The 63,895-nt window shown below is 41.5% G+C and overlaps 2 protein-coding genes across 3 annotated transcripts in view; both read left to right on the forward strand.

The window, feature by feature from the left end:
• Nucleotides 1-16,253: 16,253 nt before the first annotated feature.
• LMAN1 (lectin, mannose binding 1) lies at nucleotides 16,254-45,487 on the forward strand. 2 transcript variants are annotated; one of them, XM_060121022.1, is made up of 13 exons: nucleotides 16,254-16,491; nucleotides 19,717-19,871; nucleotides 19,955-20,062; nucleotides 21,055-21,116; nucleotides 22,072-22,171; nucleotides 28,078-28,201; nucleotides 30,198-30,256; nucleotides 30,665-30,797; nucleotides 32,153-32,346; nucleotides 32,488-32,558; nucleotides 40,173-40,326; nucleotides 41,892-42,013; nucleotides 42,313-45,487. In XM_060121022.1, exons 1-13 carry the CDS (start codon nucleotides 16,254-16,256, stop codon nucleotides 42,347-42,349), a joined length of 1,557 nt encoding a protein of 518 aa, XP_059977005.1. In that variant the 3' UTR covers nucleotides 42,350-45,487. The 2 variants fall into 2 exon arrangements, with proteins under 2 accessions (XP_059977005.1, XP_059977006.1); XM_060121023.1 differs by having other exon boundaries at nucleotides 32,156-32,346.
• A 2,596-nt stretch (nucleotides 45,488-48,083) lies between these two features.
• The window catches only part of CPLX4 (complexin 4), a 23,090-nt gene continuing 7,278 nt past the window's right edge, over nucleotides 48,084-63,895 (forward strand). Inside the window, exons 1-2 of the mRNA XM_060121558.1 lie at nucleotides 48,084-48,250; nucleotides 53,775-53,862. Of these exons, the coding sequence (XP_059977541.1) occupies nucleotides 48,084-48,250; nucleotides 53,775-53,862 (255 nt within the window). The remainder of the gene's footprint in view (nucleotides 48,251-53,774; nucleotides 53,863-63,895) is intronic.

Here is a 63,895-nt window from a genome sequence, read left to right on the forward strand (position 1 = left end):
TACCCATGCATTCGGCATCCAGCAAATACTGGGATGCCTGCAAGGTGCCAAAGCCCCAGCTGAGTGCTGGCGCTAGGAAGGGAAGCAAAATCTGACACAGCCTGCCCCCATGGAGCTTGTTGTCCACTGCAGGAGGCAGGCATTACACAAAGATTTGCACAAGTAGTGCTTTGATTCCCGGTGCTGTGATAAATGCTGTGGAAGAAAAGCACCGTGTGTGATGCCCTAGTAGGTGGATGTTGTAGGAGATGTTTACCAAGGTCTCCAGGTGACACTGAGGCAGGTGCTTCGAAAACCCTGAGCTACAGACAGCAGAACCTCCCCAACAGCTGCTATCAAAGCATCTTCTAATGAGTTAACGAGCAACCTGAGGATGGAGGGCGACTGGGCTGGGGGAGGGAGGGCGCGCAGCAATCTGCAGAGCCTCGGCAGATGCTTCAGCAGGAGGCTGGACAAGCTATTGGCCAGGTGGCTGCAGCTTCTGAAAGAGCAAGCGGGAGGGTCAATCAATGCAGCCTCTACCAATTCAGGGACCGTATTCTTCTTTTTTAATTTTTGAATTTTATTTTATTTATTTTTTTATACAGCAGGTTCTTATTAGTTATCTATTTTATACATATCAGTGTATACATGTCAATCCCAATCTCCCAATTCACCCCACCACCACCACCCACCCCTGCCACTTTCCCCCTTTGGTGTCCACACGTTTGTTCTCTACATCTGTGAGGGACCATATTTTTTAATAATAATTTTAAAAACCAGAACATGTGATCTAACAATTTTTTTTGTTTTACAAATAAATTTGGTAAAATAACTTTCTCAGACAGAAATTAAATTGAACTCTGTAATACAGTTACTCAATTGACTTCATTGGATAAACATCTTTATAGGAATTCAGGGGCACATGAGATCCAGGAATTAAGATCTCAGCATTTTAGATTGAGAGGGACATTTAAAGATTATAGAGGCACCCTCCCCCCACAATGTGATAAGGAAGAAATGATCCTAAAAGATAAGTGACTTCCTTATATGTCATCCCAATGGCAAGATTAGAGAACAGGGCTCCTGGTTCACAGTTCAGTGCTCTTAAGAACAGCCCACCACCTGCCTGGCCCATGCATTGGTTAGCTGCAAACTCAAAATACACCCAGTTAAATACATGAAAAGCCCCTGTACATCACTACTAATAAAAGAAATGCAAATTAAGATTCCATGATTTGAAAAGTTCAGAAAGCAAGAAAGCTATCAAAGATTATTGGGACTGTATCAACAGGACTCAGGAGGCACCGGAATGATTTGAGCATCATTAAGGGTAATAACTGAAGTGGATGAAAACACATCAAATATGTTAAAAAATAAAATGAAACACATCAAATATGTTAAAAAGCCACGAGTTCGGGCTTCCCTGGTGGCGCAGTGGTTGAGAGTCCGCCTGCCGATGCAGGGGACACGGGTTTGTGCCCCGGTCCGGGAGGATCCCACATGCCGCGGAGCGGCTGGGCCCGTGAGCCATGGCCGCTGGGCCTGCGCGTCCGGAGCCTGTGCTCCGCAACGGGAGAGGCCACAATAGTGAGAGGCCTGCGTACCGAAAAAAAAAAAAAGAAAATTATAACCGTCTTCGTAGGTTTTTCTTAGAGTCTTTTAAAAGCACAAATATGATGACAGCAGTGCTTCTCAAAGTTTCACACACCCATTCATCCCTTGGATCTTGTTAAAATACAGATTCTGTTTCCGTCGGTCACACTCCAGTTATTCCGCGCTTCCTTTCCCGCCCCAGGGACGTTGTGCTTTCTGTCCCCTCTGCCTGGGACACTCTGCCCCTGATCCTCACTTGGCTGCCTCTCTACCCCTCAGGCCTCCAATCAGATGTGTCCCCCATAGAGAGGCCCTCCCAGAGCCCTCTACCTAAAGCACCGGGTCTCCCTGTCCACCCAGCCCCACCAATCACACTCTCAACCCCATTTCTGTTTGTTTTGTTATTGTTGTTCCTTGTTTTTGCAGCATTTATCGATATCACAATTTGAAATTTTCTTTTTTTTTTTTTTTTTTTTTTTTTGCGGTACGCGGACCTCTCACTGTTGTGGCCTCTCCCGTTGCGGAGCACAGGCTCCGGATGCGCAGGCTCAGCGGCCATGGCTCACGGGCCCAGCCGCAACGCAGCATGTGGGATCTTCCCAGACAGGGGCACAAACCCGTGTTCCCTGCATCGGCAGGCGGACTCTCAACCACTGCGCCACCAGGGAAGCCCTGAAATTTTCTTTTTAAAAATTTCTTGGTAGTTTTATTGTCTCTTTCCCCAGATTAGAGTGTAAAACTCCACAAGACCAAGGCCTCCTCTGTCTGGTTCACTGCTCTCTTCCTCATGCTTAGAGCTGTGCTCACACATATAAGTGCACAATGAATGCTTACTGAATGAATGAATAGGTTGGTTACAGTTTCAGGCCTTTCTTGCACATCTCCCTGGTTTTCAGTTGTGGCTATGCACATCTGAAATTTAACCCATAGCAGGTTATAAATTATTGCCTTAATGACAGGCCTGGAGCATCTTCCTGCATACCTCCAGATCATTTAAACAGACAAATAGCTTCAGTTCACCTCTACAGTCGTCCCTGGGTATCTGAGGGGGGTTGGTTCCAGGAACCTCACAAACACCAAGATCCAAGGATGCTCAAGTCCCTTATCTAAAATGGCACAGTGTTTGCATATAACCTATACACATCCTCCCGTATACTTTAAATCACCTCTAAATACTTATAACACCTAATACAATGTAAATGCGATGTAAATAGTTGCCAGCAAGCAACAGATTCAAATTTTGCTTTTTGGAATGTTCTGGAATTTTTTTCGCCGAACTTTTTTTTTTTTTTTTTTTTTTTTTTTTGGTGGTACACGGACCTCTCACTGTTGTGGCCTCTCCCGTTGCGGAGCACAGGCTCCGGACGCGCAGACTCAGCGGCCATGGCTCACGGGCCCAGCCGCTCCGCGGCATGTGGGATCTTCCCGGACCGGGGCACGAACCCGTGTCCCCTGCATCGGCAGGCGGACTCTCAACCACTGCGCCACCAGGGAAGCCCCTCGCCGAACATTTCTGATCTGCAGTTGATTGAATCGAAGGATGCAGAACTCACAGATGCGGACGGCCGACTGTACATCCCAACAGGCGTGTTCATTGTCTCTGCTCTCAATCTACCTCCCTTCCCACCCCAGTGCTTTTATATCTGTTTACAAATACTCAGAGAAAGGAAAACAAGATGCCCCCTTACCTCTGCCTGTTCCATTTCCCTCTGTAAACTCACGTGGCTGCGTGAACATAGCTGAGTCGTCTCTTTCCAGTCTGAGCTTCCTGTGCCCCATCTAATAAAGCAGCACATTTTCCCCACTCGAGTGCCTTCACTATACAAGGAAGTGTTTTCAGTTTCCCTCGGTAGAGCTGACATCTCATTTTCTCGTTTTTGCCTTTGGGCCTGAAGACTCCGAATTTCTTTGGCCCTTCTTTGGCGCCCTGCTTCTCCCTCAGTGATCTTACTTGGGTCTCACCTCCCCAGAGCATTCTGAGCTTTAGTCTGTCAGATACGTTTCCTTCTTCTTCTTTTTTTTTTTTTTTGGCAACACCACCCAGCTTGTGGGATCTTAGCTCCCCAACCAGGGCTTGAACTGGGCCCCAGCAGTGAAAGTGCCAAGTTCTAACCACTGGACCACCAAGGGATTCCCATAGGTGTCCTTTGGTCTTTCTCATTTTTTGTCAAAATTGGTCCTTCATTCTTTTATCATTAAAACAGTTTCCTAAATAAACATCCAATCTTCATAAATCCCATCAGCCTTTACATCTGTTTCATGGAATCCTAAGACTAGTTCCCTATGCCTGTGAAACCTGTCCTTTTCCAATTTAGTGCCACATTTAAAGGGAATTCTCTTTCCATTTCCTGTCATCTACACCTGGTCGGTTTGGGCTCACTTTCCTCTCTCACACACTCAAATCCGTCCTGATGGAAGAATTAGCTCAGAAGGATGTATACCTCGGCAGACCCTGAAAACACATCGTGCTGGTCTTATATTCCTGGCAAGGAGGCTAGAGTAAATCTTCACCAAAATATCTTCCTTGCTCCTTACTCTTTTCTACCTTAACCCAGAAATTCACTACTTTCTGCTTTTCTTCTTTTTCTTGACTTGGTGATTATGAGCTAAAAGTTTTCACTGCCAGTATGTCCTCAAAACTTTTCTTCACGGTGTTGTCATCAACCATGCCATCGGCCTTGGTGATAAATCATCTTTCGTGTCACTAGCTCTCTTTCTTGTTACGGAACATCCAAGAACATACGGCACCAGAGGTACGTCCAGCTGCGTTTACATCCCTCTCAGAGTTCACGACACATTTCTGCTCGCTTACCTGCCTCCTTCACTCCCTTCACTGTGAGGTCCTTCTGTCAGACACCACATTTTATTCATCTCTGTATCGCCGGCATTTAGCATGGTGCCCACCTCACCCTTGAGTCTCAGTACATGTTTCTAGAATACTGAATAAATATACATGACTTACAAGCCATGAGACACAAAATCAGGGCAGGTGAAACTGTTAATAAGCCTTGAAACAGAATATACAGTTGAGTGTGAAATGTGGCTCAGTGAACGTTTAGAGGAGAGAAGTAAATAAGGGCTCAAGAGTTGTAGAAAGCTTTATGGAGAACGTAAGACCCAAACTTGGCCATTGGGAAAAACAAAAAGAGAGGAGCCGTAAGAAATCAGCAAGGGCACTTCAATTTTCCACTCTGTCCCTCCGAGTTTTCCGAGTGGGGCTGTCTTTGTTTTTCTGCTCATCTTATCCCAGCCTCTCTCATTAGGTCGGCTGCATGCTTCCCTTCCACCTTTACCAACCTGGCCTAAAAATCCTCTTAGGGTGCTCATCTGTGCAACCTCATCTTATTTTTTAGCCTAGCGTGAGATATCAAAGACTCTGATGGACAATGCCACTTTTGTCTCTTCTTCCAAAGGTCCCTTGGGCCACTCTCCCAGCCTGGTCTGGTTACTGAGGCTGCCCCTCTGGAGAAATGAGGCTGTGGGGTAATTAGGTCATAGAAAGCACTGAAACCAGAGGATTCAGCTGGAGATGAGGCTAAAATTCATAAATAAAGATTGGCATAGCTTGAATTCAAGATAAGCTAATTTTAGATCCCTAGGCTTGGTCTAGCAGAACAGTGACAATTATATCCTTTCTTGAAATGTTTTGCCTCTGCTGGCTTTTGAAGCATTTATTTTCTACCACTGAATCATTCAATAGCAATATAATTGTTATTTCCATTTCCCTGGTTCGACCGGGTCTGAGAGCCAGTTACCATTCCCAGTTCATTAACCGACTGGCCTTCGAATTAACAGCCCCTCCATCGGGGGGTTGCCTTGGAGACAAAGCTTCCTGTGGGTAATCCAAGATTATCTAGCTCTTTATCCTGCATGTGACCCTTAATTACTTGCTAAATTAGAATGGTTTTCTGAAAATCACAAGCGGAGGTTAATATGTTCTTCCAGAGCTGGTCAAGCTAAGATGACACTGAATTCACAGGGAATTCAAGTTACATGATCCCTGAAGGCGTCTCTTTGAGGAAGAAGATGAACTCTCCCACTGGGAGGCACTGCCCCCCCATAAAGCCCCTGTCACTCACTGTTCCTCTGCCTGCTTTTCGAGTTGCAGTTTAATCTCCTCCGGACAATTCGCTATGTCAATATTGAGCAGATTCATTCTGGCGCAGGAGCCCGCACCCATTTGTCTTTGATAACTCATGCTTTCAACTTAAGGACATATTTTTATCATAATTGCAGATTTTTGCTCTATGCATTTACACAATTACAAGGCTTCATGGACCAGTTATGGACAAACAAGAGAATGGAAGAAACTATTTTTAAAAAAACAAAGTAAACACTTTGGGGGAAACGTTGGGGCCCTGTAGTATTTTCCCTAACATTATACAGGCCTCAAAGCAAGATTAGTGGAAAGGAGGGACTCTTAGAATGCACCTAATGGGATGCCTCTTGAGATGGCTTTGGAAATAAGGAAAATACGAGTAAGTGCAGGTATTGAATGAGATTTGTCATGAAAGCGTACATTTAGCGTTACTAGGTTTTTATTCATTTAGACTATAGTGAAATTATTGAGTGTAGTTCCAGAAGACTAAAAAAACTGTCTTAAAATCTTAAATATTGTTAATAGTCCTCAACATTAAAGTATCAAACTCAAAATAGTACAGAGCCTGGAATCTCACAGGCATCCATCCAAAAAGTGTTTAGGAAGTTGAACCGAATCGAATTAGAAATAAGCATGATTGGTGATTCGGCACCTCAAATAATTCATTCAGGTTCCTGAAGGAGTTGTCTGCAAACTGCTAAAATCCTAGTCTCTCAGAATGCTTGACTGATTACATATACAGCTTTGTGTGTTCATGGTTATATTCCTCAGCTGTGTACCGCCTTTAAACATATTTAAGCATCTATTGTGTACAAGGCATCACGCAGCCCTCATTCTGTTCAACTGTAGTAGTCAGAATAGGAATTATTAGAAAGGTTATATGAGAATCATTTAATTACATTTGTTCATAGCTTAATCATGGTATGTGGGAAAAACCAGGAAATTGACTTTGACTGTGGCACCTTCAATAAGCCATCAGAGTGATTTGCTTTTAGAGAGGTTTGGTAAATCTTGGAGTGGTTACCCATGGAAACTGAGATTTTCTTTGACAGTGTTTTAAAGTAGTTTTGTTCAAGACTTATGGTTGCCAAGGGGGAGGGGAGAGTGGGGATATGGGATGGATTAGGAGTTTGGGATTAGCAGATGCAAACTATTATAGAGAATGGATAAACAAGGTCCTACTGTATAGCACAGGGAACTATATCCAATATCCTGGGATCAATCACAATGGAAAAGAATATGAAAAAGAATATATATACTTGTATATATACTTGTATACTTGTTGATTAAAAACTGATTATTTAAACGATAGTGTAATCTTGAACTGAAAAACTCTTTGTTCTTATAATCATGTTATCACATCCTCCTAACTTAGATCACTCTTTCATTTTGCATCCTTAGTAATCTATAAACTCTATAAGACATTATAGTGTTGTTGCTTAAAGAGTGGAGACATTGTTGGTTGCCTTCCAGTCTTTCATTTCAACTTTCTTCCTTCTGAACTGAGCTCCTGGCTTTGGTTAGAAATTCACCCCCTCACACATATAGCCCATGTGGCTTGGGAGCCGACCCCATCTTCAGCTCCTAGGATAGACCATGATTTGTCTAGGCCGGTGATTGTCAACACATAGTCCCCAGACAAACATCATTAGCATCACCTGGAACTTGTTAGCAATGCAAATTCCTACATCCTATCCTCAGCCTACTATGTTATCTAGAAAGGCTGGGCGTGGGGCTCCCCAGGTGATTCTGAATCCCACTGAAGTTTGAGAACCATGGTTCTTAACCACACCTCCTAATCCCATGCTCTTTACCAGTAACTGAGTCAGTGCATGGTCTTCCCCTGTCTACTGTTAATGTTCCAAAGATGGACATGTAACCTAAGTGGACCTCATCAAATGAAGGGTGGAAATTTTATTCCAAGGTTGGAAGAGAGATTTTCTATCTCTCGTGGAACATGAGGAAGGAACCACCATCTTAGGACTTGGAGAGAAACCTGAGGACAAAGTCAGTGCAAGGTAGGGCCACAGACATTTCCAAGATGCAGAGCAGAGATGGCTTATACCTTCCTGCACCCAGCCCTGCCTACCTCTAACTTGCAGTTCTGTCCAATGCCAGGTTTCCCTATTGTTTCAAATTGAGTTTTTTCATTCTTGCAGCTGAAAGCATCCCATTTATTAATTTTTTTTTTCTTTTGGCTGAGTTGGGTCTTCGTTGCAGTGCGTGGGCTTCTCTTGTTGCAAAGCACAGGCTCTAGGCCTGTGGGCTTCAGTAGTTGTGGCTCGCGGGCTCTAGAGCGCAGGCTCAGTAGTTGTGGCACACGGGCTTAGTTGCTCTGCGGCATGTGGGATCTTCCCAGACCACGGCTCGAACCCGTGTCTCCTGCATTGGCAGGCTGATTCTTAACCACTGTGCCACCAGGGAAGCCTCTATTAACATTTTATAACAATTTTTTAAGCTTAAGTCTGAAATCTCCCAGGAAGTTGTATTCCTACTACCTTGCCTCTAGTATAGCGGAGCACTCAATATTTTTTTTTATTATACCAGCAAAGCAAGTTTATTTGGGAGCAGAAAACAACTGCAATTCAAGACACACAACTATAGTAAACCACATGCAAGTCCAGCAAAGAAGGAGAAGAAACGTTTTTTTGAGGAGAAGGGAAAGTCGGGAGGCGCTGTTATAAACAAAAAGTCCACTAGAGCAGGGGTCCGCAACCCTCGGGCCATGGACTGGTACTGGTCCATGGCCTGATAGGAACCAGGCCGCACAGCAGGAGGTGAGCGGCGGGCGAGTGAGCCATTCATCCCCATCACCCTCACCACTGCCTGAGCTCCGCCCCCTGTTGGATCAACATCCTCATTAGATTCTCATAGGAGCACAAACCTGTGAACTGCGCATGCGAGGGAACTAGGCTGCGTGCTCCTTATGAGAATCTAATGCCTGATGATCTGAGGTGGAGCTGAGGCGGCGATGCTAGCGCTGGGGAACGGCTGCTAATACAGATTATCATTAGCAGAGAGGTTTGACGGCACAGAGACCATAACAAATCAATTGTTCGCAGGCTCTTATCAAAACCCTATCAGTGAGTGGCAAGTGACAATTAAGCTGCATCTGGTGGCAGGCTTTAAGTCAGAATTCGACACTTATTTTGGTCCACGCATGGCCTGCCCATTATTTTATTTACCACTTCCATCTGCGCCTCTTTCCTGCACTGCGCACTTGTCTCAGTCACAGTTTTGGTAAGGCCACAAGCTAACCCTAGCCAAAACGGGTAAAAAAACAAATGTTGCTGGAGAGCTTCTTTGAAAAGGGGGACGACCCAATGATGAGACAGCAGAAGACTCTAAGGCTGCCAACAAAAAGAAAGCTGCATTTAAAAGAAAATACCAAGAGTCCTACTTAAATTACAGGTTCATTGCAACAGGTGATCACATTCTCCAAGCCCACTTTGTACAACATGTGGCAACCAGCTATCCAACGAAACCATGAAACCTTCAAAACTGCTCATCTATCTCAGCTTTCAAAAGAGTTTGAGCATTACTTCCCAACCACTAAAGAGCCCCCGAACTGGGAAGGAATGGATCTGTGACCCATTTGTGAATAAACCTGGTGAATCGACTCTGTCCGTGCTAGAAGAGGATCAACTGCTTGAGATCGCAAATGACGGTGGCCTTAAGAGTATGTTTGAGACAACTTCAAATCTCCGCACGTTCTGGATTAAAGTCACGGCGGAATATCCTGAGATTGCCACAAAAGCACTGAAAAGCCTGCTTCCATTTCCATCATCCTATCTTTGTGAAGCAGGGTTTTCTGCAGTGACGGCAACTAAAACGAGATTACAGAGTAGATGGACATAAGCAACACACTTCAGTGTCACTGTCTCCCATCACCCCCAAAGGGGAACATATAGTTGCAGGAAGACAAGCTCAGGGCTCCCACTGATTCTGCATTATGGTGAGTTGTATAATTACTTCATTATATATTACAGTGTAATAATAATAGAAATAAAGTGCACAATAAATGTAATGCTCTTGAATCATCCCGAAACCACCCCCCCACCACCACGCCCGGTCCGTGGAAAAATTGTCTTCCACGAAACCGGTCCCTGGTGCCAGAAAGTTTGGGGACCGCTGCACTAGAGGAAACTGGGAGTTCGAAGTATAGTGGCTTTCTTTTTTTTAACATCTTTATTGGAGTATAATTGCCCCACAATGCTGTGCCAGTCTCCGCTGCACAACAAAGTGAATCAGCCACGGGTACACATATATCCCCAGATCCCCTCCCTCTCGCACCTCCCTCCCACCCCACCCCCCACCCCTCTAGGCGGTCACAAAGCACCGAGCTGATCTCCCTGTGCTAGGCGGCTGCTTCCCACTAGCTATCTGTTTTACATTTGGTAGTGTCTATATGTCCATGCCACTGTCTCACTTTGTCCCAGCTTACCCTTCCCCCTCCCCGTGTCCTCAAGTCCATTCTCTATGTCTGCATCTTTATTCCTGTCCTGCCCCAAAATTCATCAGAACCTTTTTTTTTTTAGATTCCATATATATGGGAGCACTCAATTATATTTGATGAGTAAATAGGAGTAAACGCATGCATGCATGAATGGATAATCGCATTCAAGAAGCAAGCAGACAATGCCATTTTCAAATACAATTGATTCGACGTCATTATGAGGTTCCACGAATGCAAGCAAAGAACTGACACGTAACCGTAGTTTTAACACCATTTTTGCTGCAGCTAAGTGGAATCCTTTCCAGCTAGCTTAAGCAAAAATAAGGATTATCATATCGAATTCTAAAGCTACTGAAGTGTCTCATGGACTATAGATTTCATCCCCGACTCTTTGCTAACAAGAATATGTGCCTTTGGTGAGGGGAGTGTCTGGAAGTTCCCATTTCTCTATATACTAGCCAGTATTTGATATTATCATACTTCTAAATTTTTACTAGTCTGATAACTAGGAAATGGTACCCCATTGTTTTAATTTCAATTTCTCTGATTTAATTCACATTACTTGGGCTAAATCTTAACATTTATTTCTTGGCAATTCAGATTTCCTCTTGGGGGAATGGCCTATTGTAATCTCCTTTTTTTTTTCTTTTTTAATTGGGATGTATGTTTTTTCTTATAGATTTCAAGGAGTTCTTCTTCTGTTCTAGATACTGATCCCTTGCCAGATTTATGCATAGAAATTATATTCTTCCTGTATGTGACATTTTCTTCCACTTTGTTTAGTGTGCCTTTTGTTGAATAAAAGTTTTTGTGAATTTTCAGTAGGTGAGTATATCCATATTTCTTCCTTATGGGTTGAGCTTTTGTGTTTGTTTGAAAGAAATATTTTCCTATACTGAAGTCATAAATATATTCACTTATATTTTCCTCTAAAAGATTTATAATTTTGCTTTTTCACATGTAGATTTTTAATTCACCTGGAATTTAATTTTGTATAAAGTGGGAAGTTTGAAATAATATGGCTTTACTATATGCGTGCTGTTCTGGAGAGAGGAGAGAAAAAAAACCCCTAATTCTGACCTAAATTGCTTAAAGCATTTTTTTGGTCTGGTGGGAGATTTGCATTGCTGGAGATTTGCTATTAACAAATTATTCTCTTTCCAGCATCATCTTGCCATGGGTGCCACAACTTTGAAAGAATTAAATAAAAAATCCTTTACTTATTGAGCTAGCCAGTAGCTGACAAATTTTTGTTATTGCCTCACATGTCACTGAGATTTCTTTCAGTTTCCATATTGAATACGCTCCAGCATTCCAAATGTGTGCAAAAGACTTTATCTCCAGAGAATGGAGAAATAAACTCCTAAAAGCTCTGGTTCTTCTTTAATATATAGTGGAGGGTTGCGATTATTCCCTATCTATGTTAATGTCCCCTTTCTTTACATCGAACTTTGACTCCCAATTTAAGTGTTTTGCTTAACCTCCCTTTACTGGTCTTTGTCATTTTGCATTGGGAAATCAGTATCTACAAATATTTATTCTGTGGTCAAAAATGGTTCAGGCTATCACAGTTCAGATAAGAACGTTTTCCTCCCCTCTCCAAACATTTCTTTCTCTCTCCTTTTGCTTTCTGTTCTCCTGCCAACTATTTCTTTCCTTTTTTCCCCTTCTTAACTTTACCTTGAATTTGTCAAAGGAATGAAAGATAATGTTTTGTCCCAGTGGAAGTATAAAGGGTCATATTATGACTGACCTTTTCATATATGAAGAAAAGTTAAACAGTTCTGTTTTATGGTGAACAACATATCTTCTTTCAAGTGTCAGGCCTACTTTTACATTTACCAAGATGGAATTTACATTTTACCAAAATCTCACATTTTGGTGAAATTCCAAATTTAAAATTATATATTAAAGGTTGGAATGGAGTCAATTAGTCTATTTAAACATCACAGGACCAAGAAAAGTATCTTCACATACACCGACTGCTTAAGACAAATATTATTTGATAGCTTATGGATACCTAAGCCACACATGACATATTAATACATAGACAACCGATGTCGACACATACTGTGCCAAATATAGCATCATTCTCCCTTCTCTGTCCTAACCTAAACTGCATCCAAGGCAATTCTTACCTATATTTTATTCATTGACTAAAAGGTAACCATGAAGAAATTAAATTGCAAATTTAAATGTAATTGGCAAATTCTTTAGCACTAACTACTATAGCATTTGTAATACAATTAAAATAGACCAAATTCGTCATATTAGCTCTTTCCAAATCTGTGGCATGACTCTGAGGCTATTCATAAACTATCTGCTACTTACCTAAAAACTGTCGGGCAGTTTACATTACTATGAAGTCACGAGTTCTTCAGTGTTCACTGTTCAAATCTGACTGCAACTTGGGTGTGTTTTCTTACCTTGAGGAGAAAACAAGAGATGGGAAGAAGGGATGGACTGTGTTTCTTGATGAATGCAACTGTGATGTGACTGATTTAATGGGGCTGAGTTAGGCTTCTCTTTGCTATCAGTGGAAAAGGGAAAAGACGTCAGCAGAATAGTTCACGTTTATTGAGACCTTACTGGGTTCCAGGCAGTGAATTCTTTCTAAAATGGAAAATTTTAAATGGCATAGGTACTGTTATTAATCTCCCTTATCTAGATGTGGAAACCAAGCTTTAGAGAGGCTAAACACCTTGCCCAAGACCACACGCTGGGAAAACCAGGGGTCACCCCCCAGTCAGCTGACTCCAAAGCCTTTGTGCTTCATCACTGGTTTATAACTGGCGAAAACTTGGAGAAGAGCTTTTAAGATGTCCAACATGTTATTTTAGGGAAGGCAGTCAAGTACGTTAAGAGGACTGTTTCTTATACATGAAACAGCTAGCAGCAGAGTAAATGAAAACATTGGGTTCATTTCCTCTTAGATGAGTGAATGTATATTTACCACCCAGAACAGTGCCTGGTACATAGTAGCACTCAATGCATGTGAGCTATGGTACCAGTTAGGATTGCAGGTAACAAAACCTGGAAACAATGGCTTAAATGAGTGAGAGTCTTATCTCAGAAGATAGAAGTCTGGAGATAGGCAGAACTCCCCTGCCAGAGGGGCTCAAGAAAATTGCTAAAGGTGGGGTTCCTCTGGCTTCCTGGGCCATCATTCTTAATGGTCACAAGATGGCTGCTGCCCTCCGTCATTGCATACACATTTCAGGCAGAAGGAAGGACAAACAGGGAAAAGAAAAGCCTTCATCTCATGAGGTTTTATCTTTTTACTTGGTAAGTGACTCCTTCCTCAAATATTTCTACCTACCTCTCATTAGATGCAGGCTGGAGAAACAAGTATTTCAATACGCTGTTGTATAAAATAAGCTACAAGGATATACTGCACAACACAGAGAATATAGCCAATATTTTATAATAACTGTAAATGAAGTATAACCTTTAAAAATTGTGAATACTATACAGTATTGTACACCTGTAACTTATGTAATACTGTATATCAACTATACTTCAATAAGAACATTTTTTAAATAAAATAAATAAGCTAATATGTGCAGAGCGCTTAGTGCAGTTTCTGGCAGATAGTAAGCATTCATTAAGTATTTGCCATAAAGATAAACGTTAACATTTCTGTAACATTTATTGATTTTTCACTCTATGCAAGGCATAGAGTTAGCTCCCACAGAGATGAAAGAATTGGAGGTAAACTGATTAAATCCTATGAATTGAAAACCCTGAAGAGACTGGAGTAATGACCCACAAGTACTATACAGACACTAAATGTTTGTTCCTGCTGTTGCTGAGGTGGCAATGAGGAGTGTACTTTCATTTAGTTACATCTGGAGACTGAAGAATGGGAGCCATAAATCCATATTCAACTTAAAGGTTTGATTTGAGCACTAGAAAGAGATTTAATAGTAATGGCCCATTAATCTGGAGGTAAGTTGGGAGGCCAATGAAAAATAAGTTAAAATAATGTGGGCACACAGCTCCTAGGGCTAATGTGGTACTCACAGCCCACATTAAGAGCTAATGAGGAGAGGGGTCAAGATGGAGGAATAAGAGGACGGGCAGTTCACCTCTCCCCACAAGTACATCAAGAATACATCTACAGGGACTTCCCTGGTGGCACAGTGGTTGAGAGTCCGCCTGCCGATGCAGGGGACACGGGTTCGTGCCCCGGTCCGGGAAGATCCCGTATGCCGCGGAGTGGCTGGGCCCGTGGGCCATGGTCGCTGAGCCTGCGCGTCCGGAGCCTGTGCTCCACAACGGGAGAGGCCACAACAGTGAGAGGCCCGCGTACCGCAAAAAAAAAAAAAGAATACATCTACAGGGACTTCCCTGGTGGTCCAGTGGTTAGGACTCCAAGCTTCCACTGCAAGGGTTGTGGGTTCGTTCCCTGGTTAAGGAACTAAGATCCCACATGCTGCACACGGCTCGGCCCCCAAAATAAAGGAAGAAAAAAGAAATCTACAAATGGAACAATTCGCACAGAGCACCTGCTGAACTCTAGAAGAGCTAATGAAATAAGCTATTTAAATCATACTGCTTATTCTCAGATTTGAAAAAAAAATTCAGTAAGACATTTATGAAAAACAAAACTCTGGATGATCATTAATATTTTGACAATATTTTTTCTAGGTAAGGCAAAGGAGATTCCCTTTTAAAATGCAGAACTTATTTGTTGAATCAAAGACCAATACTATCTCAAATGTCCAGGTTCTATTTCTCCCTCCCTTCACAGCACATTATTCCTCTTATCAAAACTAAACTCAGTTTCATTTGAATGCCTTATTGCTATGCTTTCAAAATTTGGAAAGCTCTTGGGATTAGATTTTGAGAACTGTAAATGTTGAGTGATAAACTCACACCTGATTCAACACCAACAAAAAGATCTTAGGTTTCTCTGGGCCTGTGGATTGCTGGTTCCCAGTCTGAAATGCCCTAACACAGGTTGGTGGAGTTCAGGGGCTAGGACCATTAGTATTCGTGATTATGCCTTGTTTCTGGAAAGACATGATTCTGCAAAGTCTACCTAATGAAAACCAGCTACTGAACAATGGGTATCACATCAAAAGGAATGCCTTTCTTCTACCTAATACTGAAAAGGTTTATTATAGTCAGGGAGGATTGATGTGGTGGGTCCACAGGTGTCAGGGCTCGAGAATTCTTTTTTTTTTAAATAGTTAAAGTATTTTATTTTATTTTTTAACCTCTTTATTGGAGTATAATTGCTTTACAATGGTGTGTTAGTTTCTGCTTTATAACAAAGTGAATCAGCTATACGTACACATATATACCCATATCCCCTCCCTCTTGCGTCTCCCTCCCACCCTCCCTATCCCACCCCTCTAGGTGGTCACAAAGCACTGAGCTGATCTCCCTGTGCTATGCGGCTGCTTCCCACGAGCTATCTATTTTACATTTGGTAGTATATATAAGTCCATGCCACTCTCCAATTCGTCCCAGCTTACCCTTCCCCCTCCCTGTGTCCTCAAGTCCATTCTCTACGTCTGCGTCTTTATTCTTGTCCTGCCCCTAGGTTCCTCAGAACCTTTTTTCTTCTTTTTTTTAGATTCCATATATGTGTTAGCATATGGTATTTGTTTTTCTCTTTCTGACTTACTTCACTCTGTATGACAGTCTCTAGGTCCATCCACCTCAGTACAAATAACTCGATTTCGTTTCTTTCTATGGCTGAATAATATTCCATTGTATATATGTGCAACATCTTCTTTATCCATTCATCTGTCGATGGACACTTAGGTGGCTTCCATGTCAGGGCTCGAGAATTCTAAAGTATGTTAAGAGGCAGGAGGAAGCTCCTGGCCTTCGGGTCTGCTCCTCCAACACTCCACACCAGGTGGGAAGGGTAGGTTGCAGTCCCTTTCCCGCCCTGGGAGAGGATAGGAGGAGCGGGCGGACCTTGCCGCCCCAGACCCCGCCCACAGATGCTCTGGGTCCAGCAGCCTCCTGGACAGCGGAGCCTGGGGGCGGAGCTCACCCTTGCCCTCGGGGTCCCCCGGGCTCCGCCAATCATGGAGCGCCCTGTTGGCCGGCGGCAGCGCCCGCCCCCACCTCCTTCCGCCGGCCTCCCGTTTCCCAGAATCCAAGATGGCGGGATCCAGGCAAAGGGGTTCCCGGGCCGGAGCTCGGCCGCTGTTCTGCGCTTTGCTGCTGTCGCTCTGTCGTTTTGTCGGGGGCGACGGCGTGGGAGGCCACCCGGCAGCTGCCGGCGCCACGGGCACCCCAGGCGCGCAGCCACATCGGCGTTTCGAGTACAAATACAGCTTCAAGGGACCGCACCTGGTGCAGAGCGACGGAACCGTGCCCTTCTGGGCCCACGCGGGGAGTAAGCCAGGGCAGAGGTCGGGGGGCCCGGGTCCCCTCCCCGCCTTGAGCCTCCTCCTCTTCACCTTCTCCCCGCTGCACCCCGTATGCGCGGTGGAGGGGACCTTTCTCAGCAGCCTCGCCTCCACGCCGGCTCTGGTCCGCAAGGTTCCCTCCGCCAGCCCCCCAGTCTTTCCCACATTATCTCCACCCGACCTTCCTCCTCCCGTCTTTGATGTTGTCTGTTCTTTCCGTTTGGGTTAGAGGTTTTTCGTTAGTTCCCGCACTTCCAGGTACTAACTTGAGCTCGCTTCTGGGCATCACGTTTCACCCCAACGCCACGTCTCCTCCGAACCTGAGACCTGGTCTGGCAGCCCTCCACCTTCCTTCCCGCTCCCCCTCGGCCCTCCCTTGCGTTTTCTCCTCCGGTGTTAGCAGTGGGTAATGCTCCAGTTTGTACCCGATGCCCCCTGACGGCTTTAGAGGTGGCATGTGTTGGCTTTAGAATAATCTTTAAGTCTTTATGTCAGAGGACATTCTTCTCACCCTCTTGGAACTGTACGTTAAGTTTGCCTTTCTCAGTGACTTGGTGTGGTCTTTGATCTTTTCTCTTGTATTAACACAGTAGGTAATTTAATAGTCACACTCGTTGCTTTATTTAGTAGAAGAAGGGAGGGGGGTTATTGACTGAGAACTTGAGGCTAAGAATAGCATTATATATACAGCTGTTTTGGGGTTTTTGTGGGGGGGAATTGAAATAACCTGTGCGCCATGTGTTACTGATTTTATGTGTTTGGCACTGTTAAGCACTGTTAGTGGTTGAGAGAACCTTGCTAGGTATTTACATATGTGAAAGAAAACGTATCTACTTTAGTGCTGATGTGTCACCTCTGACTAAGGAATCAGCCGTAGCACTTGGCATGCTGTAAACTCTGTTCAGTGACCATCAGATGCAACCTTTGAAACAAGTGGCAAATGCCTTTATCTGGGGTTAGAAGCACTGGCAGTTTGAATTCCATCTTTATGTGTTATTAAGCAATCATTTATGTAAGCCTTGTATACATCCTTTTAGATTGTCGAGTGCTTGAAACAAAATGTTCCATTTCTAGAAAGTAGTTGCTGACTAGGAAGCACACTTTTAGGAAGTGCTGTTTCACTGAAATTAATGTATAATTAAAAGGCATAAATTTCAATTTGACTTAATGACCAAGTCATTAAATATTTGAAGTAGAGTGCATTTTGTTACTCAGCGGACATTTATTATGTGATCACTCATCAAGGGTATGTAGCTGGGCAACTGTTATCAAGGTAGCATTGTTTTAATACACAAAGACGATGCAGGTGTACCAAACACAGGTTTGGGGGATTTTTGTTTCTTTTCTTGGAATGATGATGAATTTTTCAGTAGTGGTGGTAAATGTGTTGACATTTTTCTGCTTCTGCCATTCTCCATTGCCGGCTTGCTGTTCTTTTTCTCACGCTCACACCACATACATCAGCCAATTAGGAATGTTAATCAGCTACTTAAATTAGTCACATTAACTTTCTTTTCAGAACCTATAACCAACTAAGCTTTTCTGCTGCAGAAATGTCAGATAATGTACCTGGGTGAATGAAAGTTGTATGACTAGATTGAATTTGAAATAAAGAGATTAGAATTTTAGCTAGTGACTTTTCTGTCTGTTGACTCTGGGAATCACTGCTTATGGGTATCCCTTGCTTTCATTATCACTGTAATTGTTACAGTCTCACAGCTTTCTTAACTCCACTGATCATTTTTTCGCCTTTCATTTTGCCCTGAGATCCATTATTTAAAACAATTTTTTTTAATAGAGAAATTTTTAAGATTTAGTTTAAACGTGTCCCCTTACATCATCCCCAAATTAAGACCAAATCTATGGTGTTTCTTTTTCTTAACTCTCATGTTCTTTTGTACTGTCAGTACACGTCCTTGGGTCCATAAGGGCAAAAATGATAACAGCAATTTGTAAGCCTTTATAGCTCTCAGAGCTCTTTCACCTTCTTCGTGCTCTGATTAGATCCTTGGTAGGCAAGGCAGGTGTTATCTGTTTTATAGGTGAAAAAAACTGATGTTCAGAAAGGTTAAGGTTCTTGGAAGAGGTTACATAGATAGTGTCAGTAGAATAGTACTCAAATCCAGGTCTTCTGATTTCTGTATCCAGTGCTTTTCCTGTGATGACTGCCCCAAACCTTTAAGTGTTTGAAAGTCATGGTGACAAATAGTGGCTGAACTTACTAAAATATCTCAACTTGTCTTTTAGTCAATGTTTCCTACCTGTAAAGAAACAATACAGTTATGTCCCAGTGTGGATGTCAGAATGTCAGAGCTGGTTAATATCTGAAAAGGTGTGCCAGAATTGTTCAAATATAGACCTCATAGGTGCTTTAGTAATCATCTAGTCCAGTAATAGGAACAGCTAACATTTATTGAAATATTTATATGCACTTACATGCCTATGAGGTTGTTAGAAAAATGGAGTAACTTGCCTGCGATCAAACAGCTAGTAAGTGAATGGAGATGCAGGCCATCATTTTGGGGATCACTGTTCTCTCTGAGAATCTCCTGATGCTGAAGAACTGATTATTGACTTGAAATTCAGTTGATTGACCCTCTCCCTAGAAGAATGTATATATGCTCAAAATTTTGCATATAACTTTTAGGGTGTATATAAGTGATTGAGCCCAGCCCCTTCATTTTACAGGTGAACATATGGTGAGCCCGAGAGAGTAAGAGAATTATTTGCTCAAAGTCACACAGCTGAACTGAGACTAGGAATAAGTCTCTTGATTCCTAGTGGTATGTTCTTTTCACACTGTTTGAGATTTCTAACGTTTGTAAACTGGTAAAAAAAAAATATACAGTTTTAAAAAAGAAAATATGCAAATTTTTCAGGTGTTTGAAAAAGAGTATCATGAGAATTAAATAGTTGATTTGCCTTTCAAGCTGTAGTTTCCTCCCTGCTGCCCCTTGAATTTTTAGTGTTTGGTTGCAGCTTTAATTTTTGTTGCAGAGATATTGCACTCTTCCAAAGATAGGAGGCGGGTATCAAAACCCGCTAAAATTTAAAAGCTGAAACTGTCAACATGAAATTTTTTCCTAACAAAGTTACCATACAGGTAACTGAGTTAAACTTAGGTCTCAGTAGGTATATGTAACAGTTTGGTGGTGATTCATTGAGTTTTATCTAATTATAACAAAACTTTTCTTCCCTGATTTCTATTCTAGATGCTATTCCAAGTTCAGATCAAATTCGAATAGCACCATCTTTAAAAAGCCAAAGAGGATCGGTGTGGACAAAGACAAAAGCAGCCTTTGAGAACTGGGAAGTTGAGGTGACATTTCGAGTGACTGGAAGAGGTCGGATTGGAGCTGATGGCCTGGTACGGTAATTTCTTTAACTTGGAAAATTTGTATAAATGCATATACCACTAGTCTCTAAATGTCCCGTGTTATGTATTTACAGGCAATTTGGTATACAGAAAATCAAGGCTTGGAGGGTCCTGTGTTTGGATCAGCTGATATGTGGAATGGTGTTGGAATATTTTTTGATTCTTTTGACAATGATGGAAAGGTATATTTGTTTTCAGGACTGTTACCCATTTTAATATATTTGCTAACAAAGTTAGGCTGTGAACAATATAGCTTATTTAACACTTTTGTCAGTTTAATAGTAGAGGACTCCCCAAACTGTATTTTAAGTGTGATGATTAGTCTTTATATCGCTGGGAATTTATAAATTTAAAGCTAGGAGTTCATGATTTGTCATCTACCAACTTGAGGTAACAGTGGAACCTCAGGTCTGAGAACTTTTCGGTACCCACCTCCCCATCACCCTGTTTATGCTTAATATTTTTTTTTTTTTTTGTGGTACGTGGGCCTCTCACCGTTGTGGCCTCTCCCGTTGTGGAGCACAGGCTCCGGATGCGCGGGCTCAGCGGCCATGGCTCACGGGCCCAGCCGCTCCGCGGCGTGTGGGATCTTCCCGGACCGGGGCACGAACCTGTGTCCCCTGCATCGGCAGGCGGACTCTCAACCACTGCGCCACCAGGGAAGCCCCTATGCTTAATAATTTTGATGGATCAGCATGAGTCATTTAGATGTAGGTGGTTAGTGTTTAGAAGATTATTACTGCTTGTTTTCATGAAAATGTGTGCATAACTACTACTAGCTCACATGTCGATATGTTTTCATATATGTTAATCACACTTTTTGATCAGCCGATTTCTCTAAAACAGTTAAGAGCAAAATGTACTTATGAATTGGAAACATTAACTTGTGCTTTAGCAGCCCGAAAACTGATGATCATTGTTTCATTTAGTAGTTTGTCCACTGATTATCCGAGGTCATGATTAGCAATTTAAAGGAGAGCTTTAACATTGAGCTTCTTGAATGCTGAGGCCATGTTAGTCCTCCTGTTACTGAGCTCCCATAGGTCCCATACCAGTCCCATGCTCACAGTGTCCTAGGATTTTAGAGGTGTAAGAGAACTTATAGCACACCCAGAATGATCTATACTTCTTTGGTCTAAGGACTTTAAAATAAATACATTCTCTTTATTTATAGAAAAATAATCCTGCAATAGTGATTATAGGCAACAATGGACAAATCCAATATGACCATCAAAAGTAAGTGTATATTTTTTACATTATTCCTGATTTCAGCTTCTTTTTAGAAACCTTATAAAATATATTGTTTCAAATCTGAACATTTTCCAGGTGAAGTAAGGTAATTCTTTTCCTTGAGATGTTTTTTGTAACTTAGTGGAAAGGTCTTATCTTAATTTGGTTTTGTTTTAAAGTTCTTTCTGCGGACCACCTAGATTTCAAACATAAAAATGTGTTGTAGTTAACCTGAAATTAAATAGTACCTTTAAAGGTTGATAAAACATTCCTGGCTCTCAGTGATAACAATAGTCATGTTTTTTCATCTTTATTAAGAGGGATCTTTAAAAAATAAGGTTCAGAGCCTTAACGAACCTAATGACTAAGCAGTGCGTGCCATGTCATTCAGCCTTTGTATTGCTGTATTGAAAAGATTCTCAGTGGGCTACAAAACTTCGAGTGTTCAGTATATTTATAATGTGTATGAATCAGGTATGTACATTTTTAATTTTCACATGTTTGTTGGGGGGATTACCTTTTAGCCAGTCAGTGAACTGTAAGAAAAATTACTTTCCTACCTTAGTGATTTGTAACTCTGGTAGTTCATCATGACCACCCATTGAAATATATAAACAAGAGGTCCAAGCCTCCCCCTTGTGATGCTGCTTCAGCTGATTGAGGGTGGGATCTAGGAATCTGCGTTGTTGAAAGCACCGTATGTGACTCTGACCCTGCCCTAGTCTTGTGGAGAGGAAGAGTATCCCTTCCCCTTGCCGGCAGGCAGCCGTGGTAACATTGGCTCCTTTTGTTATCCAGAGTCCTTGGTGTTTTCTGCATAAATAACTTCAAATATCCCAAGCTTTGTCATAACTTGATTTTGTTTTGACCTTTCTGGACATTAATCATTTTAAATAGTGAGTTTTTAACATATCGAGAAGCTTTAAGTTTCTTGTTTGTCTTCCTTTCCCTCACACTATAGTGATGGTGCTAATCAAGCTTTAGCAAGTTGCCAAAGGGACTTTCGTAATAAACCCTATCCTGTCCGGGCAAAGATTACGTATTACCAGAAAACATTGACAGTAAGTAACATGCATTTAGAGATAATCAAATGAACAATATTCTAGTATGACTTCTCATTCTGAATCTTTGATAGAAATTCAATGCATTTGAAATTTGGATATTGTTCGCATACTCATCAGTGTTACTCTGAGAGAGCAGAAGTGGCTTCAAAGCTCGGTGTAAGTGGTCACGTGTTGTCAAATTTGCCAGTAGGTTTGTGTTTAGTCGGTGAATGTTTAGGCATTCTACTGTGTGCCACACAAATATGAATAAGACAAAGGTCATTTTCTCCAAAGAGCTTGTCTAATGGAGGTGACATTATGTAACATTATGCTTATGTAATGTTAGTATGCTATGTGGTAAATTTAAGGGATCAGGAGGTTAGAATCCTGCAACTCTGCCAGGCTGGAGCGGTGAAAGTCAGGAACAGTTTCTCAGAGTTGAGCTGCACCTTGAAGGAGAAGTAGAAGTTTCCTAGATGGAGTGCATATTCCAGGCAGAGAAAACGGGCATCGGGACTGTTGAAAGATTTGGGAAAGGCAAATAGTTGGTATGGCTGGAGGATAGAGGAGATTTGGAGAGTGAGGTTGAAAGGTTGGCAGTAACAAGTCTCGCAGCCCTCTGTGTAGTTTATCCCGTAAGGAACAGTTTACAGAGTTTTAAGCAGGAATGTGAAATGATCAGGTTTACAGTTGAGGAAGATGACTTAGGCAGCAGTGTTTTTATAATGGTATTTGTGAAAGGAGCAAAAAATAGGATGATTTTAGCCTCCTTGCTGTAAATGAGCCACGACCTGTACTTGGTACTCTACATGCAGTTTCTCACGTTTTCTTTTTTCTTCCAGTTTTATTGAGATATAATTGACCTACAGCACTGTAGAAGTTTAAGGTATACAGCATAACGATTTGACTTACATACATCATGAAATGATGACCACAACAAGTTTAATGAACATCCATCATCTCATATAGAGAATTAAATAGAAAAAAATCTTATATTAGATTAGAATTTTTTATTAGATCATATTTCGTGCATGATTTCCAAACTGAAATAAAACTGCACATGTAAAATAAAATTTAAAAAATAAAATAGTAATGTCAAACATTTTTTTTCTTTCTGATAAGAACTCTTAGGATTTACTCTTTTAACTATTTTCATATGTAAGACGGCAGTGTTGATTATACTTACCATGTTGTACGTTACATCCCTAGTACTTATTTATCTTATAACTGGAAGTTTATCCCTTTTGACTGTCTTCATCCAGTTCCCCCACCCCCATCCCCTACTGCTGGTATCCACAAATCTAGTGCTATATGTTTGTTTGTTTGTTTGTTTGTTTTTCAAGTAAAATTGACCTATAACACTATGTTAGTTCCTGGCATACAATGTAGTGATTCAGTATTTCTGTACATTTCAAAATGACCACCGTGATAAGTCCAGTTATCTGTCACCATACAAAGATATTTCATAATTACTGACCGATTTCCCTACACTGTACATTTCATACCTGTGACCCATTTATTTTGCAACTGGAAGGTTGTACCTCTTACTCTCTCTCACCTATTTCTCTCCTCCCTGCCAATTCCCTCCCCTCTGGCAACCACCTGTTTGTGCTCTGTGTCTATGACTCTTTTTTGTTCTGTTTGTTCATTTGTTTTTTAGATTCCACATATAAGTGAAATCATACAGTACTTGTCTTTCTCTGTCTGACTTACTTCACTTAGCATAACACCCTCTAGGTCCATCCATGTTGTTGCAAATGGCAAGATTTCAATCTTTTTATGGCTGAGGAATATTCTGTTGTATATATGTACTACATCTTTATCCATTCATCTGTTGGTGGGCACTTAGGTTGCTTCCATATGTTGGCTGTTGTAAATAATGCTGCAGTGAACGTAGGGGTGCCTATATTTTTTCTCATTAGTGTTTTCATTATCTTTGGATAAGTTCCCTGGAGTGGAGTTGCTAGATCCTATGGTAGTTCTGTTTTAAATTTTTTGAGAAATAATCTCCATGCTGCTTTCCATAGTGGTTGTACCAATTTACATTTCTGCCAACAGTGCACAGGGGTTCCCTTTTCTCCACACCCTCACCAGCATCTGTTATTTGTTGTCTTTTAGATAGTAGCCATTCTGAACAGATGTGAGGTGATGCCTCATTGTGGTTTTGACCTGCACTTCCCTGATGATTAGTGATGTGGAGCGTCTTTTCATGTACCTGTTGACTATCTGTATGTCCTTGGACAAGTGTCTATTCAGATCCTCTGCCCATTTTTTAATCTCGTTGTTTGCTTTTCTGATGTTGACTTGTATGAGTTCTTTGTATATTTTGGATATTAACCCCTTGTCAGATATATCGTTTGCAAATATTTCTCATTTATTCCAACAGCCCTATGGGGAAGGCATCCCCATTTTATAAATGGGGAAATTGAATATGGGAGAGTTTAAGTAACTTGGACAGTGTCTTACCACATAAGTAACAGAACTGTGATTTGAACCCAGCACTATTTTAGCGGCAAGACTCCACTTGTGGTCTGAACGAGGGTAGAGGAAAGAAGAGATGATTAGGAGGTGGAGACTACAGAACTTAGTACTAGTTGGCTTGGGGCTGGGAGAGTGAATATAGTTGTGGAGTCAAAGATAGTTCCTGAATTTCTGGCCAGTGTTCAGCTAAATGGTACCATTAACTAGCCAAAAAGCAGCACGTTTCTTTGTGTTTGAGGGAGGAGTGGGAAGGCAGACAGTTGGTAAGGAGTTTAGTTGTAGACAAATTGAGTTTGGGTTAATATTTAGGTTAGGTAGATATACCCAGCAGGCAGTTATAATAACTAAGGTCACTAATACCATGTGAACATTGCATTTTTAACAATGCCATCAGTACCTGGTTATATAATGCTTATAAGTAAAGAATATCTTGTATACATTTTTCTTTTCCCTAAATCATGAGCCAGACTTGCACTCCTTTGTATAAACTCTGAAAAAGACAGTTATTTGGAAAACTTTGTATTGGCTTAGTCTTAAATTCCAAACTAATTTAGAGACCTCAGAATAGAGGCACTGTCCAGTCTATTATGACTAACTTGGATTTGAGTTCCGCTGGAATTATTATCCATCCTGTACAGTTTCATCAGGGGCATCAGTAGGTCATGCTTACCTTCATGTGGCAGAACCCAGATACCAACCATGGCGAGTACAGACACACACCTGAGTACACAGATCACAGGGAGGCTGCCTAGACGACCCCACGCAGTGAGGCCGTCAGCCCTACCAGCAGTTCGCAAAACAGTAATCCTGCAGGACCCCAAAAAAAGTTCCGTGGTCAGATAAGATTGGGAGGTCTGTGCACAAGCACGTTAAAGACGCTGGGAAGTCCCGAAATAAAGAACCTTTATTAAACCCCTCATTCTTTAGGCTTACTGGGCCATGGAATTCTCTTTTCACTTCGTATCTGTGAATGTCTATAGAGCCAGTGTTCTGAAGAATACATTTTAGAGAGACTTGGCAGGACATCTGGTTGTGACTTAACAGTCCTAGCCTTCGTGTGCTTGCTCCGTCTGCTGCCCCTTCCTGTAATACTCTCCCCTTTCCTCTCTACCTGGCAGAGTTGTGCTCATTCTGGAACGTGCTAGTTCAGGATCCCTTTCCATCAGATTTCCCAAACATCAGCTCGTAAGGATCTGTCTCTCTTAAACTCTAAGTGTTTTTTTTTCCTCTGGTGCTTATTTGCCCTTTAAAATATGTTGTCTTGACTTGCTAGTTAATTATGATTTGTATGTCTTTTCTCATCAGTATGGTTGTACACATCTCAGTGCAGGCACTATATCCTACATTCCTCATACTCCCTAATATTGTGCCCGTGTTTAGTACTCAAGAAATGTTTATTAAATATACTTACATCTTTAGCTCCCAGTTGTTTGAGCTTTGGAGGGAAAAACAAAGCAAGGGGAAAAAGAAATGCTGTTAGTGGAGGAAATATGTCAAAACAAGATATTATACACTTTTTTTTTTTTTGGCCACGCCGTGTGGCACGTAGGATCTTAGTTCCCCCGACCAGGGATCAAACCCACGCCCTCAGCAGTGGAAGCGTGGGGTCCTGACCACTGGACCGCCAGGGAATTCCAAAACAAGATTTTAAATACTGCAAGCATGGTGTTTAACAACGGGTCGAAACTGTAAGATGAGTAAGGGATGTTATCTGTAATCTCAAAGAAGCGTTACTGGTATTAATCAGTGGATATATTGTACCTGTACAGTCACAGCCCTAAGGTTCCTCCAGACTCATCATGCAGTGAATATATTGTACCTTTTTTTGTTTGTTTAAAGAATTGGAACTGGATAGTAAATACTTCTGATGGATTTTCAATTTCTTAGGGCTCAAGGAAAAAATATTGAAGAGTTGAAAGTTCTTAGTATTAATTTTAGAATATGATTAACTTAACACTTCTTTTTTTATCTCTCGAAGGCAAATGTCTTACTGATCGGCGATTTGAAAGACTGTAGGAGAATCAGTTGTACATGCTATAAACTCAAATAGGAACATTACTGAATAGAGGAAACAGAAATATTAATATTGGTCAATAAATGGCAGGTGATTTTTAAAAAATTGGTAGGAGTTCCCGTGTTGCCATCCTACGTTATATAGAGATTAACCCTTCATATTGCCCTGTCCCTTACTCTTTTGCTAAAAATTTGGATCAGGTACTGTCACATTTTACCTGTATGCCTTTATCTTAAGTGTCACTAACGAAACTTTGCATCTGGAGGTAATGACAGAAGTGCCCTTACTCTGGTGCCGCGTACCTGCTCCCTTTGCTTCCACTCTATCTCGGTGGCTCTTCTTTAGGGTGGGGCTAGTGGTTGGGTTGCTAAAAGTGAAAGGTATTAAAGAGGCCAGACCACTGCTTGACTGGGCTCATGAGAAGAATATTCATGTGCCAGGTGGATTCCTGTGCTTGCTCAGATTTCCAAAGTTCGTTTAAGACATGTAGGGTCATTATTTCAAAAATACATTCTGCAGCGTAGAAGCTTATGTGTCTTTCTGTTTTTTTCATTTTCTGCCTTTTCTTGTCTATATGACTTGTCACTTTTGCTGACTCTCTGCTAACTTAGTACAGTCCAGTTACCCCCCTGTTTTTTTTTGTTTTTTTGGGGGGGGGCAGTATGTGGGCCTCTCACCGTTGTGGCCTCTCCCGTTGCGGAGCACAGGCTCTGGACGCGCAGGCTCAGCGGCCATGGCTCACGGGCCCAGCCGCTCCGTGGCATGTGGGATTTTCCCAGACTGGGGCACGAACCCGTGTCCCCTGCATCGGCAGGTGGACTCTCAACCACGGCGCCACCAGGGAGGCCCACCCCCCTAACTTAATGAAGAGGAGTTCACTACTTGCTGAGGCAATCTGTTTAATTCTCAACCTCTATAGTAAAAATTGTCAATTTAACTTATTCGTTGTAGCTCTGTCACTGGAGTTTCAGACCAAGCCTGATCCCTCTTCTGTAGGAACCATTCAGAGAAAGTAATCATGGTTGGTTCCTTAAGTCTTCTCTAGAGAAGGTGAACCACATTCTATTTTAGAAAGATTTTCATGGAAAGTTATCAGATTTTTATTTTTAAGCCTTTGACACACAGTAGGGCAAAAACCATTTCCTGAAGTGAATTATCTCATTGTATAATGATCCCAAATAAGTGAGTTTATTTAATGGACAAGGGATTACAGCTTTAAAATTTTTTTTATTTTCATTTTTTCTTCCAACTTTATTGAGATGTAATTGACATACAACACTGTAAGTTTAAGGTGTACAGCATAATGATTTGAAGCTGATAGCTTTTTGGTGGTTATTAGACCAAATATAAAGATCAAATAGTCATAAACTGCTTGAGATTCGTTTTACAAGATCTTTGTAAAAGCTATAGCTACAGTTTGTCTTTCTAGGTAATGATCAATAATGGCTTCACACCAGACAAAAATGATTATGAATTTTGCACCAAAGTGGAAAATATGATTATCCCTCCACAGGGGCATTTTGGAATATCTGCTGCAACTGGAGGTCTTGCAGGTAAAATCTTGGTATCTTTTAATATTGAAAGGTTGTGAATTGAATTTTATTGGGAATAATGTATTTTGGACATGGGTAGCGTTGTTTGCTTTTAACCTTTTAAGACTGGTTGTAACCTTCCATGATCTGGGATGCCAGTCTTTTGGGTCTCTTGGGACTGCTGATCCGCTACTTTCTGTAGGTTTACAGTTGGCTGGGGCTATGTGCAATTATGTAAATTAGACTGTCAGTTTGGATGTGATATTTTATAGTGAAGGAGACATTTAAAAGGTTAACTGCCAAGTGCTTTAGGATCCTGAGAGCTGTCACAGCACATTTAAATGAGGAAATATTATTGGGGGCTAAACTTTAAAGAAGACGTACTTACCCTTTTTTTTCCATGAGTGGTGATAAATGAACTTATCATTGGATGTTAACACCATCTTGTGTTCATATTGTATAATATTTTTATTATTTTCAAATATGTGAATTTTTCCTTACAATAGAACAAGGAAGGAAGGAGAAAGGATAGACCATATTTAACCGATTTTTTAGGTGACTTGGCCAAATCTTGGATTAAAGGGCTTTCTAAAGATCACATGGCCAATAAATCAGACCCAGGCAGGACTTGCTTTAGATTTCTGGCTCCTGGGTCTAGGGCTCTATTAACACTGCATGACTTCTCCTAATGTTACCTAACCTACACTATGGTATTACAATTTTCTCTTTAATCTGGCTGTATATCTAGATCTCCATAAAAGTAGCAGAAAGCAAAGAGATTGCTGCAGTGGAAATTTATCTCTCTTGCTTTGTGGATGAGACACTAGCCAGGATGAGTATTGTAATTCGATGTTATGAGGTTTGATCTGTTAGCTGTTTTTAGCTTAAACAGCTTGAAATGAATTTGATTTTTTTTTTTTTTTTTTGTGGTACGCGGGCCTCTCACTGTCTGTTGTGGCCTCTCCCATTACGGAGCACAGGCTCCGGACACGCAGGCTCAGTGGCCATGGCTCACGGGCCCAGCCGCTCCACGGCATGTGGGATCTTCCCGGACGGGGGCACGAACCCGTGTCCCCTGCATCGGCAGGCAGACTCTCAACCACTGCGCCACCAGCGAAGCCCCTAATTTGATTTTTTTTTTTTTTTTTTTTTGCGGTACGCAGGCCTCTCACCGCTGTGGCCTCTCCCGTTGCGGAGCACAGGCTCCGGACGCGCAGGCCCAGCGGCCATGGCCCACAGGCCCAGCCGCTCCGCGGCACGTGGGAATCTCCCGGACCGGGGCACGAACCCGCGTCCCCTGCACCGGCAGGCGGAGTCCCAACCACTGCGCCACCAGCGAAGCCCCTAATTTGATTTTTTAATACGATTTTAGGTGAAATAAAATCTGTATGAGGGAAGCAAATATAAATAATATATAGAAAAGTAATCATATTCTAATCGAGATGATTTGGGAGTAACAGGAGATGCTATTAGTAATGCCAGGGGAACACAGATAAATCAGGACTGTCCCAGTAATCCAGGACAGAGCAGTGTCATGGTTAAAACAGGAAAGTAAGGCTGGGACTGATAAGCACTATAAGAAAGGTTCAGAGACAGGTAGGAACAGGAAATACCTGAAGAACAGGATTTTGTCTCACTTGACTGGAGCGCATGAAGGAGATTTGTGGAAAAATAAAGGAGGATCTTGCTGCCAGAATTAGGAGTTTGGACTTGTTTTGACCCTTCATTTGTTTGTTCATTCCCTTATCAGGCATTTATTAAACATCCATCATGTGTTAAGCACAGCTAAATGTTCTGATTTAGGTTTTTAAAAAGTGAATTCTAACCTAGTTCTAATATAAGTCAGATGAATTTTTGTCTCTAAGCTCACAGAGCACCGTTGCCTTTACCAAATTAGAGCAAATTTTTGTTGTTTCCCTTATTATTATTTTAAAGCAACAGATGTCTATACAGTAAATTCACAACCATAAAAATAATCTATTACAGAACTTTTTCAGATTTTTTTTTTACTTTGTAGATGACCATGATGTCCTTTCTTTTCTGACTTTCCAGTTGACTGAGCCTGGGAAAGAGCCGGTAAGTATACTCATTTTTTTCCAAAAGTTTATCTGTAGTTGAGTGGTACTGCCTCGTAGCTGAAAACTTGAGAAGGCTGACTTAGGTTTGGATCTTGTTTCTGCCAGATATTGCCATTATGACCTGGTACAAGTTACTTAACCTCTGTAACGCTCCATTTCTTCACTGGTAAAACTGAGATGTTTGTACTGGCCACCTTAACGTTGTAAACATTAAAGACAGTGCCCTCTGGCAAGCACTCAGTAAATGGTAGTGGCTATTTTTATTTTTTGTTGTAATACTAGTAGCAAGAGTAAATTAACCTTTCAACTAGTGGTGGAGTAGTTAAAATGAGAAAAAGAACATATATTGAGGTTTATTATTTTCTTCTTAATTTTTTTAATGATCTATTCTTAAACTCCAAAAAAGCCTACACCAGACAAAGAAATTTCTGAGAAAGAAAAAGAAAAGTACCAGGAGGAATTTGAGCACTTTCAACAAGAATTGGATAAAAAAAAGGAGGAATTCCAGAAGGACCACCCTGACCTTCAAGGGCAACCTGGTGAGTTGGAGCAGAGCTGTCCTCCGCTGCAGCAGTGGCTGTGGCACTTCATTCATTCTATCTTTGCTCTGTGACCTGGCACATTCCAAGAAATAATTTTTAAGCAAATCTTCAGTCTTTAAAGGGCTCGGGATTGATGTTTTTACCGGGAAGAGTATTGCTTAGTGAAGTGTGCAGTCGGGATGATGTGGACAGTGAACCGTTGGAGTGTAAGCTCTGTGAGCGCAGGGGTCTTTGTTTGCTGTGTCTACTTCTGTGTCCCCTAAGCCTAGGAAAACAACAGCGGTGCTGACGTAGTAGTTGAGACTCAGTAAATATTTGTTGAATGAAATCGTCCAAAGTTTATTTCTTTCCTTTTAGTGACACACAATTACCTTAGTAATATAGAGCTAACACTTGAAAACTATCAAGACTTGCAAGAGTAATGTGAAGTAATTACCGACTCCTCTTACTACTCAACAGAATTCTGGACATTAAAGGTTGAAAAATTTTTAAATATTAGTCTAAGCTAATGTAATTAAGAACTTACATGGGCTACATGTCAAAAACAAAACAAGATAAGGCCAAATAGAGGGACTATATATAATCTGCTAACTTTTATGATCTCGGTTCCCTATGAGCACAAATGATCAAGGCTATATCTAATAAAGCCTGGGCTAGCTTTTGAACTAAGTAGTGTGTTAATATAAATGATTAACAGTGTGATTCAGATTTAATGAAGATAAAAATGAAAGGTAAGTCTTATATTTTCCTTGGATTTGTTTTAAACATCACATATGATTTGTGAATATATCCTGAAGCTTATTGTAGTAAGTGTTTGAATGAAACGATCTGATTTAAGCATGGTCAGGAATAAAAGGAAAATCAGCTATTCTCAACTCCATTTCTTAATCTTTTTTGTAAGTAAAATGCATAAATTTTAAGAGAATAGTTTGATGAATTTTGACAAATGTGTATACCCTTTTAACCATCAGATCAGTATATAGAATATTTTTATCACCCCAGAAAGTTCCCTTACCTCTTTCAAGTCAGCCCCCTTCCAGAGGCAACAAATTACATTAGTTCTGCCTGCCCCTGTAAATAGAATCACACAGTCTATTTAAAAGACAAAATAATTTTTAGGTGAAAAAATTCAGACCTAATTTATAATAAGTATTCAACCACCAGAGATGGTGAAAACAGTAATTTAATCACGATTGAATTAATTACATGCATGTTTAACACTGTGGGAAGATCATAACACTGTGTTGATGATGATCTTATTCTAGTATATGTTAGTGCTTTGGTCACTTACAGTAATTTGAAAACTATGTGTAGGTGATTCTAATAATTTTGATTTGTAATTTCCATTTCAGCAGATGAATTATTTGAGAGTGTAGGAGATCGTGAGCTGAGACAAATCTTTGAAGGACAGAATCGTATTCATCTTGAAATCAAGCAGCTGAACCGACAGTTAGATATGATTCTTGATGAACAGAGAAGGTATGTCTCTTCCTTGACGGAGGAGATCTCTAAAAGAGGAGCAGGAATCCCAGGGCAGCATGGACAGGTGAGCTTTGAAAATATGCAGATATGCCTTAGTTATTAGCCTTTGGTGGCGGAGAGGTAGAAAAGAAAAGCTGTATGTTCTGTAGAATGGGGATTATTGAGCTGGGTGGTCATCTTGGTCATCTTTTGTTTTTTTCTCCAGACCACTCAACAAGAACTGGATACTGTTGTGAACACTCAGCATGAGATTCTGAGACAAGTAAATGAAATGAAGTAAGTATACAACAGTAATGTCTGAGTATTGCGTGATACCTTTATCCTAAATTCATGACTTCTCTAGATATGCAAGCACATTATTGTTGTAAGACTGCAGCATGAGTAAGAATCATGTTCTAGATTATTTTCTAAATAGGGGAATGTAAAGTATACGGGGACTTTTGATATTTAGGAAACCTGTCTAAATTTTTTTATTTGTTCCGAGCTAGAAAAGAAAAAGATGCTTTAGCATCTTATTAAAAAAAAAAAAAAAAGGTTTTGTCACAGTTGTTTGACTGTGTTTAACATCATAAATATTTATGATGTTAAATGAATAGTTAAACTGTTTTAGAAACAGACCAGATCAATATAGCATTTAAAAAAATATTTTGATCTAATTTTAGACTTTAGACATAGCAAGAAAAAATAAGGACATATCCCTCATATATCCATGTATCCCTCACTTATCTTCCCCCCGATGGTAACATCTTACATAACCACAGTACAATTGTCAGAATGGAGAAATTAACATTGGTACAGTACTATTAACTAAGCTAATGATCTTACTCAAATTTCACCAGTTTTCTACCAGTGCCTTTTTCATTCTAAGATCCTATCCAGTATTGCACGTTGCATTTAGTTATCTCTCTTGACTTCTGCAGTCTGAAATAGTTCATATTTCCTTGTCTTTCATAACCATGGCAATTTTCAAGAACATTGATTAATTCATTGGACCAATGTGGTTCCTCAGTTTGGGTTTGTCTGGTATTTACTCATGATTGGATGGAGGTTCTGCATTTTTGACAAGAATACAACTGTGCATCATGTTCATGATGTTGGTATGTCTCATAACTGATGATGTTGGCTGTGATCACTTGGATATTGTTGTTTCTTCCCGGTTTCTCTACTTTAAAGTTATTGTCCTTCCCTTGGTGGTTAACAAATATTTGGGGAAAGATACTTTGAGTCTTTGTAAATATCCTGTTTCACTTTAACCTTTGGCTCACTACTTTTAGCATCCATTGATGTTTTATCTGAAACAAGAATGTGGTGTTTACCAAATGCTGGTTTTTCTATTTCCATAATTCCTTCTGTATCTACTTACTGGCATTCTATAAGGACCACTCCTCCTTCTCCCCCATTTATTTATTTAATCTACTTATATCAGTGTGGACTCATGGATTATTTATTCTGTGGGTTATAATCCTGTACTATCATTATTTATTTTGTTGTTCAAATTGTTCCAGCTCTGGTCGTTAGGAACTCCTTCAGGTTGGCTTCTGTGTTCTTTCAACAAACCTCCATCTTTTTAAAATATTTCTTTACTTTCTGGTACTGTAATATGTTTCAAGCTCATCTTGTATTTTCTGTGCCCCAGCTCTAGAATCAACCACTTCTCAGTGAGCCCTGGTTCCTTTTATTGGAGAGAAGTATTTAGAAACCAAGATCTGGGCACTAGGTATACTCATTACTACTGAGGTGCCATTGCTTCTAGGCCCTCTCAGTGGGCAGGTCTAGGGAATATGTGAATGTATACTAATCACACATATACACATATTTTTGTATCCCTTACTCTACATTTGTATACCACGAGATTATACAGATACTTTGGATTTTGGTTGGACTGGACTGAACTGAAAACTGAAGGGCTGATTTTAGCCTTCCTCCTTTCCCTATTTGAAAATTGTTTCTCCAATAGGGAGAAACCTGGTTCTTATCTATAATGTATTTACTTATTGGTATAGTTTTAGTGTGTGCATAAAGTATACATAAAGTGGTGTCAAATTATTAAGCCATATCCCTAATGAGAAACACATATAGTGATGGATTTATGATTTATGTAAAGCTCCTTTTGCCTCTAGCCCTACAGTATCTAGTCCAGACACTATTTTCCAGGTAGTTAGTTTAGTTCTCTTCTTCCCCACTCTCTTCAGTATGGTTATGATATTCATTTATAATACAGTTAGGTTTTTTGTTAGTGTTTGCATTTCTCCTACATCCTGGTTGATTTTAATTGTTTATATTTAGGGTATACGAAGGGTATGTGAATGCTATGGTTCTAGGAGCCAGAATATATTCATTGAGGTATCACTTCCTCTTCATCACTGCTGCCCCACTTCCATTCTCTCCTTCTTTCTAGCTCTTTCCCATCCACCCCCTGTTGGTAACTCATCCCATTAATTTCTGGTTTGTTCTTCCTCTGTTTCTTCTCCACATGTGTATTTTCTTAGATCTCCTTCTTTCTGATGTAAATGGTAGCATGCTTTAGATGCTGTTTTGTGCTTGTTTTACTTAAGAGTAATACTAGAACATCTTAAGATTCAGTTAGTGGTTAGCAAAGCCTAGCCATCCAGTTGTATTATCCATGCAAACACTTACTTAGGGTAGTTAGCAATCCATGTAAATTCCCCCTTATTAATGAAGGACAAATGTCATGCATGCAATAAGCTAATGTAAAAGCTGAACTCAAATTTCTGAATTTGTCCTCTAAAGCTTTTTCTTCTGAATAAGCTTCAGAAAAAAATGCAAAGAGATGGGAAATACTTGCCTTTCATAGAAAGGGTGGTTTGTGTCTTCATGGATTTTCACGCTCTTAGGGGATCATAGAATTTTTTTTAGCAGAAGCATGTAGTTCAGTTGTCTGCAGTTTACAGAAAGAGGGGAAAAGGCTCTGAATGATAAAAGATCATGATATGAAAACAGTCAGAACTAGTACTCATTATCTGTACTCTCAGGTGCTATTTTTAGCATAAGTCCTTGCCAATTTTTATTTAATTATAGAAAATTTTAAACGTACAAAAAAGTTGAGGCTAATATAAGGGCCTTCTCTCAGATCCCCATCACCCAGTCCAGCAGTTACTAATAACCAGATTTTGTCAGCCTGAGCCCTTCATTATAAAGTGTCTCCATCAGCCTGAGTTTTAGCCAGTGGTGGCCGCAGCCTAAATCCATCATTTCATTAGAGGTTGAAGAAGGATGACACTCTGATTCTAAGATTCCCTCTCCATGTAAAAAGAATTTCTCTGATTACTTACTTGTTATCCTGAAACAGTTCAGGAAAGGCAGGATAAATACTTGATTCTTTTTTATCATTTTTTTAGAATGACGAGTTGGTCCCCTGGCAGTGACCAAGGTTAAATGATGAGATAGTGAGAGGTGATGTTTGTTTGATTGTTTTTCAACTCGTGGAGTTTAACATGTTTTGCTGTTTTACATCAGTCTTTATAATTGACGTTCAGATTGTTTCGTCTTTGGGCGCTAGCTGTCCCTACAGGTTAGCTTCTGCATCCTTTTGATGCAACCCCAGTAGTCTTTGGTAGCTTCCTTCCTTTCAGGTGTAAGACTTTCCAGGTTTCTCTTGTACATTTCTGTCCCACACGTGTCAAAGGCATTTTTCTTTGGAGCCCTGGTCTTTTAGTGAGAAGTGGTATTTAGAGACAGTGTCGTGCTTAATGCTACCGGATTGTCATTGCTTCTGGGCCTTTTCAGTGGACAGAGTTACTAATGTTCTTTGAACTTGCTATTTGTATGTGTTGGCTGTGTTATTAATTGGTTGTAATTTTTTTAATAAGTTCTTTTTGGTGAGCAGGCAGCATTTAGCATTTCATATTTGCCTTTACCAGATTTTTTGAGTACCTATTGCATTCTGGGTACTGTGCTAGGCATTTTCACATGAATATTTTCACATATTCTTCTGGAATCTTGCTCCTAATTATCATCTTCTGTACCTTCAGCCTGTCCCTGTAATATAATATTTAAGCTATTCAGTGATCTTTATTCATTCTGTATCTTCACTACTCTCATTCAAGATCTTCACCACTCTCTTCAAGCCCCATAACTCAGCCTGCCGTTGACATTCTCCCTGGGAGATGACATTGTCTCCTCCTTCACCTCCTCTTTTGTGCTGCACCCTCCCTCCCCACACTTGTCTCCATCTGCACAGCTGTTGTCCAGGCTGGTCCTTAGCCCTGGATCCCGTTCTTTCTACTTCTCTGACCCTTGCTCTTTAATGATCCTTTCTCTGTCTTCTGCCTTTAACTTACACCTCATACAAAAGGGCTTGCTCTTCCATTATTGAAAACTAATCAAAACAAAACCTTTAATTGACACTTTCTATTATTTTTACTCTTGCTTCTCTTTTTCCTTCCTTTTTAGTGAGTTTCTTAAAAAGTAGACCAAACTGCCTGTCTTCGTTTCCAAACCACTGTAATTTGTCCTGAAAGCACCGAACTGTTCTTTCTGCGGTCAGTGGTGCCCTGTAATGAGTACCTTTCAGTCCTCATCCTGCTGGACTTTCTGTAGAAATTGACACCTTTCCCACCCCCTCTATCTTGGGACTTTTTTTTTTCCAAGCTTCTAGCATACCACTTACTCTTGATGTTCTTGGCCTCTGCTTCTTCTTAGTTTTCTTCATTTGTTGGTCATCCTTCTATTATTCCTTAAAAGGTATTTTTTCTCTGGTGTTCTGTCCAGCCCTCTTCACTTGACCTATCCCCTAAGCTACATATGCCCTCCGTCCGTCACAATCCCATCCTCACAGAACCCTCCTTTATCCTTTAACACTCAGCAGTGGGTGCCCAGCTAAGTTAAATGCATCTTTCTTCATAGAACTCTAGATGTGCCTCTGTCACATTGCTCTCCTGCTAGTCTGTTAGTCTCAGCAGGGCAGGAATTATATTTTTCTTGCACATTTTATATCCCTAAAAATTGCCTGGCTTGTAACATGTAGCAAATAAACATTAGCAAAATCAACAGGCAAATGAATGAATGATGACTCAGTCTTTGTGTATTAAAAAGACATTTATGTATATGTAAGCAAGTTCATGCTCTGGGAAGCAATATTTTAAAATGCAGATATGTGAGAAGGTTGTATATTCTGGGATGCTTTATTCTTGGTTAAGTATTTTAGAGATAGTAGAATATAATTCTTAATTTGGGTTTAAGTGGAAAAGCTTAGACTCACATGAATTTCCTTGAGCATGTATGCCATTCAAAGAAGTTTTAATCAACAGATGTCATTTATTCAGAAAGCACTTGAGATATTTTTAGCAAATTTTTAACTCTTCATTGCTTGTGTAACTCAAGTAGAATTTTTGAAGATTTTTTATTATACTTAACATTCAGCCTGACCTACTAAGTAATTTTAATATTTGAGTTCCTTTTTTTTGTTGTTTTCTTCTAGCAAAGCTTTTATTGATAAATTTATTTATTTGTTTTTGACTGTGTTGGGTCTTCGCTGCTGTGCATGGACTTTAGCTGCAGGGAGCAGGGGCTACTCTTTGTTGCGACGCGCGGGCTTGTCATTGCGGTGGCTTTTCTTGTTGCGGAGCACAGGCTGTAGGCGTGCGGGCTTCAGTAGTTGTGGCGCATGGGCTCAGTAGTTGTGGCTCGCAGGCTCTAGTGCACAGGCTCAGTAGTTGTGGCGCACGGGCTTAGTTACTCCGCGGCATGTGGGATCTTCCCAGACCAGGGCTTGAACCCATGTCCCCTACATTGACAGGCGGATTCTTAACCACTGACCCACCAGGGAAGTCCAACTTTTATTGATACTTTTTAAACCAAATTTTACTTCAAGGAAATAAGGTAGATAACTTATTTATTCATTCATCCAAATTGCACTGTAACTGTTGAAGGCTGTCAGAACGTCAGAGACATTACTGTTCTCGCGTAGCTTATGCTCTATGAGGGAGAAAACCCATATACAGTATTCCGTTCATATCCATGCGATTGGTTCCAGGGCCCTGCAGATACCAAAATCCAGGGGTACTCAATTCCCTTATGTAAAACGGTATAGTATTTGCTTATAACCTCCTGTATACTTTAAACCATCTCTTGCTTGCCTGTAATACCTCATATAACATATTGCTATGTAAATAGCTGTAAGTACAATGTAAATAGTTGTCTGTTGGCAAATTCAAGTTTTGCTTTTGAGAAGTTCCTGGAATTTTTTTTTCTGAATATTTTTGATCTATGGTTGGTTGAATCCGTGGATGTGGAAACCACAGAAAAGGAGGGCTGACTGTATACAGATACAAAGGAGAAAAGTGTGTGTGATGTTTAGGGAATGGTTTCATTTGACAAGGAAGCCTCACGGAGAGGAAAGTATGGAGGAAAGGCAGTTTGAACTGGCCCTTCCATTTTAGACCCTCCCTCTTAGAGGGAAAGGCCAGGACTAGAAGAAGCATCCCAGACACAGAGGCTTTATGTGAAGGATATTCTCAGGGAACATCAGGACCAAGACAGGTGAAAGGGAGTAGTAATACTTTCAGGTAAACTGAAATTCAGATATGTTTCTTTCTTTCTTAATAAATAGCCCTGTTACATTTCTGCTGTTATTTAAAAAAAAAAAAATTGTAGTCTCTTACACTATTATGCTTACAGACTCATATCCAAAGGGCATACTCAGTGGTAGAGCTCTTTATCTTACATCTGAATAGTGGAATCACATCTTACATGGGGATTATATTCTGAAGTCAGAGTGTAAGGTAAAATGTATAGAGTCAGAATTACCCTTCAAAAAAGATACCATGGTGGAGATTACCACACCATTGCTCGGTATGCCAAACAACCAGTTTTTCCTTCATATCTGAAACAGATAGATGTTCTTTAGTTGGCTTCTGGTTGAAGCACTAGGTTTGTATATAGGGGACATCTGATAGAACTGTAAAGAGAAATTGAATTATTGATACATTTGTCTTATGAGTCCCTGAGACCGCCTCTAGATTCTGTGGTCTTCTGGAAGTGCTTACTGAACTCAGAAAAGCTGCTGTACTCACAGTCATGGTTTATTGCAATGAAAGGATATATAATAAAATCAGCAAAGAAAGAAGGTGCATACAGTGGAGTTAAGGAGAAACCAGGCACAAACTTTCAGTTGTCCCCTCCCAGTGGAGTCACATGGACAGTGTTTATTCCTCTCAGCAGTGATGCGTGACAACATGTGCAAAGTGTTGCCAACCAAGGAAGTTCACCCAAGCCTTGGTTTCGGGGTTTTTTTTATTAGGGGTCAGTCGCATAGGCATGGAGCACCCACATGACTGACCTTAACTGCTCAATCTTCCGTCCCCCTAGAGGTCAGACTGGTACTGCAGCCTAAGGCCCCAGGCAAACAAACATAAATCATATTGTTGGCCTGGCCCAAGGCCCCAGGTAGACAAAGACACTCTTAACAGGCAGGATATTCCAGGGGCATAGAGATTATCTCCCAGGGGCTAGTCATGGGCCGGGTCTGAAAACCTTTGGAATGTGCGGGGTTTGGGCAGCCCAGGCCTGATGGGTTAATCCTTTACTGCACAACATTAAACACTTAGAAAGATTTAAGCTCATTAAGAGTATCATCCATTATGTTATTCAAGCCATTTATAATATTGTTTTTAACACAGATTATTTAGTATTATTCTCTGGGGTTAGACAACCTTTAGTAAGAGACAAAGGCATAATCTAGTTTTTATAAACTATTTTCTAATCTTGAAGACAGTTTTTTAAAATACTTACTTTGTTTCTGGGGTTTTTTTCTTTATTTTTTTTATAATCTGATGCATTGGGTTTAGAAATATATCTAACCATTTGAAATCTCTGACTGTAAAAATCATCTTTCTAGTGATTCCATTGTAAAAGGATTTCCTATTTCAGGAATTCCGTGAGTGAAACTGTCAGACTGGTCAGTGGCATACAGCATCCTGGATCTGCAGGAGGCATTTATGAGACAACCCAGCACTTCAATGACATCAAAGAGCACCTCCACATAGTGAAGCGGGACATAGATAACTTAGTGCAGCGAAATATGGTAAGCTCTTTTTTCTTCTAGTTTATGATTATCACAGTCTTCTTTTGGAAAGGAAAACCACATGTTCCACTGAAAATATTTTAACTTTTAAATTAATGCCAGTGCTCCTTCTTAATATTCAAGGTAGAATTACTCCATATGATTCAAATGTCTACGTGTTCCATATCATGCTTCCATAGCCTATTGAATAGAATTTTTTAAAAAATAAATTGCTATTCCAGTTAGTAGAGTCATCACAATCTCAGACTTTTTTTGTTCTAGGTTCTTTTCTCTAAGTTCTCTTTTAAAAACATGTCTCTTGTTATCAGTAATGATACCTTTAAACGGCTCTGAACAAGGTAAATGTCTCTCGACACACCCATTTGTTAGACAGACGGGCACCAGGTAATTCATATTTCTCTGTCTAGGCTGTTCAGGAAGTGCAGATCTAAAACTGGCTGACTGATAGCAGCTTTCTTTAGGCAAGATTTTTGTTTGTTTCCAGCTACTTTCCTGTATTACTTGGTTCATTTTTTTAAGTTTTATTTTATTTACTTTATTAGGTCTTTTTTGGAGTGTAAGTCCCATCTACATTTTTGGAGATAGGCAATAAATATTAAAAATAGGTAGCATATTTTTGAAGTTTAACATGCATAGGAGATATTATTTAGAAGACAGATCTCTGGAACTTTTAAGTTTTTTCCTAACTTATTTACTGGCTTTGAAAACCCTTATAAAATTCACAAATGTTTGTAGCATTTGCCTCTTCCCTTCCAGTTTTTCAAATATAGCTTAATAGTTTTCTTATTGACCATTTTACCTCCCATCCAAAGCATTGTCATCTATTCCCTTAGTTCTGTTTGAGTTTATTTCCCCCCAACTCTTGCCTTTGTTGCAACGGCCAAGTTGATGCTGTGGGTAGTATATATCAATACATAGTGAAGACCTTTGTCCCATAGGTGTGAGCATATTGAGAACAACTAACCTTAGAAGCCATTCTGTCTGGATACCTTGATGAAATCTTTGTCCCTGGTATTTAATTACTTGCTTATAATAAAATGAATAATCATGGAAATAGGAAAAGAAACATTTTCCAAAATACTAATTAGTGATGTTGAATGTTAGGAGATTGGGGTGGATGAGAGCTGAGAAAAGGCCATTATCTCTGTCAGGTAGTTCATTGGTAGGGCAACTGTGTAATTGTCTGAAATAGAACACTTTTGAGAGTGAGGATGCTGCTATTAATAATTGCTCTAGTACAGCAAGTATAAACTGGGAGTGTCGAGGGAATTGGTGATCTATGACCTTCAAGGACACTAAAATCATTGTCACTGTGATGAAGGTAGAAGCCAGACAGCAATGAGTTAGTGACAGGACAGTGAAAGAGCGGAGGCCTTCCCACATTGCCTGCTCTTTCAAAAAGTTTGGTGGTGAAAGTTAAGAGGGTGGAAGGCAATTATGAGATGAATTAATGAAAATACTTGAGTTTATACAGTAAACCATGAGTTTTATAAAGATTTCACATTTATTTCCTTTTCTAAAATACTGATTTGACTAATTGTAATAGAAAGTTCTTTGCCTTATAGCCAGCAAATGAAAGACTGAAATGTCCAGAACTACCACCATTTCCATCGTGTCTGTCTACGGTGCACTTTGTTATATTTGTAGTGGTACAAACGGTGTTATTCATTGGTTATATCATGTATAGGTAAGTCTCTAAAATTTGACCCAACGTTTTTCTGTATTTATTTAACTTGAGATAATTCAATAAAGTTATCAAGGTCCATAATAGAACTTTCAATACCTATAAAATTAGGTTCATACAAAGCAAATATTATGTCTAGTCTGTTTCAGTTCACATGGGAATACATGTGTAGGACATATGTTTATCTTCATGTATTTCATACTTCAAAAGGCATTTTTAATTTTATGCAATCCTGTTTCATTCCAATGTATATAGAACTTCTTTCAGTTTTTTTTGTTTTGCTTTGTTCTCTTTTTCCGTAGGACTCAGCAAGAAGCAGCTGCCAAAAAATTCTTCTGACACGATTTTCACACGTGTGCGTCATGTATGATTCTTCTGACACGATTTTCATATGTGTGCATCATGTATGTATGTACAAAATGCCTTTTCGAGGGAATTGAAGTATTTAAATTGCTTCGTAGTCTAAATTATTAAATTTTGTATAAAATAACTGTTTAAACATTGACTTGAATAAGAATAAACCTTAAAGACAACCATATGTAAATTTGTGCATAGTACATAAATCTATTTAAATTTCCGTGAATTTCCGGCCAGTAGAATACAGCCACTGAACAGAATATTGATAAATCAGAGGGTAAATAACAGAAAGGGGGCACCCCCATATATGAAAGTTACCCCTAAGTCTCTGATGTTGGAAGTTTCTATCTTTAGCATAAGCACCCTTGCCCTCTTGCCCCCCGCCAAAATAAGAGGTCTGAGAGCTACCCATCGTGTTTATTCTGTAACCAAAGCCTTTTTTTTAGAGGCCAGGATTTCCTACTCGAAGACTCAGTCCTGCAGTCCTTGAGCCTAATACAGCTCCCTTTGAAAGCAAAGAATGTTTTGTCTGAGGGCGTTAGGATCTGGATAATAGGCTTCAGAATGTTTATGGAAGTATTTTTTCCCTTCTGATTATCAATGATATATTTCACTTTTAAAGGAAGTTGGAGGGGAGAATTAAGAGCTGCTTTTTGCCTGCAAACCCGTTTAGGTGACAGCATTCCTCTGACAATGGTTTTTATGGGTATTTTACCTAGTGATGTGTCCATTTCGTGATTGCTCATATTCTTGAATGTCTATGTTCCAACAGTGTCAGTTCAATATTAGGAAAATTACTCTGCGTTTATATCTCTAAATTCAACTCAGATTGCATGTCCTGAGTATATTTTAAGGTCATTAAAAACTACCACTGCATTCTGACTTACATCACTCCATGCAACCTGGCGATTGTGATGCTGCATATTTGTGGAAATCAAGAAGGCAGTAGTAGAAGCAGTGTTAAAGTTTTTGAAGGCAAAATTTGAAAAATAGTGTTAGTACTTCTGATTTCTTTCTTTTAATGCCAGAACTAAGGATATTGTGAAGCACTTGTTAGTAAGTTAACTTTGAAACATCAGGCTGGAAGGGGTTGTTGTACATAGTTCTAGGTATAGTAGAAACAATCTGTAAATGACATTTTGTTTTCACAACTGATGTAGACTTCAAAATATTCTTTTACTTTTCCTCTTCTGGCTAGCTAAAACGATACCTTTCATTTGTCACAGAATCGAAAATAGTACCGTTTTGTAAACAGCACTATCTGATTCTTCACAGCCTTCATAAATTTGCTCTTAGTTGTCATTTACAGACTGGACTAACTGCTGAAAACCCATACAAAGGCTCTAAAGAGCTCTGCCTTATAGCAGTACCTAACTAGCACTACATATGCAAACGGTCCTAGCACGGCTTTCTTACAGTAGCCTTTATCCCGGAACGCTGAACGGGAACATTCTAACGATCACTCTCGTACCAACAGCCACTCCAACACAGAACTGCTTTGCTAGCATTTTTCCTTGTAGTGTTAGCATTTTGAAATTCATATTTCAGAGACATGATCATCACAGAATTTACTCTTATTCCATGAAAAAAAATTAATACCTTCAGAAGAATGTTTCAGTTGTAGACTATGAGACTTGGAAATCCTCTTGAGATAAAAGGTTGCGAAATACCCAGTATTATAAAATCCATGGTCACGTGTGCCTGAACTTAAAGAAATGTTAGACCTGTGCAGTATACGAGCATGAACCTTCTTTTCTTTCGTACTGATGTAATTTGCTGAAAATCACTCAGTAAATCGGTTCATACAAGTTACCATATTATTGGAAATTTGGTTTATTTTCCTCAAAATCGTCAACTTTAAGTAGCTCATTTCTGTAGAAAAATGTTTTCTCTGTGGAAATATCAGTCACTGCCAGGATTCTTTCATTTCTGTACTATTTTATATAATTGAATTTAACTTCTCTCACACCAGCAAGTATTTTACAGGTGCCTTGGATTAAAACAAAATTGATTTTACAATTTTAGTGTAAATCTTTGTGCTTACGCCACTTTAAAAAAGAAATGCAATTATATTCAATATAATGGTTAATACTCTTATTTAATGTAACTCTTCGTGTTGTAATTGTTTGAATGTTTTATTCAGCTTGAAACTCTATGAGGCCACAATATTTTGTTATGTATTAAAGGGATAATAGTGTTTCTCAGAGTGTGGTCTGTGGTCCATCTGGATCCTGGAGTGCTTGTTAAGAATACGGATTCCAGGCTCAGCTCCAAACCACCTGAAGCAGAACTCGGGTGGGGGCTTCAGAATATCAGTATTCAGCAGGCACCTCAGGGGATTCTGAGCACACTGCTGTTGAGAAGCGCTAAGATGGGGGTGAACAGGAGTCTCTTGTTAACTTCAAAGCTGAGCTGAGAGCCGATGTAACGTTTTCATTGTCAATGACATTAGCAAATGTGCACTGATTCTCTTATACTTACAATTTTTTACTTAATGTTCTTTTTACTAAAACTCCTGGTTTATTACAATTACAAACTAAACCCAGATTGCTGCTTGTAGCTCTTGGTACTTTGGTTGACAGCTCTTAAACGTACAAAAGCATCTTCAGATCATGGTCAAGCCATGAAAACCCCCATCTTCAAGATGGCCTGCTAAAGCTTTTTGCTTTGCTGATTGTGATTTTTGTGACATTTTATCTCAGACAGTTGTACTTTTTGATAACTTGGGGAAAACAAAGATTACTTGAATAAGAGATTGCCTGACCCGCTGCGTTGCAGAGATACAATCCTTGTAAAGAACATGAGTGACAGTTGTGAATATTAAGATGTGATTATCTTTTCCTGTCCATGTGCTTATCGCAGGGAGATAGTGAACAAATGGTTATATTGGGGATTTTTTAATTTATAAGATCTAATGTAAAATCACCACTTGCAACTTTTTAGATCTGTATGTTGCCTGTTTAATATATTTCTTTTAAAGTTTAAAAGGGTTTTCTATCCACTGTTGATTTCAATTGGATAACATTTTGTCAAGTGTTTTTTTCTGATTGTTAATTTGATGCTAGCTGGAATTCAAGAAATGACATTGACCTTATTCAAATAAAGAAATATTTTAGTAAATTTACTTTTTTCCTTCATTGGTCTCGGGTAATAAGTAGTTATTTATTTCCCAAGTAGGCCCCGATTTGTGATAGTACTTCATGTGTCACGTGCTTTGCGTTCTGCCCTAGGTGGCCTACCACCTGCAGAGTCAATACATGGAAGCATAAGAAGAGAATAAGAAATGGTAATGGATCAATGCTTACCCTTGCTGGTAATGAAAAACACAAAATAAGTAACGTATTTGATGTTTTCATCTTTAATAACCAAATACCGGTAATAGTGTGGCTAAGTTGGAACTTTTAGTCATTACTAATGGCAGTTTTATAAAACTCTTTTCCTCTCTTTGGCAAGCACCATTCAACCAAGTAATTCCAATTCTGAGAGTCCATGTGGTATAAAAAGGAAAGAGTAGAGCTTTAGCGTCAAACAAATCCGAGTTTAAATCTTGACTTTGCCACTTACTAAAGATGACCTTCAGTTTCCTCATAATACTTCTGTCTCAGGGTTGGTAGCTTTGTAAAGATGGTCTTTATAAAGTGGTTTCAGAATATGGAAACTAACGTAATGGACCCTTGTGCTATAAGCCCACAGAAAATACTGAGTAATGTAAAATTAAAGAATTAAATTAGATAGGTTTGAAAGAAATCAGAGGAAACTTAAAGCCTGATCAGTGAGCCTTCTGTTGGGGGGGGGGCAGTGCTGGAAACTAGACACTGGTTGGGGCACTGGGGACATGGCCATAGTAAAGATTTGGGATTTTGTTCAAGTATGATGAGAAGCCTTTGGAGGAGGGGTAACACCTAGTCCTGTTTCACCTGGAGTATTTATTTTCCCTTTCTGGAGGATTCCACACACAGCAAATAGTTGCTGAATGTCCAAGTGGAAAGGCCATTATAATAAACTGAGGAATAAAAAGTTTTTAAAGATGTGATCCCACTTCCAATGGAATCATCTTTTGGGAAGACAATGGAAGATTTGATTTCATAAAGCACCACCAGGGAGTATTCATTTGTCACACTGATGTAGTTACCACGTAAGAGTTTCTGTGATGCTTGACACCCACCCCTTCCCAGCCTACCCCCATCCCACACACACAGACAGACAGAAGAGGACTGGACAGGGAGAGGCTGCTTCACCAACTGGCTTTGGAGTTTAGAATTGAGACCCTCACCATTCATAATATTTCCTAATTCCTAATAAAATGGAATTTTAATAATTTTATAATCTAATAATTTAATAACTTAGAATAACTTATAAAATGAATTTTTATTTTAAATAATAATTTAGAGATCATGGTTTGAATGTATTAAGTCCCAGGCAACACATCTTAAAGTGGAAGTGGAGCTAAGTATGAATGTACATTCTCAATCAGAGAACACCGAGAAAAGTTTCTATTTCACCCTAAATCTTTGTTAATCTTTCAAATTGAGACCATTTTAGCAACAATTTTAAATTGGTTAGTAAGATGAAAAGCAGATCTTAAAATACATTTAAAAAAGCATTTTAGGCAAAAATCCAGTTTGTATAGTTCTGTACAATCTGAGGGATAGTCATCTATTTCCTGAAAGGGCTCATGCCTACAGATAAAATAATAAGCATAGGTTACTAATAGGCTGTATCTTTCCCCTCTGCCCCACCTGCTCTTGGAGTGCTTTAATTAGAAAGATACTAACATAGATTAAAGTCTTAGCCATGCTCAAATTCCTCCCTTGACCTGGAGAAAACCACAGCCACTGAGAATCTGTGTTACAAAACATTGTCAAAAGTTTTCTCCAAGTAACACCAGTGAGCTTAAATAGAGCACCCAGGAAGTGACTGCGTGTAAGAGGAAAAGGTGACCTCGATACACACTGATGATTTGACTCGTGTTCTTACCTTCTGGATCAGAGCAGTTAAAGTATCCAGCGCGTCATTTCCATGCAGAAGTGTAACGATGCAGGAGCAGGCTAGGGTAATCCAGATGTAAGCGGAGGACCCTCTTGCCTCTTGCCTCAGTTGGGTATTTATGTACAGGACACAGTAACCGCTGAAACAGTATAGAATTCAAGCAAATCCTTGCATAGTACTTAGAGTCCAATGAGATAAAATGATGGATCAAAGGATTATTTTTGCTTAATGAAGCATTTCGGGTTTTGAGTCTCATTGGACTCAGTTTTCAACAGGATGTTGTCCTCAAGGGCTGGAATTTGGAAATTCCACTACAGCCATATAATCGGTCTGCTCTGATTAATTTAATTGAACCAACTCTTGATGAAGCCCTGCTGGCTTATAATTTAGAAATGGGTAGGGAGAGGGATGGATAATGTGAAGGGTTTTTTCCCCTCTGAAATTAGCTTAGTGTATTAGTTCAGAAAGTAGTCGGTTGCGTCTGATCGTACGCTTTGGTAATCTGAACCATCTGCCTCTCTATACTAAGGAGTTCACCTCTTTAATCCAGCTTACAGCGCACAAACCACTCTTCTGTATCATTATGCCCTTGAATAGATGAGCCTGTGCGAAGTCCTCTGCTTTTAAATGTGTTGCTGTCGTTGAAGATATTTAGAGGTTTTGTGGGGGTTTTATTTCCTTCAGGTTTTGTCTGAGTTCTTGGTATTCTTTTTCTGGGGCAGAAACAATGGCTTTCTTTATGAAAACTATGATAAGTAGTCAGGTAAAGAATTTAGGACTTGGTGGCAGGTCTGAAGAAAAAAAAGAAGAAGGAGGTACATCTGATCCTGCCGCAGCTCAGGGGATGACTAGAGAGGAATATGAGGAATACCAAAAGCAAGTGATCGAGGAGAAGTGAGTACATGCAACTTCCTTTCCTTTTAAAAGCACAAAGAAATTCATTCTGGCCAGACTGTCTTCAGCTCCCCAGTTTCTACCTCTTTGCTCCCCAGTTTCTACGTCTTTGCTCTTTCCTCGTGCTGTTTGCTTCTAACCTGAGGAAAGTCTGTTCTGCTAAAGTGAACCATTTCCTAGCATCAGCAGTTACTATGTCCTACTTGTATGAAGGGAAATGAAAAATACGAAATAAATCTGCATGTTGTCCTGAAAGCCACTGAACACTTTCTGATCCAGACACATTTTAATTGACCTCAATTGTTCAGATGAAAAACTGTGCCTAGATAACTTTACAGTCGTCAGGAAATTCACCCTCCTAGCAAGTAGAAAGCTTTCAAATTGTGAAAAATTCAGACTTTGCACTTGGAAGAGGGCCTTAAAGAACATAGAGTACAGTGTTCTTGATCTTACATGTGCAGGAAAAAAAGCCTAGAAAATACGACATGACAATTATGTCATAAAACTTGGCTTCTCAAAGACTGAATAAATGTGTGGACTGCCTATTATGAAAAACTTAAAGATGGAGAAGAGTACAACAGTATAATGAATGCTCATATATACCTATGGCATAAAGCTAACAGTTGACATTTTGCCATATTTGCTTATAGATGATCATCTGGTTAGATCATAGATAGATACATGGAAACGTAGATAGATACAGAGAACCATTTTTAAAGTAAATTACAGACATCACGATACTTTACCCCTAGATACTTTGGCTATATACCTCCAAAATATAAGGACATTCTTCTGGCTATATAAAATGTAATAAAAATAAAACAGTAACATTTCAGTTGGGTATTATGGAATGTGAATATCACCAATTTTTCACTGCTGAAGACTGATCTTTAAATAAGTGTAATATAGATGTAATTTTTTAAAGTTTAAGGTAGAATTAATTTGAGTCTTAATAAATCAACTGAGTATTGAAGCATCAATCTTGAAGTTCAATGTACATTGTATGTTACAAAAGTATTTCTTTTTGCCACCGTGGCTATTTTGCTAATGGTCAATTACATAATAGTTGCCTGGGTCCTAGATGATTAGAGGTGAAAGGGTTAATGACCTGGAGGAAACTAAGAAAGCATAAAAGCCTGCATTTAATGGAAACCTTGTCTATTGTATTTTTTCCTGAAAGAAATTGTGACTTAAACAACTACCTAGAATGTATTATGCTTGGCTCTGCGGTAAATTTAAGATCAGTTTTTTTTTAAAAATGCAACTGCAAAAATAATGTTTGTGCTAAAATAATACTTAGGCAAAAAAAGGCATCATTCCTTGGCATGTTTTAAAAAAAAAAAGAACACATGTATAATGAAACAGAAGCAGAATAGCACCAAATGTTCTCAGCTCAAGGGGCCCAATAAAAAGAAAATAGAAATATAGACTATATACCTGATATTAAAATATCACTCAGTATGTCCCAGCAATAAATCTGGTCACAGATATGGCATCTGTTTGATTAACTAATGACCTTGTTTTACTTAATTTTATATCTGGACAGATGAAAGACTGAGATAGTCGAATGGGATGGTCAGTCAGTGGATTGGGTTGTTTACCAGCTACTCAGGGGTGTGTGTGTGTGTGTGTGTGTGTGTGTGTGTGTGTGTGTGTGTGTGTGTGTGTGTGTGTGTGTGTGTGTGTGTGTGTGTGTGTGTGTGTGTGTGTGTGTGTGTGTGTGTGTGTGTTATACATTTATGTGATCAACCAATTTAAGCAATAGTAGCAGGACGATGAGGCTGGCCTGCTTTCCCATGGCAAGAGGCATGACTTCCTGTCCATTGCTTGAGTTTTCAAGAGCTTCATCACCTAGAATAGAATACAACATAAAGAAGTAGCCCTCAGGGAACTATACTCAATATTTTGTAATAACCTATAAGGGGAAAGAATCTGAAAAAGAATATATGTATATATATAAAACTGAATAACTGCTGTACACCTGAAACTAACACAACCTTGTAAATCAATTATACTTCAATAAAAAAATAAAATGTATAAATGAGAGCAACTATTACAGTGAAAAAAAATATGATTCCAAAACTTGGAGTCAAGAAATAGAAACCAGTTTAGCCACCTGAAAATGAAAACAGGGAATTTATTTTAAGGCAAATCATGCTTCATGCAAAGATGCTTCACCAAACCCATAACAGAAATCCCCCCAGGCCTCATACGGGCCTGAACCAGGACCAGAGCATTGCTGGGAAGCCACGAGCCCTCGTTTTCAATCTCTTGCCGTGGCTTCCACCTCAGTACGGCTGCTTTGTTCTTTTGGGGCAGTCAGCCCTCTACTTGGTCCTCTACCCAAACCACGTGACCAGTGAAAAATGGCAGCCGACATCCCCCGAATTCACCCATTACAGCTCGAGCCACACTACTGGTCTGTTTCTCAGTCCCAAACCTGAATTCCCAGAGAAGAAAGTCCATTTATCCAGCTTGGTCCAATCCTGTACAGCCAGAGGGCGGGGCCAGGTACATAAATATAGCCTCCAGTAATGCACTTCTTTGGGCAGCTGGGAGAAGAGGTGGTGAATGTGAGCTTCACAGACGTCCCCGAAGGTGTCCACTTCTCTCTGGATCATCTTGAGCAAGGGAGCCCACTTCAAACCAGCACCATCACAAGTCCAATTAGGCCACCCGCAGGGCATTATGGAAATCCATACCCTACCTTGTTTGAGGATGCCTCCCTCCCAACAGGGAAGGGAACACTGAACCTAAGTTGGGGCTTAGAAGGTGACCTTGTTTATTTTATTTTATGTTTTTAAATTTTTACTGGAGTCTGGTTGATTGAGAGTGTTGTGAAGGTGACCCTGTTCAGCTTGTGTAAGAATCGCCGAGGGAGTTTGTTAAAAGTGTTGCTTCTCAATTGTGGGGCTACGATGGAAGCAGGGAGATCATTTAAACGGCCAGGGCCTCTCCAATCAAGTGACCCGGCATAGTATTTATGATAGAGAAAAGTGGACAGGCCATATTCACCGTTTCCTTGCCGGGCAGTAGAGGCCCAGGGAGATTGCTGAATTCAAGAGTAGCTGATTTAAACAGTGCTTGAGCAAAATTAATCTTCCAGCCAGTGACATGCTGGAGCTGACCTACAGCAGCGTGCACTGACTCACGAAAGCTGACTGTGTTCATCTCTCCCCAATTCCTCATTCAGCGACATCAAGTTGATAGTTTGAAATCCGCCTGGGTGGGAGTATTTACACCATGGAAATTGGCAAGTTCTACAAACAGCTTCTTTCCCCAAAGAGCTGGTTGTGATACGTTTGCCAGCACACCGCTGCTTCCAGCTCTTTTGATAGAATACTTTAGTCAACAGACTGCTATTTAAAGAATCACTGCACAAGATACGGTATGGAGTAATGGAACATTCGTGAAGCTGCTATAGTTAAAATGAAAGGCATGGTTATGAGAGATACTGGGAAGAAAAAGTCTGCAAGACTTGGTGGTTTATAAATGGCAACAATGGGAAGAGAGGAGCAGATGTGTTTTCTCCCCTGGACGAAGGCATCGTTTCCAGAACACATCTCTCTTTGGTAAGATTACAGAGAGAACATTTCACAATTGGATTCCCTGCCGTATGTTTAAATGTCCCTGCTTCAGCTGTCAAGGATTTCAAGTGCTTTTTAAAAGTTCCACATTATTGTAGCTCAGAGTTCTGAATTCTATCACAATTTATTGGTGAAATTAAATGAACAGAATAATAACTGAATCTCAGACTCTCAGTCACTGAGTGTAACTGTCTTGTGGAAACACAGCTCTGCAGAGATCTGAAGGAGAACATCCTTTAAAACTCAAAACTGCGGACTTCCCTGGTGGTCCAGTGGTTAAGACTCCACGCTTCCACTGCAGGGGGCGTGGGTTCGATCCCTGGTCAGGGAACTAAGGTCCCGCATGCCGCATGATGTGGCCAAAAAAAATTAAAAACTCAAAAATGTCTTCCACTTTGGGAATGTTGCAGAATCAAGGCAGCATGGGTGGAGACGGACCCAGACCTTAAGTAGATACATGGAAAGTTCACATAAGGGTTTAATAAAGGGCATCAGGAAAGGAAGTAGAAGGAGATGCTAGGGGTTTGCTCCAAACATTTTTTTCCATAAAAATAAGTGTTCTGTAGAATTTAAAACTTATGTCCCAGGTACAAACTATTATGTATAAAATAAGCTACAAGGACATATTGTAACACAACACAGGGAACATGGCCAATATGTTATAATAATTATAAATGGAGTATAACCTTTAAAAATTGTGTGATAAAAGGGGGAGGGGGAAATTCCCTGGCAGTCCAGTGGTTAGGACTCTGTGCTTCCACTGCAGGGGGCATGGGTTCAATCCCTTGTCAGGGAACTCAGATTCCACATGCCACATGGTACGGCCAAAAAAATAAAAATTGTGAATCACGATATTGTACACCTGTAACACAATATTGTACAGCAACTATATTTCAATTTTTTTAATTTAAAAAATAAGTAAAACTTATGTCCCAAGAATAACACTCAACATCCTTTGTCATCAGCTCATACACCTAGCATTTCAGAAGAACTAAATGTGTTGACCCCTAATAAATATAATAAGAAACAATGATTTTTAAAATGTAGCTTCTCTCCACAATGCAGTCGGACTGGGAAGCTGCATTCTTTTTTTTTTTTCAGTTTTGTAAATAAAGTTTTATTGGAACACTGTCATCCGCATTCCTTTACATGTCATCTTATGGCTGCTTTTGTGCTACAAGGGCACGATTGAATATTTAAAACAGAGACACAGGGCCCACAAAAAATCTACAATATTTACTCTTCGGCCCTTTACAGAAAACATTTGCTGACCCCTGATCTAGAATAACCCAGGTCTGATTTTTGCCTACTCTTTTTTTTTTTTTTAACATCTTTATTGGGGTATAATTGCTTTACAATGGTGTGTTAGTTTCTGCTTTATAACAAAATGAATCAGTTATACATATACATATGTTCCCACATGTCTTCCTTCTTGCATCTCCCTCCCTCCCACCCTTCCTGTCCCACCCCTCCAGGCTGTCACAAAGCACCGAGCCAATATCCCTGTGCCATGCTAGCTATCCCACTAGCTATCTACCTTACGTTTGTTAGTGTGTATATGTCCAGAAGCTGCATTCTTAATGAGCGCTCCGGGTGACTCTGATGCTTGTGGTCTCAGGTTGTACTTAGAGAAACATAGTGAGGTCGGGTCTACATCAGGAGTAATCACCCTGCCCCTCTCCCGGGGTGCATCAGAAAGAGATTCCCAGAACTGAGCTGTCTTTGGGATTTAGGGTCTGTACTGAGTTATGATAGTGGAATGACAGACAGAGAGGCAGAAATTTGGGGATGTAGGAAAAACTCCCCTATTTCCCATTTGTCTGCCGGCAGTGGGAACTAAGAAGGTGTGTCCCAGTGTCTGGCTCCCCTGAACAGGGACTGGAATGGCCTTAGCTCTCTTCGTCCTTTGATGCTTTATTCTATTCTTTTACTTGTAGGATGGAAAGAGATGCTGCATTTACACAAAAAAAGGCAGAGAGGGCGTGCCTCAGAGTCCACCTCAGAGAAAAGTACAGACTCCCAAAGGTGAGACACTCAACACGGTAGACATCCAGTCATTTTTTAAGTAATAAGAAATGGAAAGTGTTTGATTATCAGCAAAGGGTCACACTCATGGGTATATATATATATATATATATACACACACACACAGAGATGTACATATATATAATACATAAATATATTTATATGCCTTAATCGTAATTGAGGTATCTGATATAGTGAAAATAGCATTGAACTTGTTCATAAAAACTAGATTCCAGTCTTTTAACCTCTGAACTTGCATTTCCTCTCAACAAAATGGAGTAATACCTGTTTATGTAAATTTATCTAAAGACTATAGAACATCTATACATAGATGCACAATGGGGATAATCATCACAGCTGACATTTCTTGAGCTCCTTCCTAAGTGCCAGGCACTGTTCTAAGTGCTTGGCACATATCAATTCATTTAATCCTCAGGACAGTCTTGTAAGGTAGGTTTCTTAGAGGAAACAGAGGAAGAAAGAGAGTAACTACCCTCTGGCCAAGGGCCATGCTGCCAGGCAAAACAGAGCCCACGGTCTTAACTTCTATGACATTCTTCCTCCACGTCAGAGGAACAATCTCTTCCTTCCTTTTGGAGATGATGTGGTGGTGATGGTCATCACCGAGCACCATCTTATCCATTCTGGCTGAGAGGACAAACTCCTGTGGGCTTTGGTCAAGTAGCTGGTCTCCAAAAGTCATGGGTCTGACTCGTAAACTAAAAACTGCTTGCAAGCACTTCCCTGGTGGTGCAGTGGTTAAGAATCCGCCTGCCAATTCAGGGGACACGGCTTCAAGCCCTGGTCCGGGAAGATCCCACATTCCGCGGAGCAACTAAGCCCGTGCGCCACAACTACTGAGCCCACGTGCCACAGCTACTGGAAGCCCATGTGCCTAGAGCCTGTGCTCCGCAACAAGAGAAGCCACCGCAATGAGAAGCCCGCGCACCGCAACTAGAGAAAGCCCGTGCGTAGCAACGAAGACCCAACGCAGCCATAAATTAATTGATTAATTAAATTTAAACCAAAAAAACTGCTTGCAGTGCCCTCTACTGCACAGCTGTTTTAACTTTGCTGCCTGGGAGGTGGGAACAGGGTATGTTGACATGATCTGGCACAGGGCTCGGAGGCACTGCTCCAGGGCTTGTATCCAGGGGTGACCAAGGGCCTAGTTCCCTGCTCCCGACTCGCTTCTCATTTCCCCTACCTGGGGATCGCCCAGCTCCTCTAAATGACTCCACCTCCACCTTCTGGGTTGGCTGTCCAACTCCCCCTTCCAGAGGGGCACCCTCCCTGAGAGAACATCTTCCACCTGGAGAAGCCAAAGAGATCCTTCCAAAGCACATGGTCTTCTCGCAGGGATGAGAGCCAGCGGGCTGGGCGGTTTAGAAAGTGCAGCTAAACCAGTTGCTTCAGTGGGTCCCCTGCAGATCCCTGGGAAAACTGACTTCAGAAGCTGCAAGCTGTAAACAAAGGGAGCGAGCCCATTGCCCAAGCAAGGGCACTGCTGAAGCCACTGAAGAGGTATAGAGCCCCGCGCCCGGGAGACATTGATCCTAAGACGGACGTGCTCACTGAGGGGGGAAAACTCACAATAAAATTTAAACTCATGTTCATTTGCAACCAATGAATTTCGAAAAGAGTGCCTTGCTTTTTGCCCACCTTATTCCAGGTTAGTACTTTTCCCCACCGGGACTGCATTTTGGGAGTGTGGAGCACTTCTAACACGGTCCCTCCGCTCCTGTTGCCTGAATTTTCTGAAGCTCCCTGGGATGGTTGGGCTGTGTTTAGCGATGTGGCAGCAGATTCACGCCACTCAACTGAAGCCCCGCCCTCCCGCCTCCCGCCTCCCGCCTCCCGCCTCCCGCCTCCCGCCTCCCGCCTCCCGCCTCCCGCCTCCCGCCTCCCGCCTCCCGCCTCCCGCCTCCGGTGCATCTGATGAAAGCACCACACATCTCGTTTGGAAGGAAGCAGAAATAAAGTGCACTTGCGTGCTTGCGCACACACCCCCACACACCATCAACTGGCTGTGTCTCTTCCAGAAAGGTGGGGCTTTTTTGTGTTTTTTAAATTTTATTTACTTTTGGCTGCGTTGGGTCTTCGTTGCTGCACGTGGGCTTTCTCTAGTTGCGACGAGCAGGAGCTCTGCTTCCTTGAGGTGCATGGGCTTCTCATTGCGGTGGCTTCTCTTGCTGCGGAGCCCAGCCTGTAGGCGCGCGGGCTTCAGGAGTTGTGGCTCGTGGGCTCTAGAGCTCAGGCTCAGTAGTTGTGGCACATGGGCTTAGTTGCTCCGCGGCATGTGGGATCTTGCCAGACCAGGGCTGGAACCCGTGTCCCCTGCATTGAAAGGCGGATTCTTAACCATTGCGCCACCAGGGAAGTCCCAAAGGTGGGGCTTTTTAAGAATACATATATATCTGTTGTTGTTGAGGATATATTTTTGACGACTGTTCTGTTGTTTGGTGAAGATATAAGGAGAACTGGCTTTCAATTCTGGCTCTGACATCTGCAATCTCAGATGGTTTTTTAACATATCTGAGCCTCCATTTCCTCATCTATAAAATGGGGGCAGTGATACCTACTTCCTGAGGTCTTTGTCTGAGATAATAAGGTGTGCCTGACGAGGCGAGTGCCTGATGAGTGGAAAGAGCTCCATGGGTGATCACTCTAATTGCTGTTATTATCTCTATGCACAAAAGTTTTATTTCTTGATAATAACAACCAGGGGTCTTGGAGGCCTGGGGTGGGCACACTGATGTTTGTAAACAAGGCAAGAATTGGAGGTCCCTGAACCACAAGCATCTGAGCTTTGTTGGTGAGTCCACGGTCCTGCTCACCTCAGTTCTCAGGGGTGGACACCTTTGGGCTTTGTAAAATGAGTTTGATGCTCTTCAGAGAAAAAATAATTCCCAAATCTCTGAGCCAAGCTGTCCTTTGAAACAAGAGCCTTTCCAACAGAAACTATGGGAAGAGGGGAGAATTATAGCCACATAACGTACAGATTCATATCCTCCCTGGAGCGATAGTGACTCTATCTGCATAGGCTACTGCTCCCTAAAGCCAGCTAGAGGAGGGGGACCCCAAAGAAATCTATACATTGTTAACGATGGAGCCCAGTGTCTTTTGTTGCATGGGTTACTGCTGCCCATGTACCCATTTTTCTACAGCTGTTTGAAATGCACAATGCATGAGAGCCCACCTGATGTTTTCATAGACCCTGAAGGAGACCTTTGAGTTCATCTAAGAATCTAATGCCGCAGCCTCACTTTAGACCTGAGGAAACTGCAGGCAATGGGGGATGGGGGTAGGGGTGCTGTGGCTAAGGGACTTCGCAAAACCCCACAGCTGTGGAGTGACAGAACCAGGATTGGAACTTGGGCCTCTCAACCACACAAAGGAGCATCTTAACACACAAAGGGATTTGGATGTAGCTCCTTCTGGCCCCAAGGTCTCTGCTATTTCTACTCTTAATATTTGAGATGTCCCAAAAGTTTTAGAGTGGTTTGGAGTTCCATGTGGTTTAAAATTATCCTGAGGCTTTGGGGGAAACCGGCACTGCTCACTATTTCAGCAAAGTGTCGCAGAATCCATCCCCCGGAGGACCAAGTGCATCACTTTTCCTGCCCCTGTGTCAGCTGATGGCTTGACCAGAGACCTGGGAGTTGCTGACGCAGTTCCAACACAATTCAAGTAAACAGTGATAGTGTGACTTGAAAGCATTCCACGTGTCATCCTTCACCGCAGAGTTTACTTTCTGGTGGAGGCCTCCCTAGGGCGCTTTATAACATGGCTGGATTTCGTAAAAATGGATGCTATACATAATGTTGCGAGACTTTGCTTATGGTGTGAAAAACCCCAACAACAACTGCCTGCTTTTTTGTAAGCACATGGATATTCTATCTAATCCAATGTGTACTATTCATAACAATGGTAATTAATAGGAAGAATGCCATAAAACGTCACCTGGATCATATTCTGCCTTGTCCAGTTCTCACCAGATGTGGCCGACACCCCAACCTCAAGGCAGGCCTCGGGCTTGGAGTGCAGACCTGCCCCACTTCCTTTGCCTTGAGTGGCTGTCACAAGTTACATGCTCTCCTCCCACCCCTCTGAGGCACAGGGTACAGGGGGCCTTCAACAGCACCCATGGCTGGAAAGGGGCAAGGAGGGACAGACACTTTTCCCAGGCCAAGATCAGCCCAAGGGTGGCTGCTTCCTGTCTGTGCAGACAGGTCACTCCTGTCCAAGCCAGATTCTGGCTTTGGTGTGGTACTCGTGGTAGGAGCCGCTGCCCGCACAGGGACAGGAATCTGGGTCCTTCCAGCTCCCTGGTGTCCCCAGACGCAGCCACAGGGAAATGCACCCGGGCTGCCCCAGAAGAACCACCCCTCAGATGTTCTCAGTTCTTCCCCGGGGACTGTGTGCTGTAGCAAGGGCCGTGGTGGTGCTGAGGAACAGAAATAAATTTCTGGACATGACTTTTTTTTTGAAGCCCATTCTTTTGCTATTAAGGACCAGATTGTGCATTTTGTTCTAAAGCGGTCGCTGCACTAGCGAGCCTGGAAAGGCCTGGTGGGCTCTGCTATGAGCACCTGTCACGAAGCAGGAGGTGGCAGCACACTTGAGGAACAGTGGCGGGTACAGCCTGGGAGGGCAGTGTCTGAGCAGCGGGATCCTCCCCTGGCACGCTGGGAAACAGCTAGAAAACCAAGCGTTGTAGCTGTCTCCGCAGCAGCCAGGATGGTGAGAGATTTTAAAACGACTGACTGTAATTGAGGAAGCATTGAAGGAATTGGAATATTCAGCCTTGAGAGGAGATGACTTTGGGGAAATGACGACCATGGGGGATAGTCATTTCCCAGGCCCAGAATGTCATGCGTTGGTTCTAATATTTGTATCAAGCCAGCTTCTCTAGAGGGGCCCATACTGCTGGCTGGTATGGAACTGGCTGTAACTCTTAGGTCTTTCTTTAATTATTCAGAGGAACCCTTCATAGTGGAACCTTTAGAAAGCCTTCTGAAAAGCATGATGGGAATATAAGTGGTAGGTTTTCATCTCCTAGTTGTTCCAATAAGGAGCAAAAAGGCCCAGGAAGGCCAGGCAGTGCCCATGGGCATCACTGTGATTGGGAAAGGCCAAGGCCATGGCAATGTGTACAGTGAATTGGAGGGAAAGAGATGAGGGGCTGGTTGGTCAGTACTGGACCCTTATGGCAGCCTGGACAGGGCTGAGGGTGGCCTGGGCCAGCAAGGAGGTGGGGAAACAGATTCCCAGGTCATTCCTTGTATCCCCTTCATGGGGCTTGCCATCGTGATTACTGCACTTATCGGATTACTCATCTGATTACACGATTGAAAGGTGGTCATCGTGGTACATATAGACAATAGATTGTTATCCAGCCATGAAACAGAAGGAGATCCTGCCGTTTGTGACAACACACATGGACCTTGGTGACACGATGCTAAGGGAAATAAGTCAGACAGAGAAAGATCCAAGGAGATCTCACTTATACGGAGAACCTAAAAAGTCCAAGCTCATAGATACAGAGAACAGGTTCGTGGTTGCCAGAAGCAAGGGGGGGGGGCGTGGAAAAAACTGGGTGAAGAGGGTCAAAAATACAAGCTTCCGGTTAGAAGGTAAATAAGTCCTGGGGATGTAATGTATAACATGGTGACTGTTTAAAGAAAAAAAAAAAAGGGACTTCGCTGGTGGCGCAGTGGTTAAGAATCCGCCTGCCAGTGCAGGGGACACGGGTTCGAGCCCTGGCCCAGGAGGATCCCACGTGCCGCAGAGCAACTAAGCCCATGTGTCACAACTACTGAGACTGCTCTCTAGAGCCCACGAGCCACAACTACTGAGCCCGTGAGCCACAACTACTGAAGCCCGAGCGCCTAGAGCCCGTGCTCCGCAGCAAGAGAAGCCACCGCAATGAGAAGCCCGCGCACCGCAACAAAGAGTAGCCCCCGCTCGCCGCAACTAGAGAAAGCCCATGCACAGCAACGAAGACCCAACGCAGCCAAAAAAAATTAATTAATTTTATTTTATTTTTTTTAAAAAGGTCATCAAAAGACATGAGTAGGACAGACATGGTATCGTCATTAGCAACGACCATGACCTCAGGATAGGCGGGCACATGGGAGAAGCTCACACTCCGCCCCTTCTTCTGGCCTCTCTAAACTCTTCCCGGGGCAGGTGTGGATTCCTACACTGCCGCGGCGCTTTGGCTGCTTGGTCCCAGGGTCTGAGCTGCATTTCTCTCTTTTTTTTTTTTTTTTTTTTGCGGTACGCAGGCCTCTCACCGCTGCGGCCCCTCCCGCTGCGGAGCACAGGCTCCGGACGCGCTGGCTCAGCGGCCGTGGCTCATGGGCCCAGCCGCTCCGTGGCATGTGGGATCCTCCCGGACCGGGGCACGAACCCGTGTCCCCTGCATCGGCAGGTGGACTCTCAACCACTGCACCACCAGGGAAGCCCTGCACTTCTCTTTTTATTAAACATTTTTGATATACAGAAAAGCACATATCATGGGTGTACACTCAATGCATCATCATGAAACTCATGCAAATCAAGGGACTTGCCCAAGGACTCAAAGTTCCCCTGAGCCTCTTTGGTCTTTTCCCAGTACTTCTTCATGCTCCATTCTTCCCCCACCCCCTCCAAACCGTGTGTCTCCACCCAGGATGGCAGACTTGAGAACTGAACACAACCGTCTAACAAAGAAAATGGTGCTGGGCGGAAAGCAAGGCTCACCAGGACCTTATTGGGCTCCTGATAACAACCTTCCCTCCCCTCGTGGTTTGCAGAATCCTCAGCCCTGCTGCCGTCTTATAAAATCCATGTTGGGTAAACAGCCGAACTAATACTATTAACAGCCCACAGGTGGTTGGACACATTCACCAGGTCCTCCAGCTAACGAGGGGGGACCCCTGGGGGCCTCATTCACAGTTCCTCACGGTCACTCGCAGCGGTTACATAACCGGCAGGAGCGGATTCTGGGCCCGTCCCCTCACCCAGGCCCAATGGAGAGCGGATTTGAGGAAGATGTCTTCCCAGGAGCCGTCAGGTCTAATGAGGATAACTGTGTCACATTTTGGAATTAGAACTGTATTTTCTAAAGAAATTATTTGGCTGCTGTTTCCTGTGAAAAAGAGTTTCAGTCGATTGCCGACGGGGCAAAGGAAATGTGGCCTCTGAAAGCAGGAGTGTAGCCCTGGTGTCCGGCAAACAGCACAGGCCTCCTCTCCGGGTTTATTGTTCACCGTCAAGGTCAACCCCGTTGGTCGTACCCTTGTCTTTGGATGGCCACTTTTCACTCATCACATAAGGAGTCAAATAAATGCAAGCATCAAATCACAGTAATCAGACGTGTTTGTGGGAAAGTATATCCGTCGTGAGGACGTTCACGTCCACCCTTATGTTGGTTTCCTCTGGTTTTCAAATTCCCGGTAATCAGGGGACTTCAACTGCTTAAAGTAACCCATGATGCTCATGTTAGATTTGGGTCTCATTCCACTAATGATCGTCTGTCCTGTGTCTTCAGCGTTTCCTCCCTATGGGCCTCTCCTTTATAAAAGAGGTCAAGTCTCTCCCAACTAAAGCAAACAGCACTTTGAACGTGGCTTTCTGGGCATCTTCCTAAATTACTTGTTCCCACTGCTCTGCCGAAGGCTGCCTCCTGCCGACGCTCGGTGGTCGGTCTCAATGCGGTAGATGGTTCCTCTCTTTCCTTTGGGGACCTCCTCCTGGAGCAGCTCTTCCTGGGGCAGAAATTTCTTTGCCTCCTTTAGCTCATTGCTTCCTCCTTGGAGCCCTGTCTCTCCTCAGCTTCTGGATACAACCCTTCTCATTCTCCTTCTCCTGAAACTGTTCCTTCTCTGTCTCTTTCAAGGGTTACCCTTCCCCTGACTGCCCCCAAATTTCCAAATATCCCAGGTTGTTTCCTCCATTGCCCTTTGTCCCACTCAAGCCATCACATTCTCCCTGAATGGCTGCGTCTTCTATTGCTTTCACCTGCCACTTAGGTGTGTGTTGATGACTCCAATCTATCCCGCCTTCCTAGACCTTCTCCCTAAATTTCACCGCTGCGTCCACCTCTGCTCGGGCACCTCTTAGCTCGGATCCAGGACAGACACCGATCCTCCCCCAGCCCTGCGCCTCCTGCAGGCTCCACCTCCACCGAGGGCTCCCCCCCAGCACTCCCCCTGGAGTCACCCTTGCCTTGTCCCTCCTCCTCCAGCCCCACATACAGCAAAGCACCAGGTCACCGTCATTTCACCTCATAAGTCATTCTCAGCTCATCCCCAAGTGCAGGGCTCGTCACTTCTCAGCAATTTTACTACAATACGTCAAGGAGATTGTTGACTTTCTCTTGCTTCCCTCAGAATTGCAGAGTGAGGTTTCCAAAATGCAAACTGATTTTGTTCCTCCCGTTTTTTATATATATATATTTTTTTAATTAATTTATTTTTTATTTTATTTATTTTTGGCTGCGTTGGGCCTTCGTTGCTGCGCGCGGGCTTTCTCTAGTTGCAGCGAGTGGGGCTACTCTTCATTGCGGTGCGCGGGCTTCTCATTGCGGTGGCTTCTCTTGTTGCAGAGCACAGGCTCTAGGCGCGCAGGCTTCAGTAGTTGTGGCACGCGGGCTCAGTAGTTGTGGCTCGCGGGCTCTAGAGCGCAGGCTCAGTAGTTGTGGCGCACGGGCTTAGTTGCTCCGCGGCATGTGGGATCTTCCCAGACCAGGGCTCGAACCCGTATCCCCTGCATTGGCAGGTGGATTCTTAACCACTGTGCCACCAGGGAAGTCCCCTCCTCCCCTGTTTTTATAAAATAAAAAAAAAAACAACAACGAAGGTTTACCATGACTTTTCAGAATAAAGTCCAACCCCCTTGGCCTGTACTCCATGATGTGGCTCCTAACTTTCCAGCCTCACTTCTTGCTCCCCCTTGCCTGGACTATACTACTCTCCTGCTTCGCGTCCCCTACACCCTGCTCCCTGTGACCGCTTTCCTTCCTGTAAGACGTTGGTCTAGTGCCATTTCTTCCAGAAACTTCCATGACGTCCCTCCCCTCCCCCTCCTCCATGCTCGCGTAATACCTGAGTGCAAGTCTCTTATGCCACCTTTCCAGCCTGAATACTCTCACCTGCTGGATTGTGTGCTTCTTAACAAAGGAGCTGAGGTTTTGTCTCTGTCATCAGGGCCTTGCATGGTGTCTGACATGCAGAAGCTGCACACACACACACACACGCACACACACACACCACGCACACATACATATGCACATGCTACACACAAACACATAGACACACACACACACACACACACACACACACACACACACAAAAGGTTTGCTGAATGATCGATGTCATAGGGAAAAAAGGAAAACAGAAACACACCCAAAGAACAAAGCATCAAAAACAGCAGAAGGAATCTATCAGCCATAAGAGTTACATTCAAATCAATTTTCATGAAAAGAACAAGACTGGATTTGACATTATGATTTTGTATAAAATACAGAATTACTTTATATAATAATTAAGATGTCATATTTTTTTGCAAATAGAGGCAGTAATACATTTTAAATAAAGCCACAAGATTTTTCTCTGAAAACAAAGGTGCCCCTCTTTCTAGCCAATTCAAAATGTATATGTAAGTCAAGCCAAATTAATAAGAGAAAACAGTTCCACAATGAACCCTAATCCTATTAACAGAATTGTCAGTCTAGGTTAGTCACTGAAAAATAATGTCATGCTCCCTGCTGAGCTATACGATTTAGTTACACCTGGTGTTTGTCTGCTGTATTAAGGGCATCGTTCACTTTGAACAAAGATGAAGATAGAAGAAAATCTATCAGTAGAGTTTCTTTAAACGTAATGCATTGAAAGCTCCATTAGAACTGAATTTGAAAGTTGCCTCTAACAAACAGATTGGATTCTGTGAAGCTTTCTTTGCCCGCCTTCTTCAGATCAGGAGCTCTCAGGGCTGCCTGGCCGGGTCCCAGACACTGAAACCTCCTGCTTCTGAGCAGCTGTTTCTG

Source organism: Lagenorhynchus albirostris, chromosome 14 (genome assembly GCF_949774975.1).
Source record: "Lagenorhynchus albirostris chromosome 14, mLagAlb1.1, whole genome shotgun sequence".
Lineage (NCBI taxonomy): Eukaryota > Metazoa > Chordata > Mammalia > Artiodactyla > Delphinidae > Lagenorhynchus > Lagenorhynchus albirostris.

Coding starts and splice junctions, on each gene's coding strand:
- LMAN1 (XM_060121022.1), top strand. CDS start 16,254: ATGGCGGGATCCAGGCAAAGGGGTTCCCGGGCCGGAGCTCGGCCGCTG. Junction 16,492..19,716: donor CTTCTGGGCCCACGCGGGGA/GTAAGCCAGGGC, acceptor TTTCTATTCTAG/ATGCTATTCCAAGTTCAGAT. Junction 19,872..19,954: donor GGATTGGAGCTGATGGCCTG/GTACGGTAATTT, acceptor ATGTATTTACAG/GCAATTTGGTATACAGAAAA.